This window comes from Microtus pennsylvanicus, chromosome 4 (genome assembly GCF_037038515.1).
Source record: "Microtus pennsylvanicus isolate mMicPen1 chromosome 4, mMicPen1.hap1, whole genome shotgun sequence".
NCBI lineage: Eukaryota > Metazoa > Chordata > Mammalia > Rodentia > Cricetidae > Microtus > Microtus pennsylvanicus.
Window position 1 is genome coordinate 91,438,206 of NC_134582.1, and position 72,089 is coordinate 91,510,294.

Consider the following 72,089-nt stretch of genomic DNA (forward strand, 5'->3'; position numbering starts at 1 on the left):
ATTTGGGAAGGTGCTTAGCAAAGGCCTGACTGAAATAACCGAAAACACCTGGCCATGATTCAGTTCAGTTTTAATCCATCAGAACATCCCTAGAGGGTGGAGGCGGCCCATCCTCCACGTAAGATGCACAGGATGTGCAGAACCAGGCAGCATTCACCAGCCCTGAGCTTGATAATGATTCACTTACCAGAGATTCTCCACTCCTCCCCTTTCCCCTCCTCTTTCTTCTATTTCTTTTTCTCCTTTCCTCTCTTCCCCTTGCTTCCGTCCCCAACTCCTTTTTCTGACTCCCCCCCTCCCTCAATGCCTCTCTTCTTTTCTACTGTTAAGATTGAACTCAAGGGTTCATGCACCCTAAGCAAGCATCCTTCTACTGAACCACAGCCCTAGTTTGTCACCTCTAACCTTATTTCCTGTAAGGCACTCCAATCCTGTTCTCTGTGACTCTGGAATTTTCTTCAGGAGATAAGACTACTTTGAGCCTGTCTATAGCTCCTTTTTCTCTACTTTTGAGAGGAGTGTCTGGCTCATAAACTCCCAGTATTTTTATTTAGAAAATGCCCATTTGTTTAGAGTGAGTATTCACAGAGTTACTTACAGATCTCTCACTGAACTTATACAACCATCTTTTGTGACTAAGTTTCATGGTTTCTTACTTGGCAGATACTTCTAATGCGGACAAAGCAGCATTGGCAATCTGTCAAAAAAAAAAACAGGTTTTCAGTTTGTAAGAACTTCTTTTCTGGGATTGGAAGGTCTTTGTCAACATATTTCAGTAGGTACCCTTTTATTTAGAATGACTGCAGTCTTTGATCCCAGATTCAAGTAGTAAAGCAGCAAACAAGGGTGGAGGAAAGAATTAACGGCAGCCATTCACTTCCTTTTGATTGGGTTGGATGCAAGGCCACAGGGATAAAGCAAGCACACAAACTTCCTGGCCTACATAAGGCTGGGCAACTAGGAGAGGCCAGGATCTTACTCTGAGTGAAGAATGAAAGGGTCAGTGTCCCCTCTTGTTTAATCTTAGAGAAGACCAATAAGACAAATGGTGCGGGAGCTTATCATCTCACTGAGGCTGTGATAGCATGGAGGATTCTCCATGGTTGCAGACTAGTTTCCATCTCCTGGTGAGATCATCCCTTCCGTCTGTGCTGGCCCTGTCCAGCCTAGATCACTTCCCAGAGGTTAGGCTGGCCATTGATCATTTCATTGATTACTCTTGAGCCTCCTGGACCAAAGTTTCTTAAACTATGGGTCACAATGTCATATAGAGTTCAGTCACTAAATAAGAAATTTGGGGAAAATTGGCCGCAGAAAAGAAAAGGTTTCTGAGCATGCAGTCATCACAAATTAATTCAAAATTTGAACATGCAGTGAATCCAAAGTGCTGCAGGCGGCACTCACCTGTGCTGCATGGCATGACTTTACTGCAGTCTTGGTTGTAAACTCAACATATGTGAACTTTGCATTGGCCATGCTGCTACACCATGCAATTCTAGTGAGCACTGCCTCCGACACCTCAGCTCAGCGTGAGAGTACTGTTGTCAGCGACTGCAGGGGTTTCCCTGGATGCATGAAGTTTCCTGCTCTCATAGAAACATAATGGTTTAGTTACTTCATTAACTTATAGTTATTTAGTTTTTCCTTGTATTACTCTTTAGCACGTAAGTATCAAATGAGTGTATCTTTCAATCACATTGTGCTGGACAGACAAATATACTCATCTCCTAAATATGCAAACTTGTTCTTATCTTTAAAAAATGTAAGTATACCAAAGAATTGTTTAAAAGTAAAATTTTCTGTCCTTCCTTCCTCCCTCCCTCCCTTCCTTCCTCCCTCCCTCCCTTCCTTCCTCCCTCCCTCCCTTCCTTCCTCCCTCCCTCCCTTCCTTCCTCCCTCCCTCCCTCCTTTCTTCCCTCCCTCTCTCCCTTCCTTTCTTTCTTTTTATAAGGTCCTACTATCTAGCCCTAGGTGGTCTGGAACTTGCTATGTAGACCAAACTAACCTCAAACTTACCAAGTTCTTGAATTCTGGTATTAAAGGTATGCGGCTCCACATTCAGCTTAAAATAAATTCTTTATTGTTTGTTATCAGCAACTGTCAATCTGTACGCCTTGTTTGAGTGTACACACACACACACACACACACACACACACACACATAGTAGTAGAAAAATCTTAGACTATGTACCCTTGTCATTGTGGATATATCACTGAGGGTCTAGCACGTTTTTCTCTCTCTTTGTTTCCAGGGTACCATAAGGTAAGCAGCTTTGCTTCATCAGCTTCCCCAATGTGAAGTGTTACCTCACCATAAGCCAGAAAGGAGCCAAGGGACCACAGGTGTTTTCCATTACTTTGTTGTTGCTATGACAGGATACCAGGCAGAAACAATTTAGGAGACCTAAGATTTTTTCAGGTTCATGATATTTGGTCCGTTACAGCAAGGCAGACAGGTCAAGCAGCTTAGCTCATAGTTCTAGTGTGGCAGAGGCAGTTGACATCACACAGACAAAGAAACAGAGACAGAAACAGAATCAGAGTCAAGTATAACCCTTGAAAGCCCTTTCCTACTAACTTGCTTCTGCCAGAAAGGCTCCACCTCCTACAGTTTCCAGAACCTCTCCAAAATGGTACCACTACTAGGAACCAAACATTAAAGCTATGGGCATGTTGGGAACACTCTAATTCAAACCACAACAGACTAACACGTTTGCAATCATGAGCCAAAATAAATATTTTTTTAAGAAGACATTCTTAGGTATTTGTTACATCAATGAGAAGCTAACACATTCTGCTTCCTCTGCCACTCTTCCGTTCCTTTCATCTCAGAGAAAACTTTAAAGAGCTACACTTCTGACATCACCTTGGTTATTTTCTTTCCTCCTTTCTTTCTTTCTTTCTTTCTTTCTTTCTTTCTTTCTTTCTTTCTTTCTCTCTCTCTCTCTCTCTCTCTCTCTCTCTCTTTCTTTCTTTCTTTCTTTCTATATTTTCAAGTCATGTCTCACTTGTGCAGATACACCCATCCATCTGCCAATCCATCCTTCCGCCCATCTATCTATCCATCCATCCATCCATCCATCCATCCATCCATCCATTTATCCATCCTCCATCCGCTCACTATTTGAGCATTATTTATGGCATTCTACTGACCCTCCACAGATATTTCTTTCCTGCTTCCTCCCTCTAGCTCCTTTGTTTATGGTCTTATGCACAGGATGCTCACCAGGAATTAGACAGAGGCTTAACAGCAGAGGACATTTTCCGTCACCTTAATTTTCTTTGGCTGTTGGCCATCATCCTTTGCCCTGGCTTGTAAAGAAGAAACATTCTTGTTCTTCCCTCTCCTCTGTGCCTTGATGGAGAAATAATCTTTCAGTTGTATTGCTAATTAAGTACAGATCTATGGGAAGTACCACAGTCCAAAAACATTTATTTATTTATTATAGATTTCTGTCTCTTCCCCACCACCGCCTCCCATTTCCCTCCCCCTCCCCCAATCAAGTCCCCCTCCCTCGTCAGCCCAAAGAGCAATCAGGGTTCCCTGCCCTGTGGGAAGTCCAAGGACCACCCACCTCTATCCAGGTCTAGTAAGGTGAGCATCCAAACTGCCTAGGCTCCCACAAAGCCAGTACATGCAGTAGGATCAAAAACCCATTGTCATTGTTCTTGAGGTCTCAGTAGTCCTCATTGTCCGCTATGTTCAGCAAGTCCGGTTTTATCCCAGGCTTTTTCAGACCCAGGCCAGCTGGCCTTGGTGAGTTCCCGATAGAACATCCCCATTGTCTCAGTGTGTGGGTGCACCCCTCGCGGTCCTGAGTTCCTTGCTCGTGCTCTCTCTCCTTCTGCTCCTGATTTGGACCTTGAGATTTCAGTCCGGTGCTCCAATGTGGGTCTCTGTCTCCTTTCATTGCCTGATGAAGGTTAATATTCAGGAGGATGCCTATATGTTTTTCTTTGGGTTCTCCTTCTTATTTAGGTTCTCTAGGATCACTAATTAGAGTACTACTCAGCAGTAAAAAACAAGGACTTCTTGAATTTTGCATGCAAATGGATGGAAATAGAAAACACTATCCTGAGTGAGGTAAGCCAGACCCAAAAATAGGAACATGGGATGTACTCACTCATATTTGGTTTCTAGCCATAAATAAAGGACATTGAGCCTATAATTAGTCCAAAACCTTTTTGCAGGCTTTGGTCAGGGCTCAGTTCACAGGCACAACATTCCAGCATTCTTTGTTACATGATTTACAACAAGAAGCTGGACACGTCTTTTCTTTATGAATTTTTAACTTTCCCTTGAGAACCCAGGAACTACGGAAATCAGTCTGACGTTTCTGACTTTCATACGATAAAACTAACACAATACATTTAGACCAAATCAAGTCGTAGAAGTTACACTAAATGGGGATAGAGAGAACACAGGGACCCGAGAATTAAGTGTTTAAGGATCAAAATTAATGCCTTATCACGATGGCGTCTCACATTCACAGAAAGTTTAAAGTACCCTTTTCTGCTCCCCTTGTAAATATGAAGAAGCTACTGAGATAATATAGACGCATTCAGGTGTAATGGTGCATGCCTGTAATCGCAGAAGAGGAGGGATCGGGTGTCAAGAGAGTCACCACAGCATTGAGCCCAGCCTGCAACCATGGCTCAAAGTGAAAACTTTAAATAAGTGACCAAAAGAATGAATCATAAGGACAGAAGAGGAACTTTCTGCTGACTTTTTCCCCCAGTAGCTGGGGCAGAGCAGAGCTCTGCATTGTCTCCACAGCAAACCTGAAGCGATCCCTTGATTTGGAAAGGAATCTTGACTTAGGTGAGACCATAGGATGATCTCCACGCACTGGCTGGGGTCACATTGCTAAGCTAACACCTAGGTCAGAGTAGCCGAGGGAGTTAGGATGTGTTTGCTATAAGCAGAGTCTTCTCTTGAATTCTTTAGATTCCAGGTAAAGACCTGGGAAAGGAGGGAGGCTGTACCTGAAGGAATGTCTGTGTAGGTGTTAAGTTCATTGCTATTTAACATCCCTCCAGCTCCTCCTTGTGCTGGAATTCCAGATTCTCAGCTGGTGAGTGGCTTCAATCAGACTTAGAAGTGACAAAGAGTCCTTCACCTATCCCCTTGTCCTTGCTCCCGAATTCTTATTTTACTCTATCTCGATCCAGAACCACAAACTCTATCCTATGTACCAGTTAGAGTAGCAGTAAGGGTCCATTAAGGAAAAACTCCTGATCAAGAGAATAAGATCTCTGCCCTGGGTGGAGACTTCACATTCCAGGGAAGGCTGTGTCAATCATCGGGCCAAAGTATCACCTTGGGAAGGTGGCTTGCCTAAAGCCAAGCAAAAGAGCTACCTTGAATGAGATTTCCTCTAGTGATATGCTACACTTCCTGCTTCCCAGGGTTCCTCTCTTCTAGTGTGAGACCTCTGAGTTACCATGAGGCTTTGCTGGGTTTGCCCACCTCTCTGAGGCCCGAGTCAGAAAGATACAGCTTTTCCTTTCTGGTTTTGTGCATTATTAGGAAGTGAGTCCTTATTGGACGAAATATGTCACTGGGGGCCGGCTTTGAGGGTTCAGACGCTCAAGCCACGCCCAGTTTGGCAGTCTCCTCTGTTGCCAGCGGATCCAAATGTCAAACTCTCAACTACCTCTCCAGCACCATGTCTGCCTGCATGCTGCCATACTTCTACCATGGTGATAATGAACTGAATTTCTGAAACTGCAAGCCAGCCCCAGTGAAATGCTTTCCTTTGTAAGAGTTGCTGTGGTCATGGTGTCTCTTCATTGCCATAGAAACCCTAAGACAGGCTTCCTCACTCTTTCCCTAAAGCCTCCCCATTCCTTCTATGTGGTTGCTTACCCATGTGTCTGACCTCCATGCTGGCTTAAGTAGCACAGCTTCTCCTCCTCTCTCTTCTATCTTCATCCTTTGGATAGATGCTGAGATTTGTAGCCTGGCAGCCTTTGATCTTTTTCTTTTAAATGCTAATAAAATTGTTCTCAAGTCTTCGTTTGAATCCATTCTTAAATTCTTTTATTAACGAAACGAAGGACCTCTGCTTTCACCTATATCGTGTTTGTATAATTAGTAGCTTGTGGTAGAGTCAGTGAGCAGATGTCCCTGCCACCTTTAGCCTCTGTTCTGGGTGCTTGGGGGAAAAGAGGAGCCTCTGTGATTGGGGAGGCAGATAAAGCATAGTAATGAAGGGGCTGGAAAGATGGCCCAGCTGTTAAGAGCAGTTGGTGCTCTTCCAGAGGACAAGGGTTGGGTTCCCAACAGCCATACTGGGTGGCTCACAGCTGCCTGTAACTCCAGCTCTGGTCTTCACAAGAACCTATGCACACTTGGACACACAACTACTGCCTCCCCTAACCCCGCAGAAGATAAAAATAAATCTTAAAATACATACATGCTGAATCCCTAGATGACCTGAAAAAATATGATGCATAGACAGATAGTGTCAGTTTTTAAGTAGCACCATCTAGTTGATATTTCAGGAGAGCCTTGAAGCTGAGACTGTTCCATGCGGATATATATTGAGGACAAAGGGAGAAGGACAAGAAGCCAATCAGTACCCATCCCTGGGACCTGCCCAAGCAGATCTCTCTTCTCACGGGCAAGAGGGCAGATCACCTTTACAGCATCATTCTCCGGCTTCCCTCCGCCTGTTTCATTTTTAAATTTTCTACCAAGACCAGGAAGGTTGCCCTTTGATGATAATGAAAATGGGAACCTGGGCCTTAGCCTTCCCCTTGAGTGACACATGTATAAGACAAGCAGTCCCTCTTCCTGCTGATCCTGGCCAGCAAACCCGTGAGGAGCCCTGCTAACTGACACGCTAAGATCCTCAGCCATGACTGAGGGCAGTTCCCTTTTATACTGATGAGTTTAGATTTATGAAGTAGGCGGAGTAGTGAACACAAGAGGGGATAAGGAAAACAATTCTGGGATAAATATTTACAACGACCCCTGTAGTTCACTTCTGATGGGGCTTCTATTCCACTACAAGGCATACTTTCAATGAATGACCCTGGCCATCAGACTTCTGTGACTTTGATCTGTTTGTGGAATCATGTCTTCCCCTCCCTCTTCCTTTCCCTCATGAAGTGATTCTATTTGATGTGAAGAAGGTCCAGGTGACACTATTGTGTCAGGAATGAAGATAATTTAGAGAGACACTTCTCCTCATCATTTTGACTCTCAGACTTTTAAAATCAATGGACCCCAAGAAGTCAGAATTTCTCCAGGAATCTCATTGCTGGGACAAGAAAACCATGAGAACTGGTGTTAACACAGGAGGAACTTGCCTCCCAGGAAGAGATTTCACAGGATTCCTACTAGATCACCTTGCAGGACAGACTGTCATGGAGACAATAATGATAGGTAGGACCACACCTTGACCAGGACCATCCTCTATTTAAACTTTAAGTTCATGTCAGGATACCCCAAGATTGGACATGGAGGTGAAGGGCGAGGGTCACTGGATCTCTTGGCTCTTCTTCTCAGTGTGGATACATTGAATAAATCTCTTCTTTCTGCCCCTTATTATTGCTGACTTTCTTCATTGGTCTATTGAGACTGGTGACTGAACCTGGGGTTCAGTAGGGGCTTGGGCTCTCAGGTCTCTGGCTGACATTCTAGCGGTTCCAGACCCAGGACCTGGATGGACCAGAGGTTAGATAGTCTGGATGTGGGGAGTATCACAAACATGGTCTGCAGCTACCTGGTCACAAAAAGCCCAGACCATTCCTCCGGTCAGGGAAATCTCAGATTGAAAGACGTGCCGAGAAAGAATTACCCCAAAACTGTACCAGGGGACAGAGCGGCTTCTTCATTCCAGCCCTGCAGCTGTGACAAATGAAGACACAGCCAAGAGCAGATAATGAAAAATTCTGAATTATTGCCACTGTTTCTCGTATTCCTGAAACTCTCGGATTAATATAGCAAAGCAAGACTGAAGATGAAAAGCCAGAATCTTTATCAAATACATTAAGTCTGGCAGACTATCTGCAGGACGAAGCTCCAAGTCCCTAAGTCCTGGCTGGGGTTTTGTGCAAGAGGTGGCCTGGATTACCCGGGGTGGGGGGTGTTTCCACCTGCTTCTCCCCCACTTGCCTGTGGAACAAGGGCAGCTGGATTTTGTTTTTTAAATCTTTCTTTCTTCTCTGTCTTTTTGTGGCGCCGGGAATTGAAGCCAGGGCTTCACGCACGCTAGACAAGCTCCATGTGACCGAGCTGTCACCAGCTGCATCTCCAGTCCTCAGAGCGTTTCATCCTCACAGTTTCTCTTCTTCTCTGTTGAGGTGTTGTGTATTTCTCTTTTAGTATTGGGTTTAGTTTGATTTGCTTTTCTAGAGCAAGGTCGTGTTCTTTTCTCTAGATCTCAGGAGTACTTCCAGGGTGAGTAGAGAATAAACTGATAAGTTCTGCCTTCGCATAATACCCAGGAAGTAGATTGGAAGCATCGGTCTGTTGGGGAAGAAGCTCAGTCTGTACAAGAATCAGTTACAACTTCTGCAGTGGGTAAAATATACACCCTAGAGGAAGAAATGCGTAAACTAGGCATTTAAATTGTTTTCAAAACTCGCTTGAATTCCAGATTCAATCGGTATTTTTTTCCATTGCTCTACACACAGGAATGGTATTTTTTACTTCACCCCCATTGCACACAGAATCCAGAGTAATATGAATCGCTCTTTTACATACATTGTGTAAAAATGAAATATCAGTCTTGTTAAAACTGTGGCATTACACACTTGCTAGAGGACTTAAAATTTATACCCAGTAGTGCCGGGCAGGGTGGTCCATGTTTATAATCCCAGAATTTGGGAGGTAGGTGGAGAAGGATCAGGAGCCCAAGGTCATTCTCTGCTAGCTCAAGGCTAGCTTGGGCTACGTGTCTTGAGACCCAGGTTCAAAAACAAAAAACAAAACAACTGGATGTTTTAATCTAATAGGTGGGAAATTGTTTCTTGATTTTTTGAATTTCCTTTCTTGACTATGAATTATACACAGAAACTATAATTGACTAGTCCAGTGTTTGCTTTTGTACCTGTCTGCATGGTCATAATACATTTTTATATAAAATACTAAACTGTAATTTGCTTATAGTTATCAAATTACTAATGGACATAGTTTGATTCCCCCATCCCTCTTTTCCCCCCTTAAGTCAGGGCTTGCTAGGCAGTCCAGACTGGCCTTGAACTTTCTGTGACCCTTCTGCCTTAGACCCCTAAGTGCTAGTGTTAGGGGTAGGTGCCCCCTCCTCTTATATGGGGCTTCCTGACCACCTCTGATACCGGCAGGCAGGCTTAAGTACCAAGAGTGGCCGGCTGAGAATCATTTGCACAGCAACAGAATCTGCAAAGGAAGCCATAACCCTCGGAGGAGTGAAATCCCTGCCCCGGTGAAAGAGCAAGGCCTAGGAGGGCTGCAACGGCATGCAGAAGCAATCCCAAATTCACAAGGAAGTTTCTCCTGCTGTACTTTGCGTTGTTTTCTCATTTCATTGAGTCACCAAGCCATCGCTCGTAGTTTGCCATTTATAAGAATGCATGTCTACGTCTTAAGAAATGAAGGCTACGGCAGATTTTTCCTTGACTCTACTGAGACCAGCAGAGAAAAATGAGATAATAGCATTCCAATGTTTTAATGACATTTGTTTTTTCAGCACCTACCATTGTGTTTATACAGTAGGCCAATTCAACATACATTGGAGGCTTCAAGATCTTAAATACAGAAACCATTTCAATGTTAATTTCCCCAAAGAGACTTACTAGTAAGTGTTGTGGAGTGCCTATTAAAAAATAATACATAAACGATCTCACTTTTATAACTCCCTCGTGTGGTTATAAACTTAAAGATCTTTAGCTTCCGATTGCTCCAATATTAGACTTGCAAAAATAAACCAACATTCTTTTGAGTGAAATAACATTGTAATATAAAAATGACAATCTATTTTTCCTCCTAAAACACCCTGCCACCATCCTTTCCAGGCAGTCGTCAGTATAGAGTCAGCACCGAGCCTTCATCTTCATTGTCGCTGTTCTCTTAGTCTCAGATGGAGGTGACACAATTGCTCTTAAAGTTGGGTTGACTGGTTGACCACCTGATTGCTATGGACTCTCTTCTGTCTTCCAGATCTTGTTATGGTTTTTTATAAGAACTCAGCTGTGTATCTGGGTGTTCAGCTATATGCCACACACTTCCTATGAATAAGACAACAGCTAAATAAGCCCTGCAGGAATCAACATCTTCACACACACACACACACACACACACACACACACACACACGTGCAAAATGAGTCCTTCTCTGCCCAAATGACGCGAGACTTATTACTTATGAAAGTTTGGCCTATAGTTTAGGCTTGTTCCCAACTAGCTCTTATAACTTAAATTAACCCATTTTATATTAATGTACATTCTATCATGTGGCATTACCTCTCTTTCATCTTGCATCTCCTGTTTCCTCTCTGTGTCTCCTGGTGTCTCCTGTGGGCCCAGAATCTCCTCCTCTTTCTTTCTCTCTCCCTGGAAATCCTGCCTAGTTACCAGCCATTCAGCTTTTTATTATATTATATTTTTATTATATTAATCACAGCAATACTTTCTCACACAGTGTACAAATACCCCGCAACACACATAGACATTCACGCACACACAGCGTACTTACTCTCTCCTCTAGACTGTGAGCTCACACAACACAGGCAGACATTTGTAGGAGAGGTGTGTGTCACTTTGGGCAAGTTCCAGGAAAAGCAACAAGCTTTCTTACCTCGAGGGTAAAGTTACAGGACTGTGCCAGATTTTTGGAGACTTCCTGGTGGACTAAAGTTAACTTCCCTCTTTGTTCCTGCATCCTAGCCACCCAGGTATTGGCTGCTCAGGGAAGTTGGTCCTTCCCTTGTGGACATCAGTGCTCAGAGATGCTACCTGTGAGTCTCAAGGCCATAAACATTACTGGACTACTTGGTGGTGTTATATAAAGAGTTACTGATGTTCCCTGAAGATTTCATTGCCTTCCTGGCTGGTCAGGCGTTTTGAAAGGCAGGTCCCGACCTGTCTGAATGCTTCCCTTTGCTATTTATGAGCACAGTGGCTCTCTGGGAGAAGCTGTCATTTTTCTTCTGGGTGTGCAGAACCAGTTTCCCTGGATGCCAGGCTACCAAGCCAAAGTTTTCCTCATGAAGGGGCTGGGAGGGGGGGCTGCATGGAAATCCATAGGCCCCTCACTTCTTCAGGGTCAAGAGGAGGCAAAAGCAAAGAGCACCTGGATTAGTTCTTTGTGGTTACACATGGCGGGACTTGGTGGAGGTGGTGGGAGATCTGGGCTTTAGTTCCCAGGGTAAGCAGCGTTGACCTGTTATGCACCAGCTGCCTCAAGCCCTTGGCAGATTCTCATCCCGAATAAGTTCAGTTTCCTCTGAAAACAAAGGTTTTAAAGGGAAAACAAGTCGTGAAAAAGAGCCTCTTTGTTCTGCAAGATACCGAACCAACAGCAAAAATAACTGCACTGAAGGTTTTTCTTTCTTTTAAATTCCTTTTTCTTCTTTGTTTTTAAACAGTTTTCCAGTTTACTGCCTGAGTTATCTCCCTAGCCTATCTCTTTCTCATTTTTTTTTTTAAAATTTTATGTGCTTTGTGTTTTGCCTGCATGTATGTCTGTGTATAAAAGTGTTAGATCCCCTGGAACTAGAGGTACAGACAGATGTAAGCTGCCATGTGAGTGCTGGGAATGGAACCCAGTTCCTCTGGAAGAGCAGCCAGTGCTCTTAACTACGGCACCATCTCTCCAGCACTCTCACTGAGATTTTTTAATGCTTCACAGGAAAGAGTGTTTTGCTATTGATGCATTGACATATACTTTTCATGTCAAGGTTAAAATGTGTGCCCTTGGGGGAAGGTAGTGCAGGAACACATATTACATATGCAGTGGTGCATGCTCGGAGGTCTGAAGGGCAACTTTCAGGAGTTGGTTCTTCCCTTCATGCTTCGAGGCAGGGTCTCTCTCCCATTTCTGTCATTGCACTGTGCAGTACTCCAGGTTAGCTGGTCCCTAAGCTTTCAGACAATTCTCATGTCTCAACCTACATTACCTTAGGAGTGCTGGGGTTACAGCTAAGTGTCACCGCTTCCAGCTTTATGTGGGTACTCGGGATCAAATGTGGGGTGTCAGGCTCTCATGGTTAACAGTTTGACCAGCTGAGCCATTTCCCCAGTTTCTATATTCTTATCTTAAGGTTAAAGTGTGTTTATGTGTGTATGTGTGTGTGAGTAAAATATTTGTGCTTTCACCTTAAGGTTAAAAAGTAATGTATCTGTCTAGAAATACATAAAATGCATACAATACAATATACAAATATATAGTATATAAACATGTTATATATTATTTAGTATACACACACAACACACACACACACACACACACACACACACACACACACACACACACACACATGATGAAAAGGCAGATATGAATTGCTTTCTCTATGGTCAGCAATGTCCAGTCCTGAGTTCTTTAGTCAGCTGCCTGCGCAAATGCAAATGAGGAGCAACTTTTCATAATGCCGCATAAAAGGCAAGCTCAGCCAGGCATTGATCACAGAATGGACTTGCAAATGACTGTGGTTGCTGGCATAAATCAGTGCCACACGGAAAACAGGGGCGCCAGACCAGAGCGTGGCTGTTGCTTTTCTTGAATTCTTTCTTAATATATCTGTTATATATATTTTTTTTTGAAAAAATGATTCCAACTGTCAACTGGGATTATTAGACTGCATAATGATATTTTTTATGTCCAAAGATATGAATAAAATTACTTTCTCACCATGTATATTATAGTTATACATGTTTTCTGAGAGTAAATTAACATAGAAATAAATCTGTGATGTCAAGAATATGCATTAACCTGTTCGGGCCTTATAAATATGTAAAAATAACACCTAGCTCTTTGCCTCTCCCTGGTAGGATAATATCTTATACTAATCCAGAACTGGATGTTTGGTATATTAGAATACCCAATTATATTTACTCAGCCCAATTTGACGATTATTATTTTAAATGTTGTCTACCTGGCACTCTGGGTGATGTGACAAATGTCTCTAATGGGGTTTTCTTTTCTCATTCAGATAATTCTGCTTTAGGATTGACGAATCTGCTGTTGTCTTTGCTGCAGCTACACGTCTATCTCTCTGCTACAGGAACGATCATGGTGACTTTCCTTTGACATGCTCACACATCTCAGAATATTCCAGAGAGCTCTTTCTCTGCTCTTGTGTCATCTGTTTCCCCCTCCTCTCTTTGAGGGCCTTTCTCGAACTCTTCACATATCACGAGAGCATCTTTTCTGTGCTTGTTGGTATCCTTGACTAGCTCCAGAGCTCTTGTCTGGCAGGGTTAGTATTTTATTGTTTTATCAGTCTTTGTAGCACCATCACAAGGCACAGGGGGACAGACACCCAATAAAATGCTTCTAAATGTATGATGTCTTCATCACTGAAAAATGGCTTTTAAATACACTATACCTGCAAATAGTCTTCTAAGACCATTAGGGATCAGACTGTTACTACTACAGTAATTAGTACCATGTAATAATTAATTTGTAAAGAGGGAAAAAAGGGAGCTTACTTTGGTTCATGATGCTGAAGGCTGCAACCTGAATGAGTCATTCAACACTTTGAGCCCATCATTGTTGAAGCATGGGGTGGCCAAAATGCTTGTGTAAGTCAATAGCCAGGAAGCAGATCAGAGATGAACAGGGAATGGACTTCCACTACCCACAGGGACACACCCCTAGGATTCACCCCAAACATTCTTTAACATGTGACCCATAGTCATGCCTGAGTTCTGTGGATGAGAGTCCCATAGAGCCTACATTATCAACGTGAGTTCTGTCTCAACTGGTTATTTGCATCACTTCTTTCTTCTTTTGCCTTTTTTCCATTCTACTGTCTGCTTCACATGAAGGCGAGCGTAAGTCACATCCACCCAAACCCCCTTGATCACCGTTGTCATCCTTAGATTAAAGTGCAGGCCTTTCTGTGGTCTTTTCGGCCGGTCTTGTACTTGTCCCGTGGGCCTCCCCCATCTCTGTCCCCTGTGCTCAGACACACAGACCTCATTTGGTTCCTAGAATGTACCAGACTCGTCTGCCTCACGGCCTTCACAGCTATGGTTCCCTCTGCCTGACTCTTTTTCTGCCTTGGTCTTCATCTTTCAGATGTCAGCCAAAATGCCACCTTCTCAAAGTCACCCTTCCTAAGCTGCACCCCACCTTTCTTTGACTCTGCTCTGTTTCGTCTTTCAAAGCAGACCCACAGGTGTTAGCTTTCTGTCTTTCTTTCCTTCCATCTTCCCTTCTTAGTTTGCTGGTTCATTTTCTTTCCCCCTTTCCCATTAAACTACCTTTTGAGGACGAGAGCTATATAACTTTCCCTTCTGAGTCTTCCTACGACCGCACATAGCACAGTTAGTGATAAAATTTCTTGAATGTCAAATCAATGATTAACTCAAAGCAAACTTGTAAAATGGATTCCTTATAAAAAAAGATTTTCATGGCAAACAAATGAGATGCATTTAAAAACTGCTAAAATCACTTTGTCAATGAACACACCAGCAAAGGCCTATGAGGACATAGTGAGAAGGCGCCCACCTAGAAGAAGGGACATTTACCATGCCAGTGTGCCAATCTCAGAAGATCTGTGTTTGTTATTTAAGTCTCCCTGGTCTCGGCTTTTCAGTTACAGCAACATGAGCTAGATCTGGCATGTATGAAGCCTAGGATGACTTTAAACATTTTGTCCAGTTTTGTTCCCTTGACAACTCGGTGGTGGTCTCTGCTCTGTTGTTTTCTTATTTCAGACTAATGTGCTTTCTCCATTGTCTTCTGCTTGTATTCAGGTATGTTCATACTGCATCCTGCACACACACACATACACACAGATGGGCGCACACACACACACGCACACACATGTGCGCGCACACACACAACCTTCATGGAACAACCTCAATTGCTCTCAGTCTAACATCTGGTGATTTTGGAAGTGACTTTTAAAAAAAATTTTAAAAACTTTTTAGCGGTATATTTTTTTTCTAAAGAGTTTATTAAGCTTGAAAATGTATATATGTCTGTGTATATCTGTGTGTGTGAGTGTAGGTTACCACTGAGTCCAGAAGCAGATGTTGGAGCCTCTGGAGGTGGAGTTACAGGCAATTGGTTGGGAGGAGTTTGACAAGGATTCTGGCAACACCATGCAAAAGAAGTATGCACTCTTGAGCACTGGGCCTTCTTTCCAGTCCTGTTTTAGCCAAGGAGTTGAGACAGTATTCTGACTAGTATACAAGGATAGGTGGATTTGCCTGTGGGAATGCTCAAGTAGTAAGAAGACTCTCCTGCCTCCAAGTTCTGTTCGCGCTCACAGGGCATTCATTACCTCAAATAGGAAGATGTTAGGCTTTGTGTAAGTATGCTATACTGGGGCTGGACAGCCCTTCACTTGATTTGTTTGCTTGCTTGCTTGTTGACATTGGGTCTCATTTACCCCAAGCTGGACTTGAACTCACTATGTTGATGAACCTGGCCTTAAACTTCTGTTTCTCTTGCGTTCGTTTCCTGTGTACTGGAATTACAGGAATGCATTGTCACCTACAGTCCCATCTCCTCTTCCTCCTTCTTTTGTATTCTCTCCATAACTTAGTTGCATTTCCATTTTTATTTTTGGAGAATGGGGCATAGGGTGAAGTTGATACGAGTCTTGCCATGTAGCTCAATTTGATCTTGAACCTGAAATCTCCTGCATTAATCCACTATAAGGATGATGCTTAATCTTCATGGTTCCCTTGGATTGATCAGAGACACCTATGTAAGGATTTTAGTGAGGCAAATCTGTGGGTGTGTCTATGTAGTAAGTTGCTAAGACACTCTCTGAATGTGGAGGGTACCATCATATGGCCTGGGGTACTGTCACTTGAGGACCAATATTCCCGTCTCCTTGCTTCCTGGTCTCTGAGCTGCTGCCTCTAAGTCTTCTTCTCCAGCATGGACTGCCTACTGGAAAACTATCAATTAACGACAACTTTTCTTGAGCTGAGTTGCTTCCGGTTGGCTGTTTGGTCACACTGACAAAGACATCAGTAAGTAAGGGGCTGGGGAGATGTTTCAGAAGGTAAAGGCCTTGAGGACTGAGTTCATGCTCTCCAGCACCTCTTTAAAAACCGGGTGTGACAGTAGGATGGTGTAACCAGCGCTGAGGGTGGGGGTGAGGGCAAAGACAGGGGGATCCCAGAGGCGTTCTGACCAGTCCAGCAGAAACTCGAGTTCCAAACTCAGTAAGAGATTCTGTTTCAAAAAACAAACAACAAACAAAAAACCAAGGTAGAAAGCAGTAGAGGGAGACCCTTGACATGGACATCAACTGCTGGCCTCTACGTGCCATACCCACACCCTGCGTGCACATGTGCTCGCACACCAGATGAACAGGTGCATACACACATTCCCAAGGTAACTAATACAATAGGCTTGTGCCCCCGCGATAATTCATCTTTACTGTCAAGTTGACTGTTTTTAGAATCTCCATGGAAAAACATCCCTGGGTGTATCTACGGAGTGTCTTTAGAGAGGTGTGCCTGAGGAGAGAAGAGACTCCTTGGATGTGGGTGGCACTATCCCATGTGCTGGGGTCCTGCACTGAATATGAGGATAGTTAGCAGGGTCCCAGAATTCATCTTTACCTGCTTCCTGACAGCAGACATGATGTGGCCGGCTGCCTCAGGCTCCCCTTCCATGCCTTTCCCTGTCACAGTGGACTGGACCCTTAAGGTATGAGCCCAAATAACCCCCTCCTTCCTCAGGTGGCTTCTGTCAGGTATTTTGTTTTAGGAACAAGGAAGGTAACTAATCCAGCCATAACGTATGCTTTAGTTCTGTTTGCCAGGGGCATATTTAAATACTGCTCCCTCTCCCAAACCATGCAAGATTAATCAAGATTTGAGGTCTCAGCTGGGCCCTGGTCCTCTGCAGCCTTTCTGCTGAGAACGGTACTCAGCGTTCATCTGAAGACTGCTAACCATACATGTGGAAACATGGACGTAGCAAATAGGACCCCATAAGATCTGCTAACTGTACATGGAAACATGGACACGGTGACTAGAAAACCCACAGATGCAAATCCTTTGAGGAATGAACCAGAAAAGAATCTCTCAGTTATTTTATAGTCAGCTTTATGCAGTCTGCTGAGAACAAATGTTGGTTTTTGGAGCAAATGTATCCCCCATAAAGTACCTTGAGCACTCCAAAATGGTAAGAAAGCAAAAGCAAACCAAACGCCCCAAACCGAAAATAGCCCAGATCACTCAGCAAACAGAGTAAACAGATCCACCCCTTTTCTGTCTCTCATTAGAAAGCAAACAGGCTTCTAGGGGATAATAATAGAATATAATATAATAGAATAAAAGAAACGCATTGAAATAGGACAAAAAAACAAAGCACAAAACAGAAGGAAAAGAGCTCAAGAAAGAACCAATAAGGAAGCAGAGACCCACATGTTTGCACACTCACGAATCCCATGAAAACATAAATCAGAAGTCATAACACATGCATGAAGGACCTGTAGGGTGAAAAAATAATAAGAAAAATAAAAAAATTAAAAAGGAAAATATAAAATTCGAAAAAAGAAAGAAAAGAAAAAACCCCAGCACAACATCGCTCAGTTCACCATCTGTCCTTAGGAGTAGTTGTTTCCCCAGACTCCCTTGGGGAAAACTCAATTTTCATTTGCAAATGGTTATCAATTAAAGGTAACTTCTGGGTTAGGTACCTTCTGTTACCGAGAACATTGGCTTGTATGGGTAAAGGCTCTATGTAGGCACTAGCTTGATTTCTCCATGTTCAGTGAGTTGTGTAGATGTTTTCTTCAACAATGGAGCTTCCCCACCAGTTTTTGGAGAGCAACCTACAGCCTTGGCAACAGCCTGTGTTGTTTGGAGGTTACCATGGAACTTCTTTGTATGTAATCCATTCCCAGTAGTAGAAGTTTCATTTGATAACAGAAGATGTCTAGTTTGAGCTCTATTTCCCCTTATTTTCTGGCTTTAGGAAAACAGATGAAAATGGTATTTTTGTTTATGTCTGTACTTTAGAGGATGTAACAGGATAGAGAATGTCGATTTACTGATAAACTGTCTCTTTTCATTGAGATCACAGCTGAGGGATTTCTTGGCCAGAGCTGCTTATTTCTATGGGCCAGGTAGGTCGAGTGTTAATCCTGCTCGTTCTACATGCTCTGATCTCTTTTTTCCTCTAAATCCAGATTCACTTCAGACTTCACTTTCTTTGAGATGCTAGATACCCTGGGAAGGGGAAAGGGAATGACCCTGCGACCCTGTATAACCACTCTGCTACTTATTCTGGGTAGGAGCTGCCTTCTGCAGACATGGTTGCCAGGCATAGAAAGGGAAGGATGGTACTCAAAAGCCCCAAGGATTCTCTGAGCAAGGGCCACGCCAGAGCAGTTCTACTTCTGTTGACCGGGTTGTGAGACCCTGGATCCAGGGAGCTGAGGGTGGTAGAAAGCTACGTGACAAGGTACTTAGGAGACAGAGCTTCAGATTCGTTTGCCATAAGTCACTCGGCTTCTCATCTCCACATATATAAAGCGGTTAATAAATCAGATGTGCTAGTAGATGCCTGGAGTTCTAGTAAAGGAAAAAGCTTGGGTTTGAATCTGAGGCCAGCCTGGACTATATAATTGAATTCTTATTAAAACAAAATCAAAATAAACAATTAAAAACACCTTTCTTGTAAGCTCTGATATGCAGAAGTTTGAACATTAGGATACTTAGGTATATAATCTAATACATTACGTGAAGACCACATACAGAGACAAAAAGCAGAAACACAAATTTCAGGATGGAATAAAGAAATGGCGGCACAACATCTCACAAGAAATGCTCGAAAATACTGGAAATGCTTTGATGGGAGAAAAGAATATGTCAGGCGTGAAGAAGGAATGCCAAGGGTAGGGGTGGGTACATAGTGGGCAGCAGTGGGCACACAGTAGCCAGGGGCTAAATCTGGCCCAGTATCCGTGCCTTTGTGTGGTCTGTGAGGTAAGGATGGACATCCACATGTGAAGTGGTTGAACTATCTCTAGAGGACAATTTAGCTCATTGCTAAACTGAGCTTTGGTTAACACATCCACGGTCATTGGCTACCTCTTCCCTTTGACTGTTTGTGACCATAGTAGCTTGGGCTGGTGATTGCAGCAGACACGGTGAGGCCTCAGAACCTAACACTACTCTGACTGTACAGAATATGAGTTCTGAGACCCGCCGCCCTCCGCAGCTGGTTAATGGAAGAGGAAACTGGCTGACTCTGTCTGCTCCAAGAACCAAATAGAATCACTGGGGAAACTGGCTCAATTGGTAATTGATTGCAGAAATTGGTGAAGTTCGTAGTTAATTCAGCAGGCTGAAGAACTTTCTAATGATTGAGGACACCAACAGGTGAGGCAGACTGTTTCGCCAGGCGAGGCAGGTTCCTGCACACAGAACCAGCTAAGCAAAGGTACATCGCTTCTGCAGGAGCTATAGGAAGAGTTCAGGCAAAGGATGGATGGAGGTTTGGTCAGAAAATACTTCTGAGACTCTGGTTTTTATGCCCTAAACTTTTGCCCCTTTGGGTCTCCTGAAAGTCCCAAATAGGCATTTATATGCTGTTATTCTTTGCAAATCAATAGACCTCTGTAAAAGAAATAAGTTGAGAATTCTAGCATTTAAAAGGCTCACAATCTGCCTGTAGTTTTAAACTATTGTTATAATTCAAAATAAAAGCCACACTCCGTATACAGTCTGGGACTCCTTACAGTTTACAAACTCAAATGCAGCTGCTTCTCTATCAAGGCATTTGGTTAAGGATAAATTATGCGTTTTGCTTTTTCGTGTATAGGAATTGTATAAGAATTATACAATTGAAAAAGTATTATTTTATTTTTTATGTGTGCTTGCGTGTGACGTGTGTACGAAGTCTCATGTATGGACATGAGGGTCGGTGGACAACCTCGGCCTCAGGTTGCTCCTCATCTTTCAGGTTATTTGAGGCAGAGTCTCTCTTGTTACCTGTCATGCCTTGAGTACTTCAAGCCAGCTGGTCTGGGATCTTCTCCTGTCTGTGCCTCCTGTCTCACACAGGACTGCTGGGACTATGGACAAGCAACCCTGTAAGGAAAACTCTGAAAACATGAGCCCAGAATGAATCTTTGTTGTTGTTGTTGTTTTGGTTTTAAGTGAATTAACTCAGCTGTTTTATCATACTGGTGTAAAGCTGACCAACATAAACACATACCTGTTTTGGCAGACAGATGCCATACATCCCAGGTTGGCCTTGAACCTGTTACATAGCCAAGGATGAGCTTGAATTGCTGATTCTCCTGCTTGCACCTTCCAAATGCTGGGAAGGCTTGCACCACCATGACTGGTTTATGTGGTGCCTGTAATTGAACCCAGGGCTTTGCCCATAATAGGCAAATATTTTACATCCTCAGCCTCATAATCATATACTATGACAAAACACAGTGTGAGCAGGATTGAAAAAGAAACCTGGAGATCTGAAGTCTCTCTTTTCATGTCCCCGCCTCCCTTCCCCCACTGCATTTTTTTTTAGACTGGGTTTCCCTATGTAACTCTGACTAGAACTTGCTATGTAGACCAAGCTGGCCTCAAATTCACAGAGATCCTCTTCCCTCTGTCTCATGTGCTGGGACTAAATTCACATACTATTATTAGAATATTTCTTTAGCTTAGCTATCTTCTTCTTTGGGGGGGGGGTGTTAATCTCAATAACTACTGTGATGGTTTGAGTGAGAACGACCCCTATGGGCTCATATATTTGAATATTTGGTTCCCAGTTGGTGGACTGTTTAGGAAGGATTAGGAGGTGTGGCCCCGATGGAAGAGGTATGTCACTGAGGCTGAGATATGAGGTTTCAAAGTCTTGCTCTCTCTCTGCCTGCACCTTGGGGCTAAGATATGAGCGGTTCACTCCAGAGTCATGGCTGCCTGGCTCCTTACCATTATTCCACACTCTGTCAGCTGCACTCCCCACCATGTTGATTATGGACCAACCCCTGAAACTGTAAGCAAGCCCCAATTAAATGTGCTCTTCTATAGTCTGCCTTGGTTATGATGTCTCTTAGAGCAACACAACAGTGAATAGGTCAAACACCATTTGCTCTTAAAAATTGATTTGCTGGTTTTGGATATTAAGAAGTCAATTTTTTCAATATTTTGTGTTTAGTTTTTCCCCAAATTTCTGAGAACCATACCAGAGCAGTTCTTGAGCAAACTCAAGTGTCAGAAAGACTAGATGGTAAGTGGATTTCCTAGAACAGCAAAGAAAATTAGTATCCTTTGTGCTTCTTGCATATTAGGGATTTAGACCAAGTAGCACGATTAACAAGTAATGGGTTTCTCCCACCTCTATTTCATTAGCGTATCCATTAGGACTAAAGTACACCCATAATTTTAGCATTCGGCAGGTGGAGGCAGGAGGACAGGGGTTCAAGGCCAACTTCCAATATTTAGCAACTTCCAGATTCCCAGGCTGCCTTGAGCTGCACGTAGAATCAAATCAACAAATGAATAAAATAAAATGCATAAATGAATAAGAACAAAATAAAGTGAAATAAATCTGGAATATATGCGTAACCTGATGGCATTTTTCACACATTGGCTAATACTGAGTCAGAGTATATAAAACCGCAAACACAATGGGAAGTGACCTACATATTTTTCTCAAACTACATTTTTCTTCAATTGACCTAAGGACTGAAACAGTCCAGGGATTTAGCCCTTTGCAATACATCAACCCACCCAAGTCCTTCCTTTCCTCCGTTCATTAGACCAGAAGAGAGACTTTGATTTCCTTCAAATAACAGCATTCTCTTACCTGCTGTGATTAATGTCAAATGCAAAAAATCCTGAGTGCTGCAATTTATATAATTATAGTCATGCGTGTGGATCTTTTTCTTCCGGATAGCCATTGTTCTGAAATTGAGGCTGGGATGCAGAAGGCCTACCATGCCGGTATGGCAGAGCCCGTGGGCAGAAGGCCAGGCAGTCTTCCACAAGAGAGATAATTAAGAGAGCGTGGCACAGAATGCATGCTGGAGCACACAGCAACACTCCTGAGTATTGACCTTGCAGCTCCAAGCAACGTAAAGAATGGCTTGCTTTTCAAAAATACAATTCCTCCCTGGTTCTGGAGAAAGGCACAGATAAGATTCTTCAGATTTTATTTTGGTTGGGTGAGATAAAAAATATACCTAGTTTTGAGAATTCTGGCCTCTCCCTGGGAGACCTGGCTGGGATGCTGGACCTCACGCGAGTCACAGATGCAGGGCACAAAGACAATCTGAAAAGTTGCCATAAGGAAGCAATTTATATTTTTGTGCAAAGCTTTGCAATGTCTGGGAGGCAGAGGGAAGGAGCAAGAGAAAGGAAAAGGAAGCAGGTAGTTGAGCCAGGTGACAGGTTGTGCTCACTGGTTCAGTGTAGAACTTCCTGGAAGGGTTCTCAATGCTACACACCCCTTCAATAAAAAGAGGAGGAGGACGAGGAAGACAGGGCTCACTCAAGGGATGTACTGCAGCTTGGGAAAATGCTGCCCATAAAGACTGAGAGACCAGGGCCTCGCACACAAATGACCCAGGGATGCTGGAAATAGCGTCCATTTCCAGTGCCTGTCCAGCAATAGGTCTGGGAGCCAAGGGCAGCTAGGGCAGCTGGATCCCCTGCTTGCTACTATGGTTTCTTAAATGTTTGGACTGAAATCAATACCAGAAGCAAAAATAGAGTAAGTAGCAGGGAGACTGGGACAAGATGAAGAAATATTTTAAGAGACCTTGAACCAATAATAACCATTAACATAGTATATGCATGTATGAAAATTTCAAAGAATAAGAAGGGCTCTTCAAACCCATTAGCAAGAACCCTGACAGCAACCCCTTTACCCCAGAATATCAGCAGCCTTCTTAAGCATTGAATTGAATGCAGTCTGAGCCTACACACGTACATGCCTATGCAGTAACTAAGTCAGTATCCCCCTCATACAGATTATTTGGAGATCCATTAAGTGGAAATAAATAAGGTTTCATATGGAGAGCCTCCCCACGTGTGTTTCCTTTTCAAAATATTGATTTCTTTTCACTCCATCCAAAAGGGAGACCCATGAGGAGTAGAGAGAGGAGGCGGCACCTCTGTGTGAATGCTAATAAGGAAATCAAGGGAGACGGTGGCACTTCAAGTTTCATCTTTCCATTTCCTAGAGGCACGAGCCCTGCAAGTTGTCACCTTGGTGTATTCAGTGCCTTTTGAAGCACTAGACTCCTCCAGAGAGAATGTCAGCCCCAGCCCTGGGCAGTTTTGACAAACAGAGTATATATTGATACATGATAAAGTATGCTAGGATTCGCTCCAGCGCTAAAGGCTACTATAGTTTTAATATCGTCATTTGAATTAACAAGCATTCTGTGGAGAAATAATGAGCTTTCATTATTCCAAGCATCATCCTTTCCCCGGCAACTCAGAAACCATTAGCTCTTGAGAACTTAATGAAAAGATGATAAAGAATGTCTTAGATAAAAGTTTGAACGGGCACACTTGATAACTGAGGTGAAATATTAATGTTTGTTTGGATGATGAATTAGGGCTCCGCAGCGAGGCTCTTGGAAGTGATGGATGTCAAATGTGTGGTCACCTCACGCCTGCGGGATCTGGACCTCCCTGAAGATGGTGCGAGATGTCAGGCTTCGTGGAGCCTGTGCTCCTGGAAAGACCACCAAGCTCACAGCACGGGAAAGGCTCCTTTAGCTTCACAGACAGTGGGGAGTGGGGGTACGGAGGAATGGCGGATGTGGGAAGAAGAGAAGGTTCGGTCAATAGGCAAGCATGCCCATGTTCAGGCAGTCACTGTTTTACAGTTTAGAGATTACATTGCAGTGCACACATGTAAGCATACAATTCAGTTTTTAGGGTGAGTATTTTGCCTCTTTCTTGCTCTAGGTTTAGGAAATTCCAAGTTACCTTTCCAGTTTTTAATATTATAAAACTGCACGGAAAGGGGGTTATAGTTGGTGGAAGACTCCCAGGTAAGCTCAGGGACGGCTGGTCTCCAGGGGGTGGTGTTGTTTCAAGAGGTTTCAGCATCTTTGGAGAATGTACTTACTTACCTGTACTTGGAGCCCCTTTGGAGTGTGCACATAATGTGTACTAAGATCCCCTTTGGAGGGTGCACATATGTGTACTAGGATCCCCTTTGGAGGGTGCACATATGTGTACTAGGATCCCCTTTGGAGTGTGCACGTATGTGTACTAGGATCCCCTTTGGAGTGTGCACGTATGTGTACTAGGATCCCCTTTGGAGTGTGCACGTATGTGTACAAGGATCCCTTTTGGAGTGTCCACATAAGTGTACTGGATCCCCTTTGGAGTGTGCACATATGTGTACTAGGATCCCCTTTGGAGTATGTATGTGTACTTGGAACCCCTTTGTAGTATGCACATATGTGTACTGGAACCCCTTTGTAGTATGCACATATGTGTACTTGGAACCCCTTTGTAGTATGCACATATGTGTACTTGGAACCCCTTTGTAGTATGCACATATGTGTACTGCAACTCCTTTGGAGTGTCCACATAAGTGTACTGGAGCCCCTTTGGAGTGTGCACATATGTGTACTTGGAACCCCTTTGTAGTATGCACATATGTGTACTTGGAACCCCTTTGTAGTATGCACATATGTGTACTGGAACCCCTTTGGAGTGTCCACATAAGTGTACTGGAGCCCCTTTGGAGTGTGCACATATGTGTACTAGGATCCCCTTTGGAGTATTCACGTAACTGTACTGGAGCCCCTTTGGAGTATGCACTTACTTATATGTACTTGTAAGTAGCTCCTTTGAAGTATGTAATTACTTACTTGTCTCATATAGCATAGACCAAATCATTAGGCTTATGTTTAGATTTTTTTCTGATTGTGGAACTAGCACATGACAGTGGCTTCAAATGAGAAGATTCTGCAGATCAACTTTGGTACTCTTGAACATCACCCTGGGGAGCTCAGTGAGAACACTTTTCTGTTCAAACTTGAAATGTCTAGAACTGTCTTAACTTTCTGTTTCTTGGGTTACAACTGTGTGGGTTAGAATCTTGGGTCGATCACTGAACAGTTTGTAGCCATGAACACATATTTCATCTGTTCATACTGAAGTTATTCTATATGTATAGTAGGAATAAAAATAGAGCATACCTCTGGGCTGTTTTAAGGATTACATGACTATAAACCACACAGACTATTGGTTGGCATGTAGCATGAATGTGTTAGTGTTATTGCGGTACATTTTATTGTAGTCTTTATCTGCAGTTACAGCAAGCTCCCAGGATGCTTCTGACGGACCACTGGAAATATCACATGGTCCTAGCCTTTTTTTCCCCTATGTATTTAAAAATATCGTTATTTTTTGATATTGAGGTCAATATGGTGAGTTGGTATTCAGTATCCCTTTCAGGCTTTTTCTGCTATGAATTCTTGTGCTTACCAGAGCATTTTTTTTATTAAAGGTCCCAAATATAATTTAAATCCCCCAAAATAGAAAATTTTGGTACCCAGATGTAAGATTTGGAAAGTGAAAGTGAGGTATATGCCGCCCTGTGCTTGTTTATTCTAACAAGCAGGGTAAGAGCTTGAGTTTTCTGTTCTGGCCTCAGGAGGCGATGAGCTGGGCCATGGAGTGGCCATGTGTACAGGTCCACTTGTGGGTATAGACCTGCTTGTCAAGACGTAGCAGCTTCTGTGTTTGCCAGAAAGCTTCCTGACTCGCCAGGCGTCGGGATTTTGTGTCTATGAACCATTCTTAAAATCTACCCTACAGACTGTCCCCTCAACTTTCCCAATCATCCAGTCACCACCGCTTTGAGACTGAGAACAAATGACTTCTATTAAACACAGGCACAGTGGATTTTATTCTTTGCAACTTAAACTCAGTGACTAGGATTGTGCACACTATTTGAACATCATAAATAAGTAGGAATATTCTCTGGTCTTAGAAAGAAAACGATAACAGAGATCTGTGTCAGGTAAAATACACCACAGCTCATAAAATATACCACAGTTCAATTTGTTATTTTTTACTCCCAGTACAATTATACATTTAGTTTTCTTGATGTATATATTTTAAAGATGTAGAAAACAAATCAATAGCTGAGAAACTTGGCAATGGACAATGGAAATAGCCTCTTTGTTCGGCTCAGCAGATTCGCTGTGTGGCGCACAGAAAAGGTCACTTTTGCAGGAGCTGTGTGAAACATTTGCCCTTTGTTAGCTAGGGCTGGCACAGAGGTGTCATTCCTGGTTTGAGGTGACCATCAAAGAAGTCAAGAACTTAGAATAGGGAGCAAATGGTGTGGCTGGGGAAGCATTGCTGATGTTGGGAACATAACAATAACAGAAGAAAGAAGCCCATGAAGGAACCCTGGCGAAGCACTGTAGGACAAAGGGCTGTGTGCTGATCAGTCTGAGAATCACATTCTTGTGTAATGATTTCTCCTACGTCTGTGGTTGTATATTGAGTGAAGAGATAGTTGTGCTTAATTAGTAAGAACCAATAATCAGTCTCATGATAGAAATTCTTTCAGTTGTTGACCATCTGTCAAATAAAACTTGGCTGGGTAGGGAGTTTTTTTTTTTCTCCAATGCTTTCAAGTTCTGTTAAAAATCTCTTGTAGTCTGGTATTTAGGGATAAAGGAACAAAATCTGAAGACAGTCTAATTTTTATTATGTGGCAGACAATATTTCTGTTTTTACTTATGCATTTAGGGAATGTAACAGAAAAACACCCAGGCAAAAATGGCCCTCCCAACTGGGATGGTCTGCTGAGAGGACATTGCATCTTTGAAGGTATAGTCTTTGCAAGGTGCAATCCATTCTGGGGAAATGGAATTTCTTATGTACTTGGGCTCTGAATGGACAACTTGAGTGTCAAATAAGTGTCTACCTCTGACAAGGTTTGCCTTTTTACAATAACAGAACAGCAACAGTAATAATAGCAACAACAAAATGCCCACAGGGGATGTGGCGAATATCAGACGATCAGATTGCCAGGATCAACACCTTGATGCCTTAGAGAGACACAAAATCTTACTGACACTTGGGAGACCTACACAACAGGATTTCTGTGAATTTGAGGCCAGTCTGAATTACAGAGTGAGGCCCTGTCTTAAAATTCAAAGTAAGAGAGAGTCAAAATACAATACAATAAAATACAAATAAAATAGATGGGGAAGATGGCTCAGTGGGTAAGTACTTGTCCCAAGAGTGTGAGGACCTGAGGTTGAATCTGCGGCACCCATATTAAAAGCCAGAAAATGGGGCTGGAGAGATGGCTCAATGCTTTTAAGAGCACTGACTGCTCTTCCAGAGGATCCATTTCCATTCTCAGCATCCAGACTGTGACTTACAACCATCCTTAACCTCACTTCCAGGGCACTCCAAACCCTCTTCTGACCTCTGAAGACAGCAGGCATGCCCATAGTGCACGTACGTGCATGTAGGAAGACACTCACACACATACATAGAGTACACTTGAGAAAAAGTAAAACCATGTATGATAGCAGGCCTTTGTAACCCTAGCACTGGAAAGGTGGGACCAGTGGATCCCCAAAGCTTGTTGATTGGACAGCCTAGTTGAATTGTCCAGCTGTAGGTAAATTGTAAGATTATGCCATTAGAGAACAAGATAGTCCGTGTTGTGGAATGACACCAAGGTTGACCTCTGGCTCCTACATGCATAACACAAGTACACACACACACACACACACACACACACACACACACACACACACACAACAAAAGAGTGATGGGAAGAGAGAAAACATTTGTCTATTTCAGATAAAAAAAGCTATAATCTGTAAGATGGTTGGATATTAGTGTTCACTCAGGTAATCAGGAAGGGCAAGTAAGTTATCTTTCCACAGTGTGGGGTAGGGTGGGTTTGTACAGTGTGATTCCTGTTTGTGAGACGAAACAAAGGTAAAGTATTGATTGATTCTCTTCTAGACATCAATTGGCACTATAATTGTTACAATAAGGGTCATCTGACAGATTCTGTTCAATTGTTGTCTTCTTGTTCTATTCCTATGGGGAGATATGGTGCCCAGGATAACTCTTACAAGAGAAAACATTTAATTGGGGGCTTGCTTAGAGGCTTATTCCATGGTGATCATGATGGGAGCAAACAGGCATGGTGTTGGAGCAGTAGCTGAGAACTTTAATCCTAGTAGGCAGGCAGTAATCAAAAGAGAGAGGGGGAAAGAGAGAAAGAGAGAGAGAGAGAGAGAGAGAGAGAGAGAGAGAGAGAGAGAGAGAGAGAGAGAGAGGCAGACAGAGAGACTGTGCCTGTCATGGGCTTTTGAAACCTCAGAGTTTTTCTCCAGTGCTCATCCACTCCAACAAGGCCACACCTCCCAATTGTTAACAAACAGTTCCACTAACTGGAAACCAAACGTTCATCAAATGAACCTATATGGGCTACTGTCATTCAAACTACCACACTGGTCTATTGGTCTTTGTTTACAGTGGTATTGACTGTCATGAGCTGTGCCCTCATCCTCTCACCTCCTCTCACTCAAATTCATATGTTGAGGTTACATGTTCTCAACCCTCAGTGTTTGACTGTATTTGGAGGCAGGGCCTTTGGGAGGTAATGGAGGTTACCTAAACAAGCAAATAGATAAAAATTGGCATTGCATAGAAAGTCAAGAGACCTTGGTTGCTGGTAGAAAACAAAGCTGGGAATGAGCTTAGTGATAGAGACCTCATCTAGCATGGTCCATGTGAGGAAAAAGAAAGAAAAGAAAAAAATAAAGAGAAAACAGTGAACAGGAATGATGAAAAATAATCCACTGAGTCCAACTTGTGTCACCCATATAGCCATGAGTGTAGGACCACCCAATAGGGTGTTTTAGACCTACCACTGTGGACCCTGTTAACTACAGTAATGACTTACTCGACAAGATATGCCAACATAGTGGCATAAATGTTATAGGTGCAACCAACCACTTCCTGATTGAATTTAATAAAGCCTACTTCACAGGAGGAAACCTGCCAGATTCTATAAATCTGGCCAAGAAGTCACCTAGAGAGTGAATAGGCCTCAGTGGTAGAGATACTACTATTATTTTGCTAAATGGACTTAGTATCAAACTACCTTCCAAATTTATATCTCTCAACCCATAAATTATTACCATTCTCAGACTTCCTCAGAGAAATTTCTATGCAGTGAAGAATAATTAATGTAGAAACTCGCAGCTGGTCAAAATGAGGGTAAGAGTCAGGGAGTGCTCATCCATAAATGGTCCCTCTGCAGCACACTTCCCCCCCTTTAAGGCTCGGGTCCATCTATAGCACAGCTCCTTCCATTCAAGGCTCGGGTCCACCTACAGCACAGCTCCTTCCATTCAAGGCTCGCAGCATCCATCCCTTCAAGGCTCAGGTCTATCTATAGCATGCCTCCCTCCTTTCAAGGCTCAGATACTATTGCAGAAGAGCGGGGAGAGTCAATGGTTGCAGAAGACCATGAAGAAACAGTGTTTTCTGGACACGTCAGGACAACTGTCCTCACAAGCTCACAGGAGTTATGGTGACTTCTATAAGAGCAGCACAAGATCAAGGAATCAACATTCTACCAAACTTGGGGACAGGACTCACAAACCCTAACCCCTAATCCACAGCTGATGGCTACTGGAAAAAGGAAAGTGAAGGCAAAGGCGTAAGTCACAAACAATCCCAAACCAGTTTGGAATTATGATTAATAGAATGGTTATTTATTTAAAGGGGAAAAAACTTACAGATCACCATCCTGGACAACAGCCCTCTGTGCAATCAGGAAGGGAGTCTAGTCGCCAGAAGCGGAGCAGGAAGTAAGAGAGAGCAAGGAGGGAAGTGGCCACTTTTTTAAAGAGAGAGACCACACCCCAGTGGGCTGGTATCTCAGCGGCTATTGGCTGGAGGAGTGGAAGGACCTCCTGCAACAGAAAAGTTATTTTTTTTAAGTCTGAATTTTTAAAAATACTTTCAGCTATTTGAATTTTCTCTTCCATTAATAATCTACTCACATACTTTTATTCATTTGGGATTCTTTCTCTTTTCTAATTGGTTTGTACATTAAAAATGTTATATGCTTACTAGTATATATCAATTTTGCATAATAGTGTTTCACTCCGACATTTTCATTTGTGCTCACAACACATTTCTCTCATATTCACCTCCACATTATCTCCTCTTGTCCACTCTCATGCTCACTAATCCTCTTTCTCTTTCCAGGTAATTCTATTTTCATGCATTTTTTTTTATTTTGTGTGTCCTAATGAATTTCGTTAGAATCATTCAGACAGAAGTGTTTACAGGATCCCGAGTGCCTTGGAGAGGTATCATAGATGTCCTATTAATGGCTAAGCATTCAACAGTCATTTATTCTCTGCGCTTGAACCAGTTATGAGACTCTACAGCCATCAGAGCCCACTGTAACAAGAAGGTTCTCTGACCAAAGGTGACAGCAAAGCTATTCTCTGGGCATATACATAGTTATTTAGAAGGGAGTTTGATGGTCACATTGTGTTCATTTGCCAAAGTAGAGTAGTAGCTTCCTTGTATTGGTCTATGATCTCCTAGGACAAGGTTTTGATCAGATTTATGATACCAGATGTGAGTTCCCTCCTGTGGAGCCAGACTCTAAGCCAACTAGAAAGTTCTATCTATGTTATATTTGCTTCCATTTAATTATTGTTTAATGATTTTATACATCTACACAATGTATCTTGATCCTATCCATCTCAATTTTCCCCTCACCCCACTTCCCTGAAGAACCCAACCCCCCTGATTTCAGCTAGCACTGCCTGTTGGGTGATCTTGTTGCCTTGATCTAGTGTGGGTCTTGTGCAAATGACCACAGCTGTGATGAGTTCCCGAGTGGAGCAATCATCCCATGTCCATCAGACAACATTTTATAGCACTTCCCATTTTCTTTTCTTTTCTTCTTTTTGGCATGGGACATGCTTGCATTGACTATGCTTGTTGCTCTGTTTTCTAATAGCGACCAAGTTCACTTGACTTTCTATGTGGTGCCACTATTTACTTAGTGTTTATTTAGCTAAAATTTGCTGGGTGTGTAGAAAGTTAGTTTAAATACAAAATATATCCTTTACAATGATATTTCATAGATTCATAATTAATGAAGATATTACTAAATTGTATTTCTTATTTACATTAGATTCCTTACATATTTAGTGCATATTTTGCATTTAAAGAAAACTTTTAAAGGGATTTCTCATTTGCAGAGTCTCCCTTTCCCACACATACACAGCTTTCCCACTAAGTTTCCCTCATCAGAGCAGTAACAGTAGTTACTATAGATGGGGCTGCGTTTACACATCACTCTCATCCAAAGACTGCACTTTACATTAGGAATTGTTCCTGATGTCTTTGCTTTCTTCAGGGTTAGACAAATAAATAGCAGTGTCCTCATTACTATGGTGTGATTTTTCAAGGCCAGCTGGCCTGGGTCTGAAAAAGCATGGGATAAAAGCGGACTTGCTGAACATAGCGGACAATGAGGACTACTGAGAACTCAAGAACAATGACAATGGGTTTTTGATCCTACTGCACGTACTGGCTTTGTGGGAGCCTAGGCAGTTTGGATGCTCACCTTACTAGACCTGGATGGAGGTGGGTGGTCCTGGGACTTCCCACAGGGCAGGGAACTCTGATTGCTCTTCAGGCTGATGAGGGAGGGGGGCTTGATTGGGGGAGGGGGAGGGAAATGGGAGGCGGTAGGGGGGGAAGAGACAGAAATCTTTAATAAATAAATTAATTAATTAAAAAAAAGAAAATGTGAACAAACATTTATTCATCCTAGTTGGAGCTCCAGGACACATCAGGGAAATGATTTCATCCAAATCTAGCTTCGTGAGCCAATGAGTTTCTTGGAGTTGCTTTAAGGAGCATGGGTGACTCAAAGACAGTTGCATCAGCAGAAGGTCCACCCCAGCATGGGTGATGACTTAGGAAATCCCTGAGGAGCTTCAGGCATTGTTCGTAGGCAGCTCTATTCTGGGAGAATCTCCTCTGTCTGATAATTGTTTCTTGTTTATATAACCTTGACCTCATAAATCTTGTAACTTTTGGAGCTTCCTGATTTTTATGATCCCCTCTCCTCCCTCCAGGAGGAAATGTTTCAATTAAAATTTTATAAATGTGAGTGCACAGTGTGTGTGTGTGTGTGTGCACATGTTCACACATGGACTATCATTGTTTCTTTTCTTTCATCATTAAGTGATTCCAGCAATCACACTCAAGACTCAAGGTTGGCACCTTTACTCACTAAACCATCTTGCCAACCCTTAGAACATCTGAATTCAGAGGAAAGACTCATACAGTAATCGTGGTAGTATTAGAAGGTTTGTTTCATTAAAAGCCCTCTGTGTCCTGCTGTCCCACTTTTGGTGTTCCACGGATCTATCTGCTGCCTGCCCCTCCTTCACTGGGCTCCACAGATCTTTCTGCTGCCTGCCCCTCCTTCACTGGGCTCCACGGATCTATCTGCTGCCTGTCCCTCCTTCACTGGGCTCCACGGATCTATCTGCTGCCTGCCCCTCCTTCACTGGGCTCCACGGATCTATCTGCTGCCTGCCCCTCCTTCACTGGGCTCCACGGATCTATCTGCTGCCTGCCCCTCCTTCACTGGGCTCCACGGATCTATCTGCTGCCTGCCCCTCCTTCACTGGGCTCCACAGATCTTTCTGCTGCCTGCCCCTCCTTCACTGGGCTCCACGGATCTATCTGCTGCCTGCCCCTCCTTCACTGGGCTCCACAGATCTTTCTGCTGCCTGCCCCTCCTTCACTGGGCTCCACGGATCTATCTGCTGCCTGCCCCTCCTTCACTGGGCTCCACGGATCTATCTGCTGTCCCTCCTTCACTGGGGTCCACGCATCTATCTGCCGCCCCTCCTTCACTGGGCTCCACCGATCTTTCTGCTGCCTGCCCCTCCTTCACTGGGCTCCACGGATCTATCTGCTGCCTGCCCCTCCTTCACTGGGCTCCACAGATCTTTCTGCTGCCTGCCCCTCCTTCACTGGGCTCCACGGATCTATCTGCTGCCTGCCCCTCCTTCACTGGGCTCCACGGATCTATCTGCTGCCTGCCCCTCCTTCACTGGGCTCCACGGATCTATCTGCTGCCTGCCCCTCCTTCACTGGGCTCCACGGATCTATCTGCTGCCTGCCCCTCCTTCACTGGGCTCCACGGATCTATCTGCTGCCCCTCCTTCACTGGGCTCCACAGATCTTTCTGCTGCCTGCCCCTCCTTCACTGGGGTCCACGGATCTATCTGCTGCCTGCCCCTCCTTCACTGGGCTCCACAGATCTATCTGCTGCTTGCCCCTCCTTCACTGGGCTCCACGCATCTCTCTGCTGCCCCTCCCTTGAGCCCTGACCATCACTTATCTTTTCACTTTCTTCAGTGCTTTTCCTTTTCTAGAACGTCACCTACTTGGAATAATACACTGTATAAAACTTTAGCCTCAGACTACTAGGCAGCCAAAGATGATCTTAGAATTCTATATCCTCTTGCCTTTACCTCTTAAGTGCTAGATTGCAGGCATGCATCCTCTATGCCTGGATTATGTGGTGCTGGTGATCAAATTCAGAGCTTCCTGCTTGCTAGGCAAACACTCTACCAATGGAATGACATCCAGCCCTAGATAACTAATTTTCCTTTAGCACTAGATAATCTTCCATTTGCATTGTGCCACAGATTTTTATTTATTCACCTACTGAAAGATATTTGGTTGTTCCACAGCTTGTGAAAAGCTGCTTAGCAGTGTATGGTGGTGTGTACCTATAATCTCAACACTTAAGGTCTAGCCTGGGCAACAGTGGGTTCCAGGCCAACCTGGACTACACAGTGAAACTTTATCTTAAAAAGCCTCCATTCCTACAACTCCCCTCCCCTCAAATAAAACCAGAAAAGGAAAAGAAAATCAATCAAACAAACAAAACCAAGTAAAGCTATTATAAACTGACATGCTGATATCTGTGTGGATGGAGTGTTCCAGGTCCTTTCCTTAGTCATTATACTGAATGTGAAGAGATGCTTATCTTCTTGTTTAATATTTAAGTTCTTGTATGGACCACATTTTTAATCAATTACCAAGTCTGCCGTTGCCACATCCACTTTACTCTGACTGAAAAGAAGTCTGTTGCTATCTCAAAGAGCACGTGATAAGATTTACTAAAATAAACTTTGTGTTATTTATTAGAACAGCCCAATATAACATGTCTGATCACAGGGAGTTTATAATACTGACTTTGTTCTAGAACTTCACAATTTTAACAGCAGTAATGCTTCCTTATTAATTTTTTTTAGTACACTTAAAGATGAAGTGTCCCCAAATTCAATTTGTATTTGAAAACCCTCCATTAAGATTTTCCTGGGCACTGGGGCATGCAAAAAACCTTCTTCTCCATCCTCAGAGAGATTTTAATATCTCTCTTTGTGGGAAAATTTTTAGTATGAAATAATTTCTTAAATATCTTTTGATGGTAGAAATTAGTATAATATAGCAAAGAGTAAATGCTTAAACTTAAAAGTTTTATACATCTCTCGGCTTTGGCTAAATTTATTTCCTAAAGTGTAGATAGGGAGAAGGATTTATTTTAGGTGTGTAGTCTACACGCTAGGGAATCACACTTTGCTGGGTGTGTGCTGAAGGTAATGAGAGGTAACAGAGACCTAGAGCATCATTGAGAGAGGGAGAGAAAATATGAACAGAGCAGCCTGGGTTAATATACAGGCGGGTCTGAGGTATTCTGAGGAAACAGTAGTTACCACTCTTAGAAATCCCAGCTGAATGGTTTCCTATGTGTCTGTAATAAAACTCTTGTTCACCAACTGAAGAAAAAGATATAAGCGTTTCGATTTTATGGGGTATAAAAGCATAAACGAGGTGCGGTTCTCCTGCAGCGGATCCAGTTTGCAGAATGAACCTCGTCTCTGCTGCTCTCGCTGAGCCTGAATGTCGTCCTGCCCAGGATGGACCTGAGAGAGGTGGAGCAGAAACCCACCTGCCTAGCTTCAGGAGCAGAGGTCTCCTTATGACCTGGAACCCATGACACCCAGTAAGCAGCACTCTCCACCGGAAGCGGAAATGATGGTGTGCGGAGAACGCGTGGGAATAAGCATCCCGTTGCTATGTTTGTCAGTGATGTTCGCTAACAGATGCATTAAGGTGAATGCTGTTACCTCAAGAAAGGCTATCTTCTGGGGATCCTTATCATAATTTTATTTTAAATTCAAACAGCTGCTGTTTAACTACCACAGACCACAATTTATCTACCGCTCTAGGCCATAAAGTTAGCTTTAATGTTCTCAGTTTCTTTTCTTCCCTCTGTATTTGATTTAATTTTCATGCATCTGACACTCACATGCTATAAATACCATTTGCACATTTCAGTATGTCCTTTTGCAGAGCCCAGAAGTACTCAGGTGTTCAAAGTGGAAGAACAAATAGAAACAGAATCTCCAGCGACAAACTGCAAATGAAGAAAGAACCTGGTGTGTGTGCTTTCGTGTAGAATATTCTGAACAAAACGAATACTTTCGGGATAATAAGCAGGGTTTTCCTAGGGTTATTCATTTATGGAGAAAAAGTATATATATACACACACACATATTGGATACGACAACATAGCTTACTTTTTTTTTTCTGAACTGAGCCCTGGGTTTATCAGGCAGTATCTGAGAGAGAATGTCAGGTTTATTTAAAAAGTCAATGAATGTGGCCACATCTACAATCCACCATCCCCCTTTTTTTCTAAAATAAATGTGCATGGTTCTTTCAATAGTGGGATTTTTTTTTTAAAATGAGGTTTTAGTTGCAAACAAAAGAAAACTCTGAGGAGGGTAGTAAGAAAACAGAAAATCACTCTTGGGGAAACTTTGCAGAAGGTCCCTGGTGGGCTGTTGTGTCCCATTTATCCATGGCACGTTGTCAGACCGACCGTGAACTAATCCAGAACTTGAGCAGTCACCGGATGGAAAATCAATTTTGGTCATGGTTAGACGGACCCAAGATCTGTACTTTGGTCTTAACTACACCATCTAAAATCTCCCACGCAGAGTTCAGAGGAGTACCAGGGCTTTTCCTTCGCTTAGCTCCTTGGCTGGCTGCACAAACTCCTGACAAAGATAGAAATTCCCACTCCTGCACCCCCTTCCCACTTTCTGAGGTGATACCTTGCTTCTCTCTTGGTTTTCAAAGTTATTCGGGTGACCTTTAGGCCTTAGCATCTTCCGGTTCTTATTTACGGAAGGCGAGTTCGGGAAGGAAGTGAGGTGCGATCATCATGGCAGCAGAGCCAGGCAGATTCGCTTGCTGAGGTGGCGACAGAGTCTACATACATTAGCTAAAGTCAACGAGTGCAGGAAAAGGGTCCAGAGTTTAAGGACAGGAACAAGATCGATGCACAGAAGCCCTGCAGGTGGAACCAAAGTAGCTCGTGGGCTTTATTTCTGAACTAATATGGCTGATAGGGAAAATTCTAGAGAGAAACTAAGAAAGGTGGTGGTGGTGCGGGGGTGAGGGGTGGGGGTGGGCAGGACTTCCCTGCGGATTGTGATTTTAAGTAGCCGGGAGATTTGCATTTTAGAATGCTCATCGCTCATTCTTCCAGTTGACACGGGACTTAGAAATGATTGAAAATGGAAAATGTTATCTTTTGGGAAGTTTAATGTTCTAGATTTCATGGGAATCTTTGACTATACGAATTATGAACCAATTTCTCAACCGAGGAGGGCTCTTGTTGTGATTCCAAACCTTCCATGGGGTAGTTTAGGAGTCTGAGAAGCGCTGAGTAAAGAAACATCATGGCACCTTCATGGGATATGCAAAGGAAGTCATCTCAGCACTTCCGCAATGAAACACAGGACAGTCTCCCTTTCCTTTCCTCTCTCCTGAAGAGCCCTCATCTTCTTGAAAGTAAGGGGACCAAAGAGAAAGACTGTGGGTGGAGCTTGTGGATGGGGCCATGTTTCATGGGAGTGAGCTGCTTTTTTGGGAACCACTTGTATGGCAATGATGACATCTCTCTCCAGAGACCCAGGAGAGTTGTCAGCAGGCAAGGAGGATCCTGGTTCTACTTTATTTATTTTTGAACAGATGGAATCTAGCATAATAGCTATTGCCATGGTTTCTTAATGAAGAAACTCACCCTTGGACTTCCTGCTTCGTCCTCCTTCTGGTGTCTCTTACTTGACCCTTCCACAGCTCCAGGGCTGACGGAAGGATGCTTCCTTAGTTAATGTTACCTGAGGTGAATCATATTTCTAAATTTATTTTGGTCCATTGATAATTAAGACCATTTAAAAATGGGAAATGTACTGTCTTTCTATAGAACTTGGCATTTTTAGTAGGAGGCAGAGTTTTTATGGAATAAAAATCATTTGTATTCTTCTTTGTTTTTGATATAGAGTCTTGCTGTATAACCCAGGCTACCTAACACTCTGTTTTCTAGCTGTTGGGATTATGATGTGCGTCTATTGTGCTATTTCTAAAGTTCTTCAAATAAGGATTTCAAGTTTCAAACATCATTATGGATATTTTTATTAATATACAGAGAATCTCAAGAATAAAAAGGAAATATCCATGACCAAGGTAGTTAATGTATATATAACGATGAGAGAGAGTCAGAGAGGAGAGAGAGAGAGAGAAAGAGAGAGAGAGAGAGAAAGAGAGAGAGAGAGAGAGAGAGAGAGAGAGAGAGAGAGAGAGAGAGAATTTTTGATGTGAGGAAGATGAACTGTCCTGGACATTAATGGATTAATTTTTAGCAGTATTAGAAATTAATAAAGATCAAGACACAATTAATTTGGTAGTAGCTATTAGAGAAGCCTTCATGACAGCTAAGATGAATAGACCAGCCATATCCTTTGTGTAAAGGAAGTACTGTTTTGTTCTCAGTCGAGAACTCTAAATTACCTGTGGACAAGCTTATAAAACCGTAGCCATGGTTTCACAAATATTGGCAGAAGACATAGGGCTCTTGAGTAGAAATAAAGGACTTTTGTAGCCCGAGGATTTCCTGAACCCTAACTCTCAGAGCTATATGAAAGTGACCAAGTGACATATGCACATACAAAGGGTCATACTGTAGAAGAACCCTAAGCTATTCTATCCCGAAGAGAGACACAATTTCTTATCTACTGGACCATAAGCTTCTTGCTCCAAAGAGAGACACTGTCTCACTAGGCTGTCTGCTGCACAGGCATTGTGGAGCAAAGACAATCAGGTACAGAAATGGAGACTCAGAAGGTTGTTTTCTAAAAAATAAGCCAGCCCTATGTATAAACCTCTCAGGTTTATGGTACATTTAGCTGTGAATACTGTACTCCATCTACCACACTGCCTGGTTGGACCAACCCAGGCCAGGTCCAAATCCATTCAGGTTTTCTCACTCAAAGCTTAAGGGATTGGAGATGGCTCAGCAGTTAGGCCCTTGGAATTGTTCTAGAGGTCCTAAGTTTGGTTCCTAGCACCTGTGTCTTTTACTCTAGTTTCAGGGGGAATCCCATGTCTTACTCTGACCTATTTTGGAGCATACTCTATATGCTCAACCACAAATTGCACACTTGCAATCACATAATGAAAATAATTTTTTAATTCAAACTTTAGTTAAGAATCATCATTCGTAGACTCCAAGCAGCAGCCTCGGTACTAACTCCATCAAGATTTCAAGGAATCCAGACTCCATATGAAGAGCAAGTCCAGGAATCACTGAATTCTGTTACACAGAACCAGGTGACATCGACCCTTGGTTTCCACATTGTCTTTCCTCCTTACCCAGGGACCATCCCTGCTGCAGCAGTATGGCCTAGCAAACCTGAAGATGTCAACTTGACCTTCAGAGATGATGGTGCATATATTCTGCCATCCATGATAGTCCTGGCCAGCGAGTTTCTGCTGGCCCACATGGTTTCCCAAGCCAATGTGACACTGATAATGTTAATTAAAGTTAGGTTAGCTTCTCAACTTCTTTTTCTAATTGAATGAGTTCCATCATAATGATAACCAGCTGAAGAAAGCACATAAGGAGCAGATAAGTAACCTTTCTGGGAGGGTCCTCTCAATAATCAACGGTAATCTAAAGGTAATTACCAGAGGAAATCCTCAATCTTCTGAAGGCCATTATCCACTGTTATAATTTCATTAACACATTAAAATTTCTTTTGCTCCATGTTCCTGATACATCTTGGTTCCTTGTTTTCAGAAGGAAGAATGGAGTCAAGTTCATGCTGGCTTTTAGATATAGTGTCTCTATAGAAAGAAAATACTGTTTGCCCTTTCATGGGTTCCTACTTTGGATCTCTATCAGATTGGGGGCACAGCTGGAGAGTCTCTTAATAGTTTTCTGGCCTTAGGAGATTTATCCTTTTCAGTTGGCTTAATAATCAAGTTTAATTCTTTTTGGAGGGATTGCCCGAGGGCCATCAATCCAGCCTGTCCTGTTTGTCCATGGCACCAGCCAAATGTCATTAGCTCATCCCATGGAATGATTGATCTGCAGCTGTGGAGATGTGGGCTGGAATGACAACAGGAAAAGACAGGTGGTTTCGCAAGAGCCACAGCCATCGCTGATGCTTCTGCCCAGCTCCTCAAGGGGAATGATGACGGACCCAAAGAGGTAAAGACAGACAGATCTGGCAGCTTTGGATTATCACCCACAGTTGGTTTTCTTGGTGAATCACACTCCATGGGGAGCTCTGAAAGGCAGAGATGAACAGAGCTCACCACTCTCCTCAACCTCCCAGGATCTCAGTTACTCCCTCCCCAGACATCAGGTTTATTGGTTAACATCCACTTACACAACCTCATTGTAAGATGACATTTCCCATCTTTTCGTACCCTTCACTAAGCCTACATTTAAAACATTTCATTATACTTTCTATTTATTTTGTGTACTTGTGTGTGTGTGAGAAAGTGTATATGTATTTAAGTGTGTGCACACTCGTATGCCACATGAACATACATACAACTCCAAGGACAACATGTAGGAGTCCACTTTTTCTTTCCTTCATCTGGGTCCAAGGAACGGAACTAAGGCCATCAGGTTTTGTGGCAAGTGTCTGTACCCACTGAGGCATCTGGCCTACGCTTTTTGCTGGAAATTTCATGCACAAACAGACTAGGTATTTTAATTAAGCTTACAGGGGTCCATTCGGTCCTATGTGACCCATCTGGACTAAGTAAAGGTACTTAGTGATCAATGTGCTCAATCACAGCGTCCTTATCTTTCCAGACAAAGCCTATATCAATGTAACATGAGATCCAGGTAGCTGAATTAGAATAAACAATAACTCCTTGTCCGCTATTCTGATTACACTGAAATCTTCAGTTTGAATTTGTCACTTAGGGAAAAGAAAGGAAAAATCATTTCCGGTAGTTGTCAGTAAAGAAATAAAACTATAAACCCATTTCATCTCTGTGGTTTGAGCAGTATTCTGGCCACAGCAGAGCTCCGCTCATCTCTCCCTTTGCTTTTGTGAGACAGTGATAAAGCAAATGTCCTCAGTATGGTTTGTGGAGCAGAGCCCAGTGACTTTATGCCAACCCTGTTCTTGATAAGGCATATTTTCTCTACCAGATACTTTCAGGAGCCCAAGCTTAGACAGGAGACAAAAATCATGCTCCACGCTTGTAGGAAGTCTATCTGAATTGGTGGGTTATTCCTGTGGATCGTTTATGTCTTCCCAGATATTTGGATTATTTACAAACAAAGGGCCCCAATGCAAATGTTCTCTCCTTTTTCATAGTACACGAGTTCTAAGGCTGTGGCTTGGTTGGAGCTAGGAATGGCTTGACTCTATGCGTATTTCACTGACTTCTTAGGACCCATATGGTAGTCTTGAGTGTGTTCTTCTCACCTCTCAGTGGCAGAGGTGTAAGTGACCAATTTGACACAAATGGGAGAATCAACAGTTAGAGTATCATCATATGTCCTTATCCCATTGGCAAAAGAAATAACTCAGTTGAGTTGAGATCCAAAGGATGAGAAAGGGACTACTTGTGAGTTGAACCAAAAAGTCCCATAAAGAAGAGTGTCCACACAGAGCTGCAGAATTTGAGTCCTTGACACAGTTTGTCACATATGTCAACAGGAGAGAGTCTGCAGACACAGCTCACTGTGTGCTGCTGTGTTTGACCTAGTTGGTCCCAGCCCACCCAAGGGAGTGTTCCCGTCTAATCTGTGTACCTGCTTTTAGTTATCATGTCTCTCACATGCAAAACCTAGGAACATCTGAATTTCTAAATTGGCTCATTCATAGGTTTCAAGGAAGGTGGGACAGATGGACCCCTTCTCTGTCCCCTTTCTTCCCACTTTCTATTGATTTTATCTTTGTTTAATATGATTTGGTTGAGTGTGGACTAGATTTAGTGACCACCTCTGAGGAAAAAAGTAACCTATTGCCCCTGTAAAAATTATGTTGTAAAACATATGACTTCGGGTTGCGTTCACACACTCTCTGGGGCCCCTTTTTGCTAGCTTGTTTTTTTTTTCCTGGTGAAATCACCTGCCATGTTGTAGTTGCTCTGTGGAGAAACTAGCAAGGCCAGAAATAATTAGCACTTCCAGGAAAACAAGAAGCTCCATCCCTAAGTTTATCTGTCCCAACAACATGCAAGTTGGAAGTGGACTATATCCCAGCCATAACTAAGAGACTGTCTCTGACACACACCTTGACTACAGCTTGTGAGTGACACTGAGGTAGAGGCCTCTATGAACCGTGGCCCACAGAAACTTTAGGACAATGGATAGTGATGGTTAAAGCTCATAGCTTTGAGGAAGTATGTTATACGATAAGAGATAATGGATACCAAGTTATCACAGGGCTTAACACATATTTTAATTATGGTAATTTACTGTTTGTATGTGTTCCTCCTCACGTGCAGTGATATATGTGTGGAGATTCTCAAGAGGACAGTTTTTTGGGAGTGAGTTCTCTTTTCTTCTATCATGTGGATCCTGGCTGTGAGTGGAACTCAAGCTGTCGGCTCTGGTCATCAGACCCTTGCCCGCTGAGCCACCTCAATGGCCCAGCATTTCCACCTTCCCCTTTGTGCAGCATTTTGGGTAAGTGAGTATTGACTTCACACGAGAGTCATTGTTGGGGCTGCCCTTTCTTAGAGCTTGGCTTGATTGGCATCTCTTCTTTATACTGTGTTGGATGTTTGTTGTCTACTTAAATAAATAGCTTAGCATTTTATTAAAGGATTAGTAAAGAAAAAATTAAGAGTTTTTTTTTAATCTTACTGAGTTTGGGTGGCTTTCTTCCCCCCTGCAATAATGAAAAATAAAAGTAGCAATCTGACTTTGGACTCTTGTTTTCCTAGGTAGTGCCAGAGAACTCCAGCTTTAGAATCATGTGATAATTATTGACTTGGGCCTAACAATTTATAGAACAAATCACATCAATTTTGTGTGGTCCTGCTGTTACTCAGCATCTGCTCTGGCCTGAGATACTGAACCCCAGAAGCAGTAACTGTTGCCACAGCTTGGACCATGGACATCAGATTAGTCATGATTAGCTCTGCCATTCACTGTTGTGGAATTTTCGAAGACTGTCCCCCCTCAATTTTATTTCCCTAGTCTCTACATACTTTACAGTACTGTGATCTGATGCTATTCACTACCAGACTTGCTGAAGTAATGCCTGCCTTGTGTTTTAGACTGTACCTGCCAGACGGTCAACTCTCAATAAAAGTTAACTCCAAGGCATCCTACCCATTCCTTGAATATTTATTTATTAATTTTCTGGTATTGTGCTAGATAGAAGGATCTATAAAATGAATGCAAATATTAATCTTCTCAAGGAAAGCATCATTTTACACATGAAAGAGCATTTGTACACCACTACAGCTTCCAAACATAGTCCTACCCTTTACTCATGCCTACTGGTAGGCCATCACTGAAGAATTATTCCTGGTTACTGGCCTGGTACCCTGATGAGTCACAGACCAGAAATCTTTCTATTTCTAGGTCCTTCCAGAAAACAGTTAGGTTAGGTGCGAACACCTGCCTGCCCAGTTTTGCTTCTGGATTCCTTCTAGAAGATTCTCACAATGTACCTTTCTGTCTTTTATGAAGTAATGGTGATAAGGATGCTGGATAAAGGGGAAGCATTTGTATCAGTCAGTTGATCAGAGAACACAGATATTGCTACCAATGTTCTCATCTCTGGTCTCCAATTGGCCAAAAACAATAACTCGAGTTCTGAAACAGTTTGGATACAATTTTAGACCAGATCTAGACTCTAGGGGAGTACCTAAAGGGTCACAGTAAAGAAAGCAGATGGCTTTCGTTAGGTCATCCCACAGTTGACATGGACGTGTGTGTGTGTGTGTGTGTGTGTGTGTGTGTGTGTGTGTGTACTGAGGAGTGGTCCTGAGGTGAAGCATGGCATCCTCAAGGTTGGAGAACTGGAGACTATTAAAGAGTAGATGTAATGTCAAACAAGCAGGTTCATGTGATGCAGGCAGAAACAGAACCTGAAGGAGAGGACGGAGAGGGAGCAATTGCCCATTACAACTTTTCCGAGAATTAAGGGGAGATAATGGCTCCCAGTGCTGAAGGGAGCTGCTTTGACACAAACAAGGAAAACACCACGCAAACACCCACACCCCTGTCCAGTTTTCCTGACAGATTTGTTTTCAGAATGAAACCTTACCTACCAGCTTGCCAAAAGCCCGAGTTAAAACAGCGTCTCCTGGTCCTGCCCTCAAAATGGAATGATTCGGCAAGCAAGCAACAAAACGAAAACAGCGACAACACCAGAATCGGACTTTTCTGTTTGGCAGACCTGGGGGAGAATGTGCCATGTAGGAAGCAGGGAGTTTTCAGAGCGTCTAGTCAGCAGCTGGGAGGCCAGGCTCCTGCAGCTCCTTTGCATTGGTGTTCGTCTGTGTGGCCTGCAATGCTGTCGGGCATGTTTCATTAGTGTTTTCCCCTTATTAAATATGAAAATCATGTCAAAGGTAAGTGTCAGGAGAGTATAAAATTACCCTTTTTATCTTCCATCCATTTATCACTTGATAAATGGAAAGACGCTGCTGCCAAAATAACTGAATGAATAATTTACAGGTGACTGATGCATCTCGTAGGTTGTTGCAGGCAGGAAACAGGAGGGCATCAATAATCAAAATAATTTGGATTAATTTAGCATTATTTCACTATTGATATTTTTATCTTGGTGCGGCTGTGTAAAATTCTACAGCTGGGTAGTAAGTCATCTCTCTGCAGTATTGGTGCCTGTTTACCTGGGACAGGAGTGGAGAGAAAGAGCCCCACCCCTACACGAAAGGTCCTTTCCCTTCCTCTTCAATGAAAAATACTGCTGGCTTTAGCAACACAAAATTTGATCGAGAGTCTCTCTCCCTCGAATGGTTTTGCTCATTGTATTTAAACCAAGAATGTGAAATTGCCATTTGATTTAAGAACACCTCACATTGGCACTGAATTGTGTGTATGTGTGCGCGCACACATGTGTATATGTGTGTTATGCGTATTCAGAGTATTTTGTGCATAATGCATGAATTTAGAGGCCAAAGGGTGATATTGGGTGTCTTCCTCAATCACCTCTCTTTTTAAACAGGGGCCTCTCACTGACTCATCTAGACCAGCTCGTCAGTGAGCCCCAGGGATCCTTCTGATTTTGCCTCCCTAGCACTGGGATTGCTCACCCCATGCTAGGCTTTTTTCTGTGAGTGCTGGGGATTGAACTCAGGTCCTCATGCTTGCACAGCAAGCTCTTCACTGACTTCACTCAAGCCCCTCACCCCTGAACTTTAACTTTCTGTGGGTCGTCTTTCCCCTGCCTTCTTAAGTCAAATCAAACACTGTCATGGTTGACATTTTGGCTTTTATAGCCAACATTAAAAGCTTGATTATTAATAATATTACTGCTATTATTATTTATGTTTGCACACACACCATGTAGGTGCACATGGCCGAGCATGCAGATGTAGGTCAGAGGGCAATTTTCATGGAGCCAGTTCTCTCCTCCGACCATATGGGTCTTAGGATCAAACTCAGATTGACAAGATTGTGTAGTAAATGTTTTTACTCTCTGAGCCAGACAGGCAGTCTAGCTCAACATTTAAAAATTCTTTTTAAAATTAAATACTTTGAAAACTCTGTCAGGCCAGAGAGATGACACTGAGGTTAAGAGAGATTGCTGCTCCTTCAGAGGACTCAGACTTGGTCTCCAGCACTCACGACGTAGTGAGGCTGGATGCTATGTGTTAACTCCAGTCTGGAGAGACTGATGACACTTTGAGAGCTGAACACACACACACACCACACACACACACACACCACACACACACACACCACATTTTTAAGAGTAATAAATAAAATTTAAAAAATCGGTGACACTGTAGGTCTGTGTTACCCTAGTGGGTCCACGCCACACCCCATTCCTCCTGTAAGGTCTTGCCTGAGACGTGCAGTCCAAGCTCAGACGACTAATTCTGCTCCACCGGAGTGAGGTGCCAGCAGATTGCTAACCAAGAAGACATTGGTGCTGGGGCCTTATGCAGTGACCGATAAATGCACCCGAGACAGGTGCAGAGTGCAGTCCCTGGAACTCTGCTTGGTTTTGGAGATCTCAACCTGAAATTTACTTTCTTGCATGGCTGAAGAGCTGTGTATCCCAGGAAACACTAACGGAGACTAAAGGGCTGTACGGCCTCTTCTTGATTCAGTTTGGTGTTTTGGTTAAACAATGAAAACTTTTATTTATTTATTATTTATTTATTTATAATTACTTATCTACTTGTATGCATGTGCGTGTTTGGCAGGGATCAGTGGGATGCCAGGGGAGGTGAGAAGACAGCTTGTGGGGGTGCTGGGATAACAGGACTAAACCCCTAAGTCCCATTTGGGACTGATATGATTCTTAAAGGAGAACATTTCATTAAAAAAATAATAATAATCCTACCCTTAACAAACCTAGAGGCCAGATTCTGCCTATGAGCGGTCAGAGAGGCCTTGCCAGGGGCCAGCCAGCCCCACTGCCTAAGAGCAGGGTGCAGCCTTCAGCAGCTATCATCTCTCCCAACATCACGTTGTGCTGTCCTCTGCCTCCCACCAGCCCAACCCTGCCTGGGCTCCAAGTGGACCCAGGAGCAATCCCTGGCCTCCCAAGGCTCCAGGGCTCCCCAGCCAGGCAGTTATCAGCAGCTCCACAGTTAGCTTACCGCTGCGATGGAAAGGAGGTGGGCTGGGATGAAGGGTAGCCCCCTCCTGGGGCCCAGGGCTGATCTGCAGAATTGGCCCAGACCCTGCAACTTCACAGACAGAGCGGCAGAAGGCTCTCATGTTTGGGCATTCGCTACCCGGAGCAAAGTGTGCAGAGAAGGGAGATAATGAAGTAGTGGACTAATTCAGGGAGATCCAGCTGGCTGAGCCAGAGGGGCTGGCTGGCGAACCTGAGCTGGCAGCCTGAGACTACACTGTTAGCCATTTTCCCTGAGCACCTCGAGACAAAACACAGGCTGCAAGATCAAAAAGCAGAGGTATCAATAATAAAGACGTGGGTGGGGTGGGGAGAAGAGAACAGGAGCGACCGGAGGGGGCATGCCTGTGTTTTGAAGAAAGTTATTATTTCCCCTTCGTTTCTACTCTTTGGGCCCTTGCATTCAGATTCAACTTTCGTTAATGATTGCTAGTTTTGGCTTTAATTTTTCCCTTCATCTTTAACTTGCTTGCTTCCCAGTGCTTCTTGGCACAACAAACATAGGCAGATTCGTTTTCACATGTGCAGAAACATATACAGGGCTTGTGTTAGAGATGAGGGAGAGTGTGTTCTGAGCCAGTGACCTGGGGACTGGACTAGGAATGTGACAGGAGATTGTGGGAAGCCAGCTGCCCATGGGTCCCATCCTTCTGTACCTGCGAACAGTAGGTCATGTTCAACCCCCCCCACACACACACAACTAATATTAGATCGTGTGTGGTCAAATATAGGAGAGTCATATGCTCACAGATACAGTCACTGAAACTCCAGGATGAATGACTCGAGCAGTAGATACGTTGTCACCGCCTTTTTAAAGCACACATGGTATTGATCATGGGTTCCAGGGTGTGAATTCTAACTGTCCTGGGGACACATTGACCTTCAGACTCCCGGAGAGAGGCTCCCTGCACAACTGAGAAAGCCCTCGAGAATGCGTGAGTTCTGGTGAGAAGAGAAGCAGAACAGAGCATCCAATGGAGCTGGGTTTCTGGACCATTCACAGATTGTCTGATGCAGGGAAGAGCAATTAGAAAACTTCTGCTGATGGTTATTTCTTCCCTGCAACCTACAGTGTGGTATTAGGAGCTCCAGTGGGGTATGGGGTCAGCCTCCCAGTGCCCCTGCTTCCCATTTCTTGCTTCGTCCTGCCTTCATTTCTCTTTCCTTGGGAGTTTTCGTGTTGACTATACTCTATGATCATTAAAAAACCTCTTCTTCTCAAGGTCATTAAACGACTCCAGGGACTTAATAAACCTTTAGACTTCTTCTATTTCTATGTTATTTTTTCTTACATGAATCAAATTGATAAATTCAAGGTATGAAACAACAGACTTTGAAGCATTAAATTTTAGGGTAGGAATTGTACACACACACATGTGCACACACACACATCCACACACACATGTATGTAAATGCACACACACACACATGTCTTAGAACCCACAAATAAGAACCAACTGACATGCCATTATCCTCGAACCTCAATGGTATGTAGATATTTTACAATACTGAGCACACATGAGCTAACCTGGCCATGTTAGCTTACCTATTTTGCAATGAGAAAAAACAAACAAACAAAAAGCAAGAGTAAAATATTGATCCTGAGTTTTGAAACTTTAGTAATGACTAAGCAGTAGAGCTCTGGGGCACTTTTCAGTTTAAAGACCCACTCTAACCTTTGAAATAAAGTAGTTGTCATCAAATTTAAAACCTCAAATTTTGAGAGGACTGAGCCTCACAAAGAGAAGGGGTAGGGGAGGGAGCTTGATTCTGGAGAGGGTTACGGGTCATGAATGTTGTGTTCTGTTATTAAAGTGATTTGGAGATGCCCATATGTCTGCTTATCTCTTTTTTTTGGTCTTCACATTCTTTTTTTTTTTTTTTAATTGACAGGGTCTCATGTAGCAGCTCAGGCTGGCCTCAGAGTTGCCATGTAGTTGAAGACGAACATGGACTCTTCATCCTCTTGTCCCCCCCAACCCCATCAAGTTCTGGGATTACAGGCACCACACTTGGCTCTATTATTTCTAAGTAACAAAGGTGGTATATGATGATTGAATCAAGCTAATTGACATTTATTGTCTTGCATAGTTACAATGTTTAAACGATTTTTAAACTCCCCTAATCAATTTTAAAATTCATACTATCGTAAAATCTGCTCTTCTCTAAATGTTGGGTATCAGTACCAGAACTGAAATTCTTCCTGTCTGACTGAAATTTGACACTTTGTTTCCTTTGACCATCATTTCTCTGTGTGTCCCATCCTCCCCTCCAGCCTATAATAACACGGCCATGTTTTTTTCTACAGTTATGGTGGAATTTTTTTTGACTCCACGTAAAAATGATATCAGTGCCTGCCTGGCTTATTGGGCATAGCAGAATATCCCCATGTTCATTTTTTCCAAGGTCAAATAATATTTTATTGTACGTGTGTATGTACAAAACCTTCTTTTTAAAATCCATTGATGGACACGTGAGTCTGCTCTATCCCTTGACTATTATGACTACTCACTATCCATGTGTGTAGCTATCTCTTCCGCATACAGATTTAAATTTGCTTAGACATTTTGTCAGTAGGGTGACTGCAGGGTCATACGATATTTTAATTGGAAAATCTTGAGGAATTTACATTCCCAAATGATAATAACTCATAATTCTGAGGCCCCTTTGACATCTTCAGCTCGGGCTTACTATTTCCTCTACTTAAGAAAGAAGTCAACTCTTTACATGACAAAGCCCCAGGTCATGAGTTTTGACTAATTGTGATTTGGATCCCCCTGAGTCCTTATTTGATACCAGTAAAAGGTGGGTCTAGTTTCTCAGACAAAGTGCAGAGCAAGGGTGGCCATGTACAGTGTCATTGCGTCTACTACAGTGTGGTTCCAGTCACTAAGCATGGCTGAGGTAACATTTGCAGGAGCTGGTTCATCTAGAGTCTAATTTCTTACCTAATCTCATCCGGGAGATAAAATGCCCTGTGGGCTTCCACAGGTTAGAGTCAAAGCAGCTTTCCTGGGGTAATTGTCAGATATTAGCTGGCTGTCTTGGAGGATGCTTGGAACCAGTGCTTAACGTATCTTCTAGGGAAATTTCTAGAACATTTCTCTTTACTCTACAGCCTCTTTGAGACCATGAGTCCCATGGGTATCAGTTTATGACAGTGACATTGAGTTCATCCTCATAAGTGTTCAGACTCTGAGAACATAGGAGGAAGGGGGATTGTGGGAGTATCCTAGTGGCACCAAGCAAGGTAAGCTGCCTGTAAGTTTCAGTTCCCACACATCTCCTCTTGTCACTGATCAGGATGGCTCTGACAGGGTATCAACATATGGTTGAATTGTATCACAAGAGTTGGGCAGAACATAGTGTTGGAGGACTTAAATTAAGAAGTCATGGAGGGCTGTGAAATCTGGGAAATCTGTCAAGGATCATGGTCAAGGCACAGATACCTTACAGGTAAGAGAATGGGAAAATAGGTTAGTGACCAAAATATCAGCAGTCACTATCTCTTGGAGTGGATGCTGGCATGAGGGGAGAATTTGGGCTCAGGGAGCAGCTGTGTGATTGTGGCTATGCGAGCATGGCTGGGAGAGGAAAAGGGTGTGTATGGGGTTGATGGTGCTAAGTTTCAGGCATTGCTTTCAATAGCTCATTCAGAGTTAGCGGGATAAGATGGAAAACATTGCATTAGCAAAGTGTGTGTGTGTGTGTGTGTGTGTGTGTGTGTGTGGTGTAGGGGCCTTTTATTATTAGAAAACCACCAGTATCGCATCACAGGGCTGCACCTCCATGACCTTATCCGGCATCAATCACCTTCCCAAGTTCCCATCTGTAAACACCACAGTTGGATTGGATTAAGTTTCCACCCTCTTAATACTTTAAAATCAGGATTAACTTTCAATACATAAACCTTGGTGGGGCACACCTAAGCCATCTCCAAGCCACAACAGTGCTGTCATTAGCATGTTACCATAGCAACAGGCATGGAAAAGTTGGTCAGATGAGGTCATCACTGCCAAAACTGGTCTCAAGGGAAGGACTGGGAACAAGTATATCTCAGCTCCTCTCCTTTTCTTCTTTCCAAGGTTCCTTCCTTGGTCAAACCAAACAGTAGTCAGACCACAAGAGTGTGAGGTGGGGTCTGTCTCAAACACATGTCGAGCTGTCAATCAAGAGCAGGGTATGCGGTCCACAGAGGTGAAGCAAGTCTAGAGGTTCATAGCGGCCAAGCACGTTCAGCAAATAGGGTCCAGAGAGGTCAAACATGTCCATAGATGAACTGTCTTAGAGGGACATCGCTCAGAACATGATCAAAACGGAGAAACATGGAACAAAGATCTGAAAGAACAAACAGAGAATTGCAGGTGCCTATTTTTACCTCTTTACTTGGGGAAGAGGGAACTATGCAGATAAATCTATCTAACATTTTCCTAAATGAACTGCACCCCTCCAAATTCAATGTTCTTTGTGATATAATTTCGTTTATGATGCTAGAAAATAAAGATGCAAGCTTGATGACTTGATACTAAATATGCCCAGAAATGTTGGTGAACTACTTTTTAAAAATTACATTGTTATCAGGAAAACACTATCCTGAGTGAGGTAAGCCAGACCCAAAAAGAGGAACATGGGGTGTACTCACTCATATTTGGTTTCTAGCCATAAATAAAGGACATTGAGCCTATAATTCGCCATCCTAGAGAAGCTAAATAAGAAGGTGAACCCAAAGAAAAACATATAGGCATCCTCCTGAATATTAACCTTCATCAGGCGATGAAAGGAGACAGAGACAGAGACCCACATTGGAGCACAGGACTGAAATCTCAAGGTCCAAATCAGGAGTGGAAGGAGAGAGAGCAGGAGCAAGGAACTCAGGACCGCGAGGGGTGCACCCACACACTTAGACAATGGGGATGTTCTTTCGGGAACTCACCAAGGCCAGCTGGCCTGGGTCTGAAAAAGCATGGGATAAAACCAGACTTGCTGAACATAGCGGACAATGAGGACTACTGAGAACTCAAGAACAATGGCAATGGGTTTTTGATCCTACTGCACGTACTGGCTTTGGGGGAGGCTAGGCAGTTTGGATGCTCACCTTACTAGACCTGGATGGAGGTGGGTGGTCCTTGAACTTCCCACAGGGCAGGGAACCCTGATTGCTCTTCAGGCTGATGAGGGAGGGGGACTTGATTGGGGGATGGGGAAGGAAATGGGAGTCGGTGGCGGGGAGGAGGCAGAAATCCTTAATAAATAAATAAATTAAAAAAAATTACATTGTTATTTATGTATTTGTTGTGTGTGTGTGTGTGTGTGTGTGTGTGTGTGTGTGTGTGTGTGCATGGGCCTGCAAAACATCTATGTGGAAGGCAGAGGACCTTCCGTCTTTGTCAGTTCTCTTTTCCCATGTGGATCCTGGGGATTAAATTTAAGTTCTCATCTTGAGCAGTAGGCACCTTTATCCACCGAGCCATCTCACTGGCCCTGATGGACTGACTACTTTAGCAGTCTTAGGTGAAACAGGAGAATTCTCAAAAGAGTAAATTCCGATGAACAATAATAAATTATCTTGTTCCTCAACATTATGAAAACCTATCTGAATCTCAATGTATCCCCCCTCTTTAGTAGTGTATGCTCAAAAGATTAAACACACACCCAGAGGGCATTTGCTATTCGCCTTGGAGAAATATGTCTAATGTTTTCTGACTTGCAACAGGAAGAGAAGTCTCACCTGTGCTGAGCTGGCATTGCCAGGCCAGCCTGTCTGTCCGTCACAGTAGATGCGGTGTAGTGTCTGTGGCAATTATAGATTATTATGGTGGCAGGTGGCGTGTCAATTCTGGTGAGATGGTGTTTAGGGGTGGTCACAGTGTTAGGAAAATGGGCAATCAGGAAAATATCATTTGAAACTAACCCAATTTAACGTAATTACTAGAACATATTTTTAAAAAGGAAGTGTAGTCTATCCATGGAGGAGTAGTCCAAGCCTCCACCAATACCCAAAGTCACAACTGCTCAAGCCCCCTGAGGCATATACACTCTTGTATGCTTTAAATCCTGTCTAGATTCCTTACAGCATCCAACGTGATGGAAATGATGGCTAAGTAGCTGTTATGTTTTTGTAGAATAATGAAGAACATAGTGTGTGACGTTCACTACTGACAATTTCTTCTAATATATTCAGCCCGTAGTTAGTTAAATCTATGGAGTTGGAAGCCAAAGACTTGGAGGTGAACTAAGTCTAAGTAACATTACAACTCTAAAAATGTATTCCCGAGACCATGTAGTTCATGTAGTTCAGGATAACAGAACAATAGATTTGTTAAGCGCTTAGTCTTGGCTAAAAACCTTCACGGAGCTGAGAAGATCCACTGTGTTGAGTATTTGTTGTGGCAAAGAGCTGACAGAAGAAAATTCAGGGAGGAAAGGGTTATCTCGGCTCCCAGTTTGTAGGGTGGATTCCACACTCTCTCCTTCCGTGATAAAACATTGATTAAGGCAACTTGTTGCTGGCTGAGTTTATTTAGGCTTAAAGTCGCAGAGGAACCAATCTATCATGGTAGGAAGGCATGGTGGCCCCAACAGGAGGATGGGAGCTCCCATCCTCGGCTGCAGCACAAAGCAGGAAGTAGGACAAGAATTTGAGCTCCTCCAGCATGGATTCACCCAACAGTATCATCAACTCTGAACCAATATTCAGAGACCAGAGCCTGGTGCAGAGACGATCCTCTACCAAGCAAAGGTATGGCATCAGCAGAAGAGGTTAGTTGGTCACTTCTATTGCATTGGCATTCAGAAGTATGGGGCAAATAGAAAGTGGGGTAAAACTATCACACCTGCCTCCAGTGACTCAGGGAGGGTCCACGTCTCAAGTGTTTCACAACCTCCAAAATAACACTACTAGTCTGGGACCAGGTGTTCAAACACACGAGCCTATGGGATCGTTTCAGATTCAAATAGCAATAGCTGTGTTTCAGAGGGTTCCCTTTGACTGATAGAGAGAGCAAAGCCTTGGGTTGCACAGACATCTCTGTGAGTAATTCTGTATTTGCTGTAGGAAAGCAATCTGTGGTTTTAAAAAAAACCAAACAGACCCCCTTCCCCCTCCCCCCAGCCCCGTTCTGGCTATTCTAGTTGCATGTCTGAGATGGTGTTTCATTTTCTGTTTGCCCAAATGACAAAGCTCTGGAGGAGCCTTTGAGAGGATGTGATCTGTGTTAATGAATGACCATTAATAATTACACAGTTATCATCGTTGATGGTAACAGCTGTAGTCATGGTAACGTAAAAAAGTTATCATGAGCATCTGTGACGGTGCAGTAATAGTGGTTCTTGTGCCAGGGCGTTGTGGCCCAGTACTGGGTGTGTTAGCCAAGCCTGCTGAGAGGGCAAAGGAGCTGGCTGGTTACATCCAAGACTAGGAGATGGGACACTTCACTTGTCCTGTCAAAAATCAGACCTCCATATTCATAGTCTCAAACAATCCCTAAACAAATGGGACAAGAATTTGAAATTGGCAGTCATAAAAGCATGCAAGAGGGGCTGGCAGGATTGCTCAGTGGTTAGCATCATGTATTACTCTCTCAGAGAACCTGAGCTCAGTACCCAGCATCCATTTGGGGCATCCCTCAACCATCAATAGCTCCAGTTTCCCAGGATCCGATGCCCCCTTTTTGGGTTTTGAAGGTACCAGCACTTGTATGCTTATACCTTCACATACATGCATAACTTAAAAATAAATCATTACCAAAAAAAAGCACCCAAGTATCTTCCATACACCCCAAGCTCCTGTCACGGGGTTTGAGGATTCCTTTGCTGAAATGTTTCTCATTTCTAAGGCTTTAGGATTTTCAAATGATGAGATACCTTGGGGGAAGGAAAAGTCTGACCTTGAACTTCATGTCTGTGTCATAGACTGCTCTATACATGCCTTGAAGGTAATTTTAGACATTTTAAATAAAGCCACTTTTTTTTTTTGGTTTTGGTTTTGATTTTTGGAGACAGGGTTTCTCTGTAACTTTGAAGCCTGTCCTGGAATTTGCTCTGTAGACCAGACTGGCTTCAAACTCACAAGTGTCTGCCTGCCTCTGCCTCCCAAGTGCTAGGATTGAAGGCCTGAGCCACCACTGCCTGGTGTATGAAGCTACTTTTATGGTGTAGAACTTGATGTCACGGTTAAAAGAAGATTTGGACTGTGGAACATGACAGATTTTGTATTTGCAGGGTAAGAAAGCTCAACAGGAGCATTGCTTTAGCTTCCCTGACAGTCACTGGGCACACAGCTAGCTAATCACAATTTTTGGTTTTGTTTATTGGATGCTTGTATTAAAAACAGCAGAAGCCGAGGAAAGGAGTTTCTGTACAAAACCCACTAGAGGATCTTAACCTGTGTCAATAAAATGTCTCTGCCACAGCATTTGTTCTCAAGTCCTCTCCATCCCAGAGTGGGGCATGAGCTGCAGTGAAGAAGACCTCAATGAGCCCACGCTAGTGAGAATGTAGCTCACCTGTGATTCCAAGGGAAGGGCTCTTCTTAGTTTAGGCAATGTTTTGTGATCTTGGACAAGACATAGGAGATGTGAAATGTTTTGTCTCATTATGAAGTTGCCAGTTCATTAAGAACTAATAGATGTGGCCTTTTTCTGCCTGCCCCCCTCACACAAGCTGCTCATAACCACATCTGTGAAGACAGCTTTCTCTTAAGATGCTGTGTACTGAATGTAGGGCCTTGGATCTGCAAAGCACACTCTACAGCTGAGCTGTACTCCCAGACCAAGTGTAATAATTTTACAACAAATCCAGGCTACACTGATATCACTCTTCATTGAATTGTCACTGGGCAGGAAGCTTGTACAAATTGCTGACGCTCACAACACAAAGGCTTGTGATTTGGGGGCCTCCCACGGCCCAAATGGCTACGAGAGAGCTATCACCAAACTGAGGTCGATGTCTCTTTTGGACCCAGTGAAGATGACTCCCACTCTTATCTGCTTTCTGGGGGCTGTTATGAGGATTAATTAATGCTTCTGAAGAGCTATAATCAGCGTGGATGAAAGGCAGGTAGAGGAATAATGATACGTCAGAACAACACGGCACCTTTCATCTGCTGATCTCCAAGCGCTTCACAAGTCTGAATTAATTACATCAAGGTAATTGCAAGGTATAATGACAATCGCAGCAATGGTGGTAATTACCTTGCGAGCTAGCCTTAAGAATCTGATTTGAAATCAATTTCTGAACCTGCCTCCAAGTGGTACTATTGCCCACCCTCTTACTCTTGATGGCTTACAGTATGGGGGCCTCAGGACCACACTGGCCTGTTCTCTTGAAGCATCCTCCTCAGCAGTGCTCGTGGCTTTTGGCCTCACCAGGGAAGGAATATAGGCTTTATATAAAAGAAAATTTAGTTTTCTGGGTTGGTGCTGGTATTAGCGGTGAGTTTTGGAACTATAAGGAATGTGTTTGGGTGGGGGGAGATTCATGCACCCAGTGACTCTGTTTAGGCAAAGGCTTTCTTATGTGTTCCTTTTATTAATGTAGTTTATGCTGATGTCAAACTTAGAATGTGGTGGGGACTAAGTGCTTGCTCTGTAGTAACTTACGTGAGTTTCAAAATGTTCTGTGTGGTAGGCACTGTTATCATTATTATCTCTATTTCATACACGGGGAAACTGAGGCACAGAACAATTATGTATGAACTTACAGAGATCACAGAGTTTATCGCAGTCAGGTCATAGAGCTGGCGAGAGGCAGAGCTTGGAGTTTGTGTCTCAAGTAGTTTGATACTGGGAATTGCATGTGGAAGCCCCGCCCCTTACTACCCCTATTGCGAGGAATCAGAATGAGCACTTTGCTGTTGTTATTTTCTTTTTGGGACAAGGTCTGGCTGTGGCTGTGTAATCTAAGATGAGTGTGTCACCTAAGACTGACCCATCAAACTTGTGACCCTGCCTCCAAGTGATAGAAAGGACTACAGGTGTGCACCAAGATGTCTAGCAAGAATAATTGAGCAGAAGAAAATGTTCTTGTGTGTGTGTGTGTGTGTGTGTGTGTGTGTGTGTGTGTGTGTTTGTGCATGTGCTCATGCATGTAGAAGCGAGATGTTTACATCCGGTACCTTTCTCAATCATTCTCTTCTCTTTCTTCTTCCCCAGCAGTGACCATGGCTTCTCTCGTCTCCGTGGAAGGCAGGTTGGCTTTGTGCAATGGGGAATTGAGTTTATTGTCTTGGTGCTTGTGTTACTGATCAGTTTGGGAACTGTAAAGAATTCCCAGGGTCACTCACAGAACCTGTAGCTCACCAACTCTGCTAGACTGACTGATTAGCAAACCCCAAGAACTTCTATCTCTGCCTCTCCAGAGCTGGAATTATATGTGCTCTTAGCTATGCCTGACTTTCATGTGTATGCTGAATGCTGAACTTGGGTTTTCACGTTTGTGTGGCAAGCGTTTTTCTGACTGAGACATCTTCCCAGCACCAGTTCTTCCATTCTTACAGAACACTTTTACATTTTCCCTTAGGGCAGGCAAAACATGGATGGCACTGGAGTTGGGCCACCTGGGTTGGAGCCTTAATTTGTTGCTTAGTGGATTTAGAACCTATGTTTCTCTTTCTTTTTGGTTCCTTAGCTGCTCCATCTGTAAGATGAACACAAAGGAATCCTTTGTGTACACAGTTGGGTGATGCCTTAATCCATATAAGATGCTCATGGTCATATATGGCATACAATTCTCATTCCACAAATGATAGTTGTTAAGGTTTGGATATGGTCTGTCTTTCAAAGGTCTGTGCATTGGAAGCTTTTTGGCCCTCAGTGTCATGACACAGAGAAAAAGTAGTATGTTTGAGAAATGGAATCTAATGGAGATGACCGCCCCTCCACCTCAGGAAAAGATCAATGCTGCTCCTGCGGACTGAGTTGGGTTTCAAGAACCGAATGGATTAGTTCCCTAGGAGGTTATAAAAGAGCAAGCTTGGTTCTTCCCCTTCACCTCTATGCAGCCCTATGGCCTTTCTCACCGTATTTCCTTCCCATGATGCTGCCTGCTGAGAGCTCTTTACCCAAGCGGACATCAGTACTATGTTTCTGTCTGTTCAGAACTGAGACCTCCATAGGCACTGCATGAACTTGGTACACAGACGTACATACAGACAAAACACCCGTACACAAAAAATAAAAATACAGGTTCAAACAACAACAATGACAAACTAGGAAGAATACGTGGTTCCTCCTGCTCCATCTCTTCCTCTTCCTCATCCGTGTCCCCTTTATCCTCCTCTATCCATCTCCTTTCACACGTTTCTCTCCTTGCCTGTAAGTCAATAGCTTCTGGCACCTGCTCATCATCAAGAAAGGAACAAGTTGCTTTTCTCTTCTTCCTGTGGAAGATCCTGAAACAATAGACTCAAAACAGATTTTTTTCTCCAGAAAGACAAAAAATATTATTTAAAAAGCAAAAGAAGAGAAGCTGGAGAGTTGGCTCCATGGTTAAGAGTGTGGGCTGCTTTTCCTGAGGACCCTGGTTCAATTCCCAGCACCCACACGGCAGCTCACAACTGCCTGTAACTCCAGTTCCAGGATACCTGGCACCCTCACACAGATATAACATGAAGCAAAACACCAATGGACATACATTTTTTTAAAAAAGGAATCATTAAAAAAAACTAATAAAAAAGCAGAAGCAAAGCAGACAAGGGGATAGGAAATACCTTCCAATACAATACCTGTAAAAGCCCAGGATGAGACCATCTCATTCTCTCTCTCTCTCTTATTTTTTTTTAAAAAAGATTTATTTTTATATTTGTCCATATGAGTGTTGCATGTATGCATGAATGCCACATCCATCCCTGCTTCCCAAGGAGGCCGGAAGAAAATACTGAATCCCCTAGAGCTGGAGTGACTGGAGGTTCTGAGCTGCCTGACCTTGGTTCTAGGGGCCGAACTTAGGCCCTCTACAGGAGCAGCAAGTGCTCTGAAGAGTTGAGCCATTTACCCAGCAAAAGAGAATCTTTCATCACAGACTTCTACTGTGTTTGGTCACCCCAAGGGTCATTTCTGATGACCATCTCCATGTGACAAAAGGGTGGCAGTATTCTAAAATGCATCTGGTAACCTTGACTTGAGGAAGGATGGAGGCCTTTCTTTAGATGGACTTTGTGATAAACAGCATGTACCAAAGAGATTTCTGCTGTAGGAAACAGAGCTATGCTATCCTACTGCCATTGAATAAATTTTAAAAAAGGCAAAATGAATCCAGAAACACTCATTGCTGTGTTCATCTAAGAACAGGTAAAAGCTGCATGAGAATATTGTCTAGCTATAACTTTCAGTCAGGGTTCACAGAAAATTAAAGGTCATGAATGCATGATTCCCCCCCCCCTTTTTTGAGAAATATCAGATATTTGTTTATAATTTTAACAAAAAACTGAAATTTCTGGTTTAGAAGTCTCTTCAGATTTAAATGGTGAGCCTCCAAGGCAGCTTACAGATCATGTTATATGATGACTTTTTAATGTTATTTTCTTATGTCTCATGAGCATTTGTCCACAATGTTTCATCCTGAGCCAAAGTGTGTTCCATTGATGTCAATTTTACTTCATTGAATAGCGTGCGTATGTTACCCTGGGTAAATGCTTAGCACCGAGCTACACCCTCAGGCCCCAACTTCTTTTCCATTCCTTTGGAAATAATAGGAGGTATTCGTGGCACCGTCTCTTATTTTCTAACATCTTCCATTTTGCTTTGTACCCAGACAAGCTGTGTGCCAGTTGAGTCAGCAATGGGCATAGTTTGCTCTGCTAGGTGTGATTTGTACCCCACTGCCATGCTCTCTCTGTCTTTCTCTCTGTCTGTCTCTGTCTCTGTCTCTCTCTCTCTCTCTCTCTCTCTCTCTCTCTCTCTCTCTCTCTCTCTGCTACCACCTATTTTCCCATTGCCCCACTGACCAGTTCCCTTCTAGGTTTAAGGTGTCTGTGATGAGCATTGTCAAAGAGCAGAGGCAGCACACTCCCAAGACACTCAGCACACCCTTGGGACATCTGTGAGGAGGAGCTCAGTGCCCATAAGTATAAGAACTGGGTGGAATGGATCTCTGTGTGCACGCAGGCATCTGGTTCTTGTTTCTCTCCACGAGGCCAGAGGAGCATGGCAGGAAGGTGAAAGGCCAGATTCTAGGTGGTGTGCATATGTGCTTTACTGTGCAGTGGGCATGCCTCCACTGATGGCTGGAAGTGGAGTTTTAGGAAGGCTCTTAAAGGTGAGAGAAAAAAAAAGGTAGGAAGTGGAGGAATGTGTAAATTCTATTTTACTGTTTGTCTAAGGCTACATCCTTAGTACTCTCAATACTCCGCCGCCAAACCATAGCCCTATCTTCGTTTTCACTTTTAATTTTGATGCAGGGCTTCACAATGTTACCTAGGTTGACCTTGAGTTCATTTGATAGCCCAGGCTGGTCTTGAACTTGTACCTTCTGCCTCTCCTTCCTGAGTTGCTGCAATGACAAGCCTGTGTCAGGAGTGAGTTTTCCAAAGAGAGAGGGAGCGCGCAGCTCCCTTCCTGTAGTTGCCTTCCTGTTATGCAGAAGGCTCTGAGTTTTAGCCTTCCACCCAAAGGCTGTGGCTAGAAAAGAGAAAACACCATATATGCTATGAAATGAAATGTAATAAAGCAAATTTGAAAACCTTTCAGGGAATGGAGGTGGGAAGGAGCCTTTCTCTATTTCTAGCTGTGACTCTCAGTTACTTCTCTAAGTGACTCTGAAAAGGAAAGCCTCAATTTAAAAGCATAGGTCAATTTATAATATATTCCAGCAAATTGAGAATGTATTCCAGACTGGGTTCTTTCATTTTTATCTCTCTCTTGAAACTTGGAGGATGGTAGCAACTGGCTTTGGGAGGTGAGTCATCAAAGAATAAATATACAGCCCTGACCCACAGAGCTGAGCACACTTTACCCACAGCATAGACCCAGGTCATCAAGCCAGCATCGAAGCCACCTACAGGCAAGGTGCTGTGGATTTGTTTGGTCAAAACAGCTATAAAAATTTAAAGATAACAAAAGCATACAAAGTGGAATTGATATTTCTCTTTATGGCAAGGCTCAGCCCAATGAATAAATAATGAAAGAAAAAAGAAACAAAGACGGATTGGCAGCAGATGACAAAGAGCTTGAATATGGTCCCAGAACCCAGCGCTTTGGCAAGAGTGCGCCACCCTCGTAGCTTTCACACCAATTGGCTAATTTCAAGGCCCAAGGTACGGGTGTGACTGGTACCAGGGGTTGTATATCACTGCACAGTCTCTCGACAAGAGAAGCTGGAAAAAACTGGAGAACTTTCAATGCAGAGGGGAAGCTCACCAGTTGGAATCGGAAGAGCTGGGTCTGAGTTCAGGTTCACTGGGGGTAGCTAGGATGATGGCATTGGCTGGTAAAGTAAAATGACAGTGCCAGAGATAAGACCTGTCATCTTGCACCCCTGAAAAGAGCCGGTACTCTTCCTCAAAGGTAGTTACAAGGACCAAACACATCTGTAAACTCATACTCAGGAGGCTGAGGCAGGAGGATTGTGAATTCTGAGCCAGTCTGGGTTACATAGTAAGTTCAAGGTTTTCTTGTGCTACAGAGTAATACACTCATGCACACACACATGCGTGCATACGTTTTCATGCAACTGTGCACACATATACACATACACACACATACATACACACATATGTGCACTGATTCGAAACTGATTAAACACTGAAGAAACGCAAAACACCTTTTAAAGTATCTAATGATCCAGGAGAAGACCTTCATTCCCTCAGGTTTCTCAAGACCAAAAAGCCAGATGGCTGTATCCGACGGCCCCAATACAGGTGCAGCCGGAGCTTCCCAGGAGAGAATCCTGAAGCCAGAGATAGCACGGGAGTGATTTCATCATCTTGTTCTCCTTTGGCAGGATGTGGGTTTCCATGTGCAAAGGCTCCTGCATGATCTCCCAAAGCCTCCTGCTTCCCAACCACAAGAGAACTGGCCACAGTTGCTGCACGGCATGACAGTACATGCTGCCCGGCTACATAAAAGCAAACCCGAGTTTGCAAAGAAAAGGCAACCCTGTGCAGAGGGTGCAGCGTGGGAAACTCGCCTGTCTGGTTTCGCCTGGGCTCACTCTTTTGTGAGCAATTTTCAATGTCAGCTGTATACCAACTAATATTACACTAACCAGCATTGCAACACAGTTCCTGGTTTGGTGCAACACACACACACACACATACACACACACACACACGCACACACACATATACACATGTACGTACACACACAGAGTTACTGAAAAATATAAGTTGACCTAACTTCTCAGATGGCCTAAAGACTTCAAAGAGTTAGAGAAACATCAGTGTGATAAAACCCACGTGTCATTCATGTTTGAAAGTGTTGCAGTCATGTTTAAATAACTGGCAGGGTTTCTTTTTTCTTTTTTTCATTTTTTTGGTGTGCAGTAAACCAAAGCAAGCTTCAACAGACTGGAAAAGTGCAATTCGCGTCTAGTTGTCTTTTTTTTTTTGTCTTTGGCTCTTTGCTGTTCCGTCCTCCCTGAAGGCAGACACAGTCTGGCTTCCTTCGAGCAGGGCATAGGGCAGAGGCTGTGGCTGCCAGACTGAAGCCTACAGCCTTTCTGCCTCCTGGGAAAAACTGGGCCTCGAGGATGTCAGCAGCCTTCCCCTGTCCTGTGCTGAGCGCACACAGCCTTCCGCACACCTTGTCCGTGGAGTGCTTTCTGGAAGCCTGCCAGATGCAGGGGCCAAGGTCAAGCAACCACCATGACTAGCCACAACAAGGAAAGCCTTGGGGAGCCAGGGAGGTGACAGCAGGTGGAGAGGCAGTTAGTGAGTTCCGCAGGGCTGCCGGCTGGCTGCTGTGGCTTCCACAATGGCAGTAGCTGCACCAAGTGCCGGGAAGGCTTTATCTACTGATCAACACAGTGTGCCAGAGGGCTGATGGGACAGCCCATGTTGGCAGAGGCTTCCAGGAGTAGCCTGTAACTAAATGGCAGAAGAAAAAGTGGTGGTGGGGGGGGAAGGGAATCTAGTAACAAACCAGTGGGATCAGTTGCTCAGAAAATAAATACCAAGTTTAGGCCTTCCCTGCACCCTACTTTCCTCTTGCATCATGGCTTTCTGCTCGCATCCATCACCTCTTTCCCCCCAAGCACAGTTATGCTGAGATACTTTTAGAGATCAGAGAACAGGAGCAGAATGGCTTGGGTTGAAAGCAATTAACAAACGGGTTATGAAAAATTGACAAGGCTTTTTTCTTTTCTTTTCTTTTTTAACCAGCTACTCTAAGACCCAATGTCAAGTATCTTCCACTACCCTTTCCACTTCCATGCTTTGAGGCAGGTCTCTCAATGAACCTAAAGTTCACTAGCTCAGGTAGGCTGGGTGGCCAGCGAGCTCTCGAGTCTTCTCATCTCAGTCCCACAATGCTGGAGTTGCAGGCACATGCAGCCATATCCCCTATTAATGATATTAATGATGCCAGGAATTTGAACTCAGGTCGTACGTTTACAGAAAAACTGTTCTTAGCCAATGAGCCATCTCCCCAGCCCTGAGTGTTTCTTTTAACAATCTTTCTTTTCCGGTGACACCCAGGAGTTTTATTGTGAGATTGAGATACTTTACTAGGGCATATTTACCAGAGAGCTAAGTCAGAAGAATAAAACTGATGAAAGCTTATCCAAATGTCTCTATTACTGTTTGTTTGTGTGCATAAAGTATGTTTGAGCTTCTGTGAATGCATTAATTTGTTCTCAGTTTTTATTTTTATTTAGATTTTTTTTCTACCGCTCCAGTGATGCTTCGGTTGTTCTAGTTTTGGAAGTATTATGATGACTAATCTCGGTTGCCACCCTGACACACCTCAGAGGAGGCAGCCTCAGCTGAGGGATTGCTTCTGCCAGACTGGCCCGTGGGCACGTCTGTGGGACATCGTCTTGAATGATGATTGATCTGGAAGTGCCCAGCCCACTGTGGGTGGTTCCATCCTTAGGCAGGTGTGCCTAGCCTATAAAAGTAGGGTAGCTGAATGTGAGCCTGGGAGCAAGACTGTAAGCAGCTTTTGTCCACTGTGTATTTCCTGCCTCCAGGTTCCTTCTTGCCTTGAGCCCTTGCCCTGGTATTGCTGGTTGAGGATGAGCTGTGACCCACAATACCAAATAAACCCTTTCCTCTCCAAAGTTACTTTGGTCATTTTGTTTCTACAGCAACAGAAAGCTAACTAGGACAGATATATTATCATTTCCCTTCTGTCATAAAGCGCAATTGCTTTCCTTTCTTATTATTAAAGTAAGTACTCTCTTCATGTTGCCTTAATGGGAGTTTAAGGATGCTGAATGAAGAAGGAATTGCTTCCTAGAGTCCAAATCAGGTAACTGATGGAAGAAAAGCCTCGATTGGATACCTAGTTTCTACAAGTGAATGATAACTTACCTATTGCTTCATAAATGAGTTCTCCATAGGCTAATGGCTTCCTTGACAGCATTTAACATAACTTGATTTGAATGTAGCTTTCCAGGAACCTAATGAGATAAAATAGGAGAATGCCCATTGGGTTATTGTAGGTGGCAATGACACCCAGGGCGGAGCTGTGTTTTCTGTCATTTGTAGCAGCTGTAAATGCATATTGATTAAAATACATGCACACATGCAGGCTGTTCTTCCATGTATGTTTGAATGACACTACTGTCGAGCCTATAGCACTGTTGATGCTCATGGACAATTAAGTGAGCTCAGTGGGTACAGTGCCCACCTTGTGTTGTAATAGGAGTGGCGGGGCTGCGTACCCAGCACCCCAGCCGCCTGGCTAGCTTATGCCCCGAAATAACAACACACAAATTGTAGTCTTTTAAACACTGCTTGGCCCATTATATCTAGCCTCTTCTCGGCTAACTCTCGCACCTGGACTAGCCCATTTCTAATAAGGTGTGTAGCATCCCAAGGTGCGCTTACCTGGAAGATTCTAGCCTACATCCATCCTGGGTCGGAGCTTCATCGCCTGTCTGCCTCAGAGAGCAGAGCTATCGCGCCTGTCCGGGAGAGGGGAGCATGGCGTCTCTGCTCCAGAGAGCAGAGCTGTCGAGTCTGAGCTCACTTCCTCTTCCTCCCAGCATTCTGTTCTGTTTACTCCACTCACCTATGTTTTAACCTATGAGGCCAAGCAGTTTCTTTATTATAATTAACCAATGACCTTCCTCCATCAACCTTGTGTCTTAGTTGCTCTTCTGCAAATGCGACATCATGACCAAAGGCAACTTGAGGTAGAGAGAGTTTATATTTATGCAATGATCCAGAGGGATCAGTTTGTCAGGCAGGATGGAGTCATGGTAACCAGGGGCAGACATGGTGCAGGAGGAGAAGCTGAAAGACCACAAATTACGCTTCTCACACAGAGCAGAATGAGTTAACTGGAAGTGGGGTGACTCCAAAGTCCCAAAGCTCATCTCAAGAGAGAAATGAGACACCTCCCCACAAAGCACCACTTAGTTGGGGACAAGTATTCAAATGCCTGAGCCTATGGGAGACCTTTCCTATCAAAACACCATATTTAGCATATGAAGAAACCTTGGTGCCAGCATTCAAGGTCATTTTTAGCTGTGTAGTCAATTCAAGGCTAGCCTGGGCTACATAAGATGCGGTCACAAACAAAGTTAAGGGCAGTCATATCTGACAACACTCTATCCCAACTTTCCCTATGTAAAAACCGCTGACTAGAAATGGCCAGGCATGGGATTCCAACCAAGATGATTAGTAATAAAATCTGGTCTTCAGTGTGCTGAAGAGAAGAGGGCTCTCTTACTGCTGTCCTGTTCATCCTGACCTCTCATTTCATCATAAGGCCCAAGAGTCATAGCTTTTTTTCCTTCCTTCTGCATTTCTTTCTTTCTTTTCTGAAGACAGGGTATTCTGCAGTCTAGGCTGCCCAAAACTCACTGTATGATGGAGCCTAGCCACTGTTGCTCCCGTGGGCTGGGATTACAGGTGTGTGCTACCACACCCAACGACAAGGTCACATTGAGACAAATGACTTAAATACCAGGGTCCTTGCCATAAGACTGTCATGAAAGTTAACATGTAGATGACATAATGTGTAAAATAATAAGCCTGGCTTCAACCAAATGGCTAGCTGGGTGTATCATCAATTTACAACAAGTGAGCAGTCATGTTTTACCAGTTGGGTTGTTACTGTAGACAGTTAGGCTCTTTGGGATGAACTTTGTTTCTCTGGGGAGGGGATTGAGGCTTCTGAGATAAAGAACTGATGTTCTGCCTGGACACTGGCGCTGCCCCACACTGGGGCTTGGAGTTGCCTGCCTTCCTTACCTTCAGTCTCCCTTGATAGCACATGCCCAGGGGGAGATACTCTTTTAGGTAGACAAGCCTGCTGTTCTACAGGGACAAATTCAGACAGAGGAACCATTTGTGTGCAACCAACAAACTGCTAAGCTCACCAGAGAAAGGAGCAGACAGTGCGAAAATTAGAGCTAGAGCCAAGAGTTAGGGACCTGGCACGTGCATCTATGTTTTGCTCTGAATATATACCATTTTCCATTCTAATGTGAAGCACAGAAAAATCTTCCTGAATTTAGCAGGCTGTGAAAGCAAATATAAAAACAAAATAACTCCCAATACCTTTAGGTTTTTTTTTTGAGAAAACAAAGTATAATTTATTTTTTCATGTGCATTATGCAAACATGATGCATAGGTTTGGTTCCTATGGGGAACCCACTGTTGTAGCTGTCTGTCTCCAAAACACATCCAATCTCATTTGCTTGTCCTACTTCTTAATGTGTAATAGTCTTAAAACTTTGGACTTAGCAAAAACAATGTCTTAAAATCAAGCCTCGGTCTCTGTAAGGCACGCGAACAAACTCGCAATCAGCGGAACATGATTGCTTTCTCTTGTTTTCGATAACTAGGAAACAAGAATGCTGATTGAAATGTAGCCGGGAATAGAATCCACAGTTGGTATAACTCTTTAGTCAGATTCATTCCCATGTTCCCATTTGCGTGGCAACACTATTGCAAAGCTTCTCCTTAGTTTACTTAAACACGAAAGCTAGAATGGACACATATAGTAGCCGGGCGTTTGGAAGGCAATTGTGTTCTCGTGGCCTCCATTTGTCAGGTCCCCGTAGATCTCAGCAATGCTCCTGGGCTAACCCTCCCAACAAAACGGACAAGAGCCAAGTCCAGAGCAATAAAAGAAGTAAAGAAAGGACTCAGTATGCTGCTGAGGAAGGAAAGTCCTTCTTGCAAGGTCCAGTGAGTGTCTGTTCTGTGGTTGCCCGTGGGTCTCCTAAGATGAGGCAGAAGCCTTCTGTGTTTCCTCCTGTTTCGGTTGTAAACACACTGGCAGGGCAGTGGGGTCACCAAGCTTTACTGGTTTGCTTTGCAGACGGTGTACTCATCTGGTTGTCTCTTTCTTGGCTTCCTTGCTGTGCCTCTCTTGCCCTCTTTCGGCCGCTGCATGACGGGGAGACTGCACACAGGCCTCCATGAACAGGAATTACTATTATACAAAGTCTCAGCCCCATCTGTATTCTGATCATGCAGGAAACATGGCCCCAAGTCGGCAAAATCACCTTTTACTTTCTTATGCATCCTTAGGAAACTAAGAAGAAATGCAACCTGCCTCCCTTTCCTACCCAGGGATTGCTCTTTAAACATCAAACACTATCTGTGCTGCCTGACGCCAGTGAGGCCTTAAGGGGCAACTTTTATGTGCTCTCTACCTAGCCAGGTCTTTAAGATGCTCGTCTTCGCAGCGTGGTCTTTTAGGGACACCCATCGTGTTTCCAGGTCACATGTACTTTCTTTTGTAGTTCTGAGGGAGGGTTTCACCATGTGGTCCTAGCTGGCCTCGAACATTCTATCCTCCTGTGTCACCCAGTACCTTCCCATCACTCCTCAGCGAGTGCTGAGGTTACAGGCATTTGCTGCCTGTGCCCAGATTGACAGCTGTGTCCTCCTAAAGAAGATCCGTCCCTAATCTGCTTTGCACATGTGCGCCATGCTTTGGAAAAGGGCAGATATTGAGTGTTTCCTTCTGCCACCTTAGAGCAGTGGCCCACTTGCCCAGTTGCCTGTCTGAATCTGTCCAGGTGTCTGTAATCACTCCCTTGCCAGTTTCCCATCCTGTTTTAGGAGACTCCTAGAGGCAGAGGGTAAGTAACGGTAACTGTGGGGTCACTCCCATAAGATGTGTGATTCCAAGGCTCTGAAGATTCCCTTGTATCAGCAGGTGGCAATGGGATTTGGAAGCCTAAGACTGCAAATTACTGTGTCTTTATGCTGGAAATGTCAGCTCAGAAATTAATTTGGCTGGTATTAAAGAGGGTACTAATTGCAGGCTCGGTAGGCACAATACATTTTATTAGCACAAACTATATTATTGTGTAATTATTGTTTGCTTGTAATACAGTCATCCTATCAATTTGCCAGAATTAGGTTTCCTCTGCAATTATTTTTTTTTCTATCGCTAATCAATAACAGGGTAAGAGTTGGGGAGTAAAATCAGCAACGATGAAGACAAAAGCGCCTTCCGTTTATCAATGGCAAAGTGTGTGATTGGGAGAGGAGAAACAGAAGTAGCGACTTTGAAAGTCCAATCTTAGACACATAACTTCAGGGTTTTGAAGGATGGTGGCTCACAAGTCTTGGCTGAAGCAGTTGGAATTGCAATGTTCTGGAATTAATCCTTATGATCTATCACAAAGTGGCGGGGCAAGCTTCAGGGCTTTGTCCTCCAAGCAAGCATCCTACAGTGTTGGCTAGAGTGATGAACTTCAGCAGGGCTGCATGCGGCAGCCAATGGGGAAGGCAGAGGGAAGGAGGCTCTGGCCGGAATGAGGAAAGCCGCACACAAATGTGCTGTGTGTGCTTGTCTTCGACACAAGGCGGTTCTGGAGGGCAGAAACCACTACTGATCAAACTCTGGTTCGATGTTTGCTGGGGGCTTGGGAGTGACCCTCCTGTGAATGCAAACGCAATGATGCCAGCAGAACTCTGGGACTCAGGCTGGAACAAGGAATGTCAGAAAAGACAGAGATTCTGAATGCCCACCTGGTTACTGGTTGGATGCCAAAATAGGTCTTACTTTTATTTTTAACCTTTCAAAACTAAATTTCATGAGATGAGAAGTCACCATGACCATGGCAGCCATAGTTGGCCCCTGAGCAGAAGATAATTTAAAAGGGATAGCTTGCTGGGCGGTGGTGGTGCACGTTTTTAATTTCAGCACTTGGGAGGCAGAGGCAGGTGGATCTCAGTGAGTTTGAGGCCAGCCTAATCTACAGAACGAGTTCCAGGACAGGCTCCAAAACTACGCAGAGAAACCCTGTTTCAAAAAACAAGCAAACAAAATAACAGCCAGGTGGTGGTGGTGCACGCCTTTAATCCCAGCACTTGGGAGGCAGAGGCAGGCAGATCTCTGTGAATTTGAGGCTAGCCTGGTCTACAGGAGCTAGCTAGCTCCAGGACAGGCTCCAAAGGTACAGAGAAACCCTGTCTCAAAAAACAAACAAACAAACAAACAACCCCCCCCAAACAAAAACAAACAAAAGACCAGAGGCCCAGAGCAGCCATCAGCTCCTGCTCTCCTGTGCAGAAGGGGTCACCAGCCAGCTCTCAGAAGTGGTTCCCACCCACTTCTCTGTTCTTTGAAGTCCAGCAACACAGGGAAGAACTCAACCCAACAGCAAAGCTTAGAGATGGGGACCCAGGCTTGGCAGAGCTGCCGCTCTGATTCAGGGCTGTCACAGATGAATGTGGAAACACTGTTTTTGCTAGATGGAATCAAAGCAAAATAAAACCTGAAAAACTGAAAGAACAAAAACCCCAAGTATTCATGCGAAAAATGGGCATCTATTTATTTATGCCCACATCAAAGGAATGTTTTTTTCCATCTGATCTATCACATTCATGAGACTCACACATCTACATAAGTAAAGCAAAGGTAAAGTCTCGTTTAGCATCTTGAGAATCTGCCTCCGCCTTCATTTTAAACAGTAGGGTATATGTTGCCTAAATTGCCTTAATGATTCATCATTCTTACCAAACCTGAAAATCAAATCGTTGCAGCCCTTGCTGAGCTCAGAGCTAGGAACTGCAGTTTTATAGATGCAGTTTCGTTCCGAGGGGACGGAAATCTACTCCTGAGAAATGCAAGATCACGTCGAGAAAGGTCCTCTTTGTGAAGCCCAAAACCACATCTGGTGCTGTGGAGCACAAAAGTTTGTTACCCACGCTCACCCCAAACCTGGGAAGTGTCTGAGTTACTGTGACAATAAAAACCCACAAGACAGAAACTACAGTCGCTCATCAAGTGAAGAAGAATGATCACATATGTACATAAAAACTTAGCTTCAGGAACTCGTATCTAACCTATGGCTCTCACATCGAAAGGATGAAATAAATTAGGGTTTTAAGCATTTTATTTTTTTCTTAAATAAAATTAAGTATTTTTATTTTTGTGATTGTGTATATGAATGTGCAGTGACTTCAAGTCTCAAAGGGGACATTGGATGCCCTGGAACTGGAGTTACAAGAGGTTGTGGGCTGCCTTCTGTGGGTTCTGGGAAGAGAATTCAGGTCATCTGCAAGAACAAATTCTCAGAACTGTTGAGTCATCTCTCCAGCCCACCTTTTCAAGTTCTTGAGTTGGGATTGTAGCTTCTTTTTGAAGAATTTAAAATCTCACACAACTTTTAATGGAGAAGGGGGAAAAGGCATTTTATAGTGCCTGCTAATTTACGACTATAGTAACTACTTTATAATAAATTTATTAATAGGCTTCTTTATTCCAATTTTCTTATTCTTGATATTCTAGTTTTTTCTTTAATGTACAGCTGAGAACAAATGCCTTTGCATGTTTCTTTTTATCTGACTGCTTTGGCAGGTTGACAAAGACAGTAAGTAGTGTAGGATTTGAGAAACTTCTTAGGAATAAATATGTTGATAAATTTTCAATAAGATATAAGTAACACACCCAACCAATGGTTTTTAGTGAAGACAAGTAAAGGTGTAAATATCTTAAAGTATACATGTGCACACACACAAACACACGAGTGTGCTCAACAGGCAGTCACTTTGATGAACCGATATTTGCTATTGTTATATATTTTCTGTTCTCCCCACCCAAGAATACATTTTGGAAGCTTACTTCATCAGGCCTCTCCTTGTTTAATCCTCTTTCATTCCAAAGTTACCTAACTCCATTGTGTGTGCCTGGTGACAATTAGCAGGCATCCAACATCTGCCTTCCTTGGGAGTAGGAGTGAAAGGGGTGGGTGGAAGGAGGAGCCGTGATTTCCTCACGAACTGTCTCCTACAGCCTCCAAGCACCTTGGCCCTTTGGTACCATGGTTATCTCTGTCCATCTTGTATTGAGTTATTTACGACTTGTTTCTTCATCTGGTGGCATTCTGTTGAAATGAACTGCAATAGCTCTGGCTGCTCCTGTCATGGCTTGGATCTTAAACATACCCTAAAGTCTGCATAAAGGTTTGGTCACCAGCCTATGGTGCCTTTGGGAGGTAATCAAAGCTTTAAAGAGATATGGCCTAGAGGAAGGAGGTGAGGTCATTAGGGGTGAGCCCTTGAGGGGGGGGATGTAGACACTTGGACCTCTTTATCTCCTTCTGCTGGTTGTCTGCCCACCATGGGATGATCAGCGTTGTTCCAGCAAGCATGCATTATCATGGTGTGTTGACTCACTGCAGGTTCCCCCCAGAGGAGTCCACCACACAACCATGGACTAAAGCCCCTGAACGAGTAAGTCAAAACTAGTGACCATCCCTTTAACTATACCATTGTCAGTCAGGTATTCTGTGCAGCGTTGGCAAGCTGACTACCATAGTTTCTGCTAATTGCCTTCTCCACAGCTGCTCCTACATTTGTGGGCCCTACAAGCACTTGTCTTCTCTAGAACAACATTCAGCATCTAAGTCACCGCCCCAAAGTGACAGCGACTCAGTCGGATCATTAAATCTTAGTAGTGAATGCTTGAGCTCCTGACAATAGAATCTGAGAGTACGGAGGCAGTCCCCTGGGGGAAAGACCTCTGATTTAATTCTTAATAAATTGGCATCAGGATTAGACCACGGCTCTTCCCATGTGCACCATCCATCAAGAACTCCATCCCTGTAGGCATCCAGTCTCACCCGGATTTCTCAAACCTCTTTTAGATCAGGGTGTGAGTAGGTGAGAGCATTCGAAAGAGGAGGCCCCAGGGGCTTCCAGTGAGCCTCTCTTCCGAAGATGCCACCTCGGTGTTCTCTAGTCTGAGTCAAGCCTGTCTGCCAGTGTGGAAAGGTGCAGAGATAGCTTCAGTTCCCTGGTCAGCCCTGACCAGCTGATAACCTCCTTGTCTAACATCTGTGACTCAGTTTCCTCTTCTGATATGCTACCTTAATAACATTACTTATGTCATAGGGCTGATCAGAGGATAAAATGAGAACATATGTGTAAATGGTAAAATGATAATGTACACTTAGGAAACTGTGGGGTTGTGTGCGTGTGTTTGTATATATACATGTGTGTATATATGTGTAAATGCATGTGTGGGGGTGAACATATGTGGTGCGTGTGTGTGTATATGTGTGTATGTATGCATGTACATACGTATGGATGCCCAAGATCAATATGGAA